The following is a 64,914-nucleotide window of genomic DNA, read 5'->3' as shown; positions in this document are numbered from 1 at the left end:
ATAATGTTGCCTAACGGCAGCATATAAAGAGTAAACAGAATTGGACCGAGTACTGAACCCTGTGGCACACCGTAAATTACTTTAGAGCATGGTGAGGAGCTCTTGTTTACATTAACAAATTGGCACCTATCAGATAGGATTTAAACCAGCTGAGGGCTTTTCCTCCAACACCTACATCACATTCTAACCTCTGCAGTAGAATGTTGTGGTCAATGGTGTCAAACGCTGCGCTCAGGTCCAACAGAACCAGGATTGAGACCAGTCCATCGTCAGCGGCTAATAACAAATCATTTGTGACTTTAACTAGTGCAGTTTCAGTGCTGTGGTGGGCTCTGAACCCTGACTGGAAAACTTCAAATAAGTTATTGTCCTGCAGGTGGCGACAAAGCTGTTTTACTACAACTTTTTCAAGGATTTTAGAGACGAAGGGAAGATTTGAAATAGGTCTGTAGTTTACCAATAGGTCGGGATCTAGATTAGGCTTTTTCAGAAGAGGTTTAATGACTGCATGTTTGAAGGACTGTGGAACATAGCCACTTTCGAGTGAAGTATTTATTATATTAAGAATAGGGTCTATAATCAGGGGGAGAATGTCTTTGAGGAGTCTGCTTGGAATGGGGTCTAGGACACAAGTTAAGCTTTTAGAGGACATAATGGCTGAAGTTATCTCTGCTTGATCAACAACTGTGAACCTTTCTAGGTTTACAGGTGGATTTATATGGGACGTTAGATTTACAGCTTGGGCTAGTTCAGGGCTAATAGCGGGGGTAATTTCATCTAATTTATCTCTGATTGTTTTTATTTTATTGTTAAAAAATAGGAGGAAATCATCAGAGCTAAGTGTAGCTGGGATTGAGGGCTCTACTGCACTGTGACAGTTTGTTAGCCTAGCTACAGTGCTGAAAAGGAATTTAGTGTTACTTTTGTTGACTTCTATTAGATTTGAATAATATCTGGTTTGGGCCTTACGCAGAGCCTGCTTATAGGACAGCAGGCAACTTTTCCATGCTTTTAGGGATTCTTCGGTGTGAGAGCGACGAAATAATCCCTCTAACTTTCTAACTCTTTGTTTATGTGAACGCAGTTCTTGGTTGTACCATGGGGAGGCACGCTTTGGCCTAATGACCTTCTGTTTTAACGGCGACACATTGATCACTGTTTTCAAGTCGACACATTGATCACTTAAACTGGGACTAAAGCTGTTCTCAGCAGGATCACATGACATGTCACTGAATATTGGCTCTATTATTTCTTTGAATTTTGAGATAGATTTTTCAGATATTGTCTTTTCATTATAACTTTATTTTGTGGGACTGGATGATCTTTAAGAATAAACTGAAAGGTAATTAGGAAATGATCTGACAATATAGGGTTTTGAGGGAGGACAATGAGGTCACTAATCTCTGTTCCATACGTTAGGACAAGATCCAGAGTGTTCTTGTGAGTGTGAGTCGGTTTATTTACATTCTGAGTGAAACCAATGCTGTCTAACAAGGCGCTGAAGGCATTACTGAGAGCGTCATCACTCATGTTCACGTGGATATTAAAGTCTCCAACTATAACTATTTTATCCCAGGCTAACACTAAGTTTGATATAAAGTCAGAAAACTCTGTTAAAAACTCTGAGTAGGGACCAGGGGGTCGGTAGATAACTATGAACAAAACTCCTTTTTGGTTTTTCATATTTGGACATGTGATCGACAGCATAAGGCTTTCAAATGAGTGAAATGCATTGTTAGTTTTAGGGCTCATGAGTAGGCTTGAGTGTGAGATCACTGCCACACCACCACCTCGGCCTGTGCTTCTGGTAGTCTGAAAGTTAACATGGGTGGGTGGGGTGGACTCATTTAGTCTGACGTAGTCGTCTTGTTGAAGCCACGTTTCAGTTAGAGCTAGAAGATCTATATTATAGTCACTAATTAATTCATTAACTAAGAGCGATTTGGAGGAAATTGCTCTAATGTTTAGCAGTCCACATTTTACGTGTTTATTCATTTGTGTATTTGTGTCATTTGTGATTGTTATTTTCCTTAAGTTATTTGGTCTGACGCCTGAAATATTTTTTCTGAGATGTGACTTTTTGGCATTATTTGTACGAGGAACACGAGGGACACACACAGTCTCTATCTGTCTTGAATCTGAACACTTTACATGTAACAGAACGGGCGAGAGTTCAGCGACAGAGGAGCGTCTTGAACTGCTGCTCTGCACCTGGGGCTCATCCCTAGATGGTCACTTAACACGACTAAGACTATCGGTCAAATTCCGAACTAATAGGGATGTACCCTCCGAAGTCGGATGGATGCCATCCCTGCGTATGAGCCCGGGCTTTCCCCAAAACGCACTCCAGTTATCAATAAAGACAACGTTGTTTTGAGGGCACCATCTGGATAACCAGTTGTTGAATGCTGAGAGACGGCTGTACAATTCAGCATTGATCCGATTGGGCAGGGGACCAGAAAATATTACAGTGTCTGACATCGACTTCGCTAGGTCACACACCGCGGCTACTTGAACTTTGAGCACCTCTGATTGTCTCCGCCGGGCGTCGTTACCGCCTGCGTGAATCACGACTCGCCGGAAACAGGTCCTGCTCCGCTTTAATATCCTAAGGTTTCCTTCGATGTCACCCATTCTGGCCCCCGGGTAACACCTAACGCTAGCAGCTGGCAGCTTCACGTCTCTAACAATAGAACTCCCGATTACAAGAGTTTCTCTCGCGTGTGATCGCTGAGGGGAGAAAACCTATTATAGACGTGAAGCTCACGGCGCTCTGAGGTTCGGCGTTTAGCGCCTTGTCCCCTCCGAACTGTCACAAATTGGTCCCTATTCTGTTCCTGGTCTAGTCCCAGCTGCACGGGAGACGCTGAGGGGCTGAGCTCGGCCTTACTGCTACTGCTAATGCTAATGCTACGCCCTGCAGCGCGGTCCGGTAGCCCTCGCGCTAAAACCGAACTATAACTGGACTTAAGCTCCTCTAAACAGCGGATCCGCGCTTCTAACTCCGTAACCCTGGCCTCCAAAACTACACTACACTGCACTTCACGCACCTATCATCAGAGAAGGAGCCAGGGTTCTGACTCGACATATGACAGCTCAAACAGGTGAAGGTAGATCCAGCCATGACGCTAGCGGCTAGGCTACGCTAGGCTAGTTCAGGCTGGAGCTAGAGAGTGAGGAGGGCTTTTTAATCCACGAAATACTTAAAAGCGAGCGGCTTGAGGCTCCGGATTGTTTGCGGAGAAATCAAACGTTCACTTTCGTGTATATGATGCGTAAATAGTGTGTATAATTCGTGGATTAATCGGTAAAAGGCTCTAAGAACGAACAGCTCTGAAAACGCGACACACTCACCGGAAATGACGTCACCGCTTCCCTAGACAAGCTTGGCGAGCCGGATTGAAAGGCCCGGCTGGAGGAAAATGATTGCCCACCCTGTTCTATAGCAACGATAGCATCTCAACGGGTGAATCATTAAACACCACGTTTATGTCCGGAGGAATCTAATAAGGAATTTTCTCTAGAAGCTTGACATTGACCGTGACTGTAAAGCAAGTAGCATTTCTCTCAGACGACCGAGACCACATAATGCCAAAATTATCACCCCAAACTGTAAAAAGACAAAGGAAAAGTCATAAGAGGATTTTGGAGGGAGACTTCCAGTGTGCTCAGATGACGTGGCAGAGAGGGGGAGATAAGGGGGGTCAACAAGACAGGAGAATGGGAGAAGAAAGCACTCAGAGGATGCTCTGAAGGAATAAATTAGGAACTAAACTCAGCTGGTTTTAAATTTTTGTATTTCAACAAATTTTAAGGGTTTTGTTTTGATTGACAACAATCAATTATAAAGATTTATTAAACTTGATAAGAGATGAAGATGAATTCAGATTTTTGTAGATGGCCAATTTTTTAGGGAATGTGATCACAGACAGGACACTTCCTGTCCCCGACATAGAAGACAAAAGTTGTGTTTTTACGGTATCGTGGTTTTTGTGTGCACAGAACAAAGTTACGTTTTGTTTTGTTTTGTTTTATTTTTGGACAAAAATTATCTTTTTGGACTTAATGCATGACTAGATGAACGTACAGGACGAAAAGACAGAAGTGTTTTTAAATTTAGGATCAAATACAGGCACGGGCCTGGAGTGTGATAATATGGGTAAATGAGTGACTACTGATGTTTTTGGACATAGAACGGGCAGTAAGTAAAGTGATAGTAAAAGTATATCAGTAACTTATTTATTTGTATTATCATGAGGAAACCTCGTATTGCATGTAGACGTAAGTGAGGGAATAAGTTAAATAGTGACGTCTAATGCCGTCCCAAGACATGACTGTGTGTCATTAACTAAGGCAAACGACACCAAGTCATAAAAGATAGTCAGAGATAAGGGGCTATTGACTGGCAAAGAATCTGGAGGATTCAGGATGGAGCAGATGTTGTTATCTTTACGGATCACAGTGACACCAAGAGGTTACACCTCAGGGGGGGTTGACTGATGAGTAATAGGAAAAGTTAAAATTAACAGGGAAAGAATTTGACATTCTACAGGAATTACCTGAAGGATTGTTCAATCAAGAATTGAATAGATTTAAATTAGACAATATCATCTAAATTTAGAAGCTATAGAAGTTATGAAAACCAGTGATAACAGGACTTAAACATTATAGGACTCAGGACGGAGGCAAGAGATGGTTAGACTACAAGAAAGAGAGAAAGTAAAAGCAGGTTACAAGTGAGGGTAAGAGTAAGTGAAAGAGAGAAAGAAAAAGCAGGTTTAGAAATTTGGAAATGGGTGTTTCCTCCGTTACAAGAGGAAGACAGAGAGAGACAGAGGGGAAGACAGAGAGGAAGATGATGCGAGACAGAGAAAAGACAAAGAAAGTAGGGAACAAGGGAAAACAGGTTGATAAAAGAGATGTGCCTTATGTACAAGGGGAAGGTTTAGAATCATTTTGATTTTAATACACATATAGACTTGTTAGAACAAACTAATACACAATGTTTGTTTGTTAAAGCATCACATGAGCAGGTGTGAGAGATTGAGTTTGAAACTCACCTGAAGCACATAAAAGATTAGCACATATTACATTAGATGTGTGATGGAGAATTCTAAGTTGTGAACTGACCCTTATGGCCAGCTCAACGGGGGAATTATTGAGATAATTATTATTGTTTGATGTATTTGACACACACACACACACACACGCACACACACACATACATACATACATACGCGCGCACACGTGGACACCAGACTTTTAGAGTTTGAAACATTTAGAGTTTGAAACATTTAGAGTTTGAAACATTTAGAGTTTGAAACAAATGGTGGTAAAACAGATTTACAAGTTACAGATCGCAGAGGCAGTGTCGGATTACAGACACACAGGGTGGGGGCCCAGCGCCTTTGAGGGGGGGCTCAGCCAGGGATGTGACCACTGAACTTTGAAAGGTCAAGAGGTGACATTGCGGAGTTGGAGTGACAGACGCAATTCCATCTCTTCCTTGATTAGTGAATGTTGTAAACTATCTGGATTATTGAATTTTGTTTAAATGTAGAAGTTTGAAAAATGGGCAAGGCCATATCTTAAAAAGGAGGGATATGTACGTGTAAACAAATATTCCGAATCAATAATTACTAAAAAAGAATTGTAAACAAGAAAACTGTTGAAATACACTGAATTGTTGAAAAGACTTTGTTTATCACCACAGCAGAGAACGTGTTGGAGATGTGGTGTTTACAGAGACGAGCCAAGTGGACGGAGCCACACCGTGTCACTCTCACACCGACCATTGGGAGGACGAGATCATGGGTGCAGCAGACAACACAGCACCAGATCCATAACATCGCAGACGCAGGACTTCGTTTGTATGAGTTTTGTCCAGAGTCTACGGTAGAGTACGATACTTTGCTACAATGGATGGGGAGACAGATTCTACAGTACGCAAATTACTATACTCTGCTACGATGAACGAGAGCCAGAGGCTACGGTGCGCAGAGTACCATACTCTGTGGAAAAGAATCAACAGTTATCATCATCACAGCGATGACGGTAATATGGGTGCTGAACACCTGTATTATGCACAGGACAATCGGGACAATCGGGACAATCGATCAACATACAATGGTGTGTCACAACTGTGTATACCGGTAAATGAAACATACACAGACATGGAAAATAAAGGGAAGAAAATAAGTGATCAACATGAAAGGTTATGAAATGTGTAATGTATAATGTATAATGTACAATTGACATGACAGTAGCTGAAGAAACACAATGGCATATTATTGTTGCCACTGTTGTTTGCACTAACTAAGAGTGCTTTTTTATCTGCTACAACATAACTACATGCAATGTTAATGAGATTATGAATTGAGATGGGAAATGTACCAGTTCATATGTGTCATAGGTGTGACCGAAGCAAGCAGCGGAAGAAGGTCGAGGACGTATGGTGATGTGGGGACACTTGTGGGACGTTGTGCCTATGTATCCCTTTTGTGGCCACCCATGGTCATAACAAAGATCAGCATCACCCAGAACCATACCGCAGGGTCAAGGTCGAGAGGTTAGTGGACAATCTGGTCCCAGTAGCACCTGATACAACGTATTTGATTCTATTGGGGTGTCCAGAGAGGTCCCTGACGAGTCAAACTGACTGACCAGAGAGCAGCGGGTTTAAGGGCTTTCCGCTTGTACTGCTATATTTCCCATCACGCCGCAAAATTATAGACAAGATAAATTGTCTGTTTGTCAAATTACAGAGATTGACCAATCTGACTCAAAATTTAGGACAGTAATGCTGTAGAAATGTTGTGGGCCGAGAGAAAAGGAGTGTGTTCAATGTTTGAAGACTGTGCATTACCTTTTAGAGTGTAAAAGTGTAATTTTAACACCAATAATGAAAGACATGTTGAAAACTGAAAAGAGTAATATGTTTGGCATATGAGACAGTGACTAATGCTTTGATAAACAGGAGGGAAATGTGATAAAATGTGAATATATGATTATATTTCTGTGATGTATTTTATCTGCATAATAGTGATATTTTATCTGCATCATTAGTCTAAGAGAAGAACGGGTGTGTGACAAACTGCATTTGTGAAGGGGTCGTAAAGATGGGCCAAAGGATGTTTACCCGAGGGGGGTGACAGCCCAGAGGAGTTTGGGTAATGTTTACCCAAGGCTTGATCTCTACGGAAAAATACCAAGTGCCTTGATGTGAGGCTGACCAATGAGAAATGTGACCCGCCTATTCCAGAATATCTAATAAAACCAACCAGCATGGGAAAAAACGAGGTGAGACGCAGGAGGATCAGCCAGGCTCTTACAACGACTTGGCTGACACAGCCCGGCGTTTTCTCCCAAGCTTGCCATACAAATGTCTGATATTTCTGTGTCGTTTCATATTCTAAGTTGAATTGTGTTCTCGATGTGTTAAGGAATAGAATCTGGTGTGTATGTCTCAATTCCATGACAACTAGTAGTATTACTAGTAGTATGTACAGTATGAAAGAAGTGACAGTGTTGGAAGTAGTGGTAGTAGTAGTAGTGATGCATGTGAATGTAAAAGTGGAGGAGGGGCGCAGCGAGAGAGGATTTATGGAATTAAGAGAAATTTCCATGAAAGACTCTGCATAAGAAGAAAGAACTGTAATGGTCAGAGAGGAGATTTCAAATATATGTACATTTAATAAAATATAATATAAAGAACAAGACAGATTAACTCTAAAGATGATATTATGTCCTGATGTTGAAATGCACTGGAACGAAGTAAATGGCCAAAAACCAACAGAAAGTAGATTTGATGAGGAGAGAGTTTGTCCTGGTTTATCCACTTCACACTTTTACACTTACCAACAAACACAAAATGTATACGTCACTACAGAAGCTTTGAGCTACCAGTAATCTAGCTCCATGGAGACAAGCAGGTAGTCTTGTTTTGGAACCTGATTTTCTGACGTGCAATAAATAATACAAATGTAAACCAGGAGCATTTGAGAGAAGACTGAAATCTTTAATGATAAACTAATCTAAGAGCCCCATGCATATTAGTTTAGTTTGAAGATCCAGATTTAGCTACTGCCACAGATATAGTATAACTACTGCTAGTAAAGTACACTTTACATTACAATTACAATTGCCGTAGCTTGTTATTAACATTAGCTCAGTACAAATATACAATGGTCAAAACTGAGCTTTTTGTATTTTCTGAGGATATAACAATGGCAAGGTGCCTGGTTTCATTGGCCTGAGACCAGCAGGATAAACAGTAAAACAGTAAATCCTGTGTGGAATAATCATAGCATTGAAATATGTGAAAGTGGCCTCAGGTTTCAAGCTGTTCCTCATTTGTCTTTAAAGATTGTATTTGAGTTTCATGCTTTTTTAAACGTTTTTTTAAAAAGACGGATTCATCCAAATAAATGCCCAGGGACTTTCAGAACATGTTTGTAGAGGTTTAGCAGCCTTTATACCTTATGAAACATCCAGACATTTAGGTACTTTTAACCATTTCAATTGTGAATGCAATTAAAAACACATACATATTGCTTGAATTGCATAAGGAATACCCTACACGTGTATCAGGTTGAGTGAAGGTGCGCTCAGGCTTAATCCTCGTTTGGAACAGAACATCCGTCGCTCAGACAGGCAAATAAGTGGGTGTAAAGTAGGCTGGCCTTTAGCGGTTGGAGTTAAGTGAGACAAGACGTTGACGTGGTCCACATCTTTTTAATTTTCAATCAAATGAAAGAGCAAAGTGCATTGTGAAAAGCTATGGATGCAAGGAGCTGTGCAGAACAAGGAATGATGATCCAGGTGCCTTTTATCCTGTTCACACAATTGGGTAAAATGGACGATAGGCAGGGATGTTAGCATCATCATTAGCTCATAAAACTCACTAAAACCTCCATAAAAAATAAATCCATACCCATTTAACCATTTAACTATACACAAATATATAAAACCCTAAAACCAAGACCAAAAAACCCTTAAAACCCCTGTACCAGCCCTGCCATGCTCCCCTACACTCCTGGACTCAAGAACAGAGGAAGTGAGTAAACATTCTTAACAATTCACCAAAAACACTACAAAGCACATTAACATACAAACACCTAAACATCCTTAAACATAAATGTTGCACTATATATTGCACAGATCCAATTGAGCAAATAATTTAATTTGTCTCTCTTTTCCCTCCAAGAAAGATGGCTTCAATTAAAGTGTCACTGTGCGCCAGATCTAAAAATGGGATAAAAAGGACAGATTACTTCAATAAATATTTAAAATCGATTTTGTGGTAACAAACAGGCTCTTTGTTACAGTGAGTCAAAGTGGAGCAAACAGCTTCAGCCTCTTGCTAAATCAATTTAGTTTTTTAATTTGTTTTTATTCTTGTGTGTACTAGCAAATTCCATACAACAGACATTATGTTGTCCTAATATTGTTTCCTATCTTGGAGTGTGTTTCCCTCCCTCTGGTCCTCCTGTAGCACTAGCTTTAGCCTTCAACAACAGCACGTTCCAGTGTTTGCTGCTAACACTATTTAGAATGTAGGAACATCCCTGCTCATACGTCATAAGGCGCTGGTACGGCTAGCAGCCCAGTGTAAACGCTCTCTCTTTTTTCTCACACTTATTGTGCTTTATCTCCTATATTTTGTAAATATAGTTAGTATATTTTTTCTATTTTACTGTACGATAGGGACACGCGCTGGAATCGTTTTTAATTCAACTGTTTTTGACTTTTTTCGGCTGGATTTGAGCATTTTTCGTCGTGTTGTTGTGATGTGAGCTAGCTCCGAGCGAGCCCACCAGCCCCCCCCCCGCGCCCTCCGGCCGCCGCTAAAGTACGGCGTGTCGTCGGTACACGTTTATATACACGTTTATATGAAAGAGGAACTTCACGAACGATCGGGACACGCACTGGAATCGCTTTAAATTAACTTGTTTTGACTTTATTCGGCTGGATTGAGTGTTTTCGTCGTGTCGTCGCGATGTGTCTTGGCTCTGAGTCCCCCGGCTCCGGCCCCGCCCCCCGGCCGGCGCCGTACCGCGTTTACACAAAGGAGGAACTAATGAAACTGTGGAGAACAGTCGTCTTACCCGGAGATCGTCACGTTATCCTGGCGGACATCCTAAAGAAAACGCAACGAGGCAGACGGGCTGGACGTAAACTCCGAGAGAAGAGAGGAGGAAACAGGAAGTCGGTTTCCGCCGTAGTCATGGGTAACGTGAGGTCCCTTCAAAATAAAATGACGGAAATAGCGAGCCTCATGCGGTCCCAGAGGATTTATAGGGACAGCAGCGTCTTGATTTTCACAGAGACCTGGTTAACAGCAGAAATGCCAGACTCTATTGTAGGTTTGGACAATTTTCATCTGCTGCGGGCGGACAGAACGAGAGAATGCGGGAAGAAAAGAGGTGGAGGTCTGGCAGTGTATGTGAACACAAGCTGGTCCAAACCCGAACACTGCACAGTGAAGGAGCAGCTATGTAACAGGGATATTGAACTATTGACTATTGGCATGAGGCCATATTATCTTCCCCGGGAGTTCTCACATGTGATTTTGATCGCAGTCTATGTGGCCCCGTCTGCCAATGCTGAAAATGCTTGTGAAGCACTGCTCTCCTGCACTTGTAGGCTGCAAACACAGCACCCACAGGCTCTCTTCCTCGTCTCTGGTGACTTTAACCACGCTTCTCCCTCTTCTGTTCTACCAACATACACCCAGTATGTTACCTGCCCCACCAGGAACAATAGAACACTGGACTTGTTTTTTGCCAACACCAAGGAGGCTTATTCCTCTTCCCCCCTCCCTCCCCTGGGCAGCTCGGACCACAACCTTGGTCATCTGAGGCCTGTGTATGAACCCATTGTGCGCAGGCCGCCTGTGGTGTCCCGTGAGGTGAGGATGTGGTCTGCTGAGAGCGAGGAGGCTCTGAGGGACTGTTTCAGCACCACTGTCTGGACTGAGCTTTATGACCCACATGGGGAGGACATCAACACCATCACAGAGTGCATCACGGACTACATCAACTTCTGTTTTGAGAACATTGTTCCCTCCCGGAAGGTGCGGTGTTTTCCAAACAACAAGCCATGGATTAACCGTGACCTGAAGGCTCTGCTGAAGGAGAAGAAGAGAGCCTTCAGGTCAGGGAACAAGGAGGAGCTGAGGACTGTGCAGAAGGAGCTGAGGAGGAAGATCAGGCAGGCTGAGGCCGGCTACAAGAGGAGGATGGAGGAGCAGCTGCAGCAGAAGAACATTCAGGGAGTGTGGAGGAGCCTGAAAACCATCTCGGGCTTCAAAATCCCCCCTGCCCAGACAGAGGGGGATCTACAGTGGGTGAATGATTTAAATGCTCACTTCTTGAGGTTTGATCGGTCACCCGCCCCTCCCCCTGCACAGCTGCATGCTCCCTCTTCCACAGCTGGACAATGCCCTGCATCTGTTCCTCTTCCCTTATCTGCCCCGGAACATCAGCTCCCCACTTCGCCTGGACTCACCCATCCCCCCAGCACACAGTCCCCCTGCCAACCACTGACTGTCACAGCAGCACAGGTGAGGAGTGAGCTGAAGAGGATTAAAGTGAGGAAGGCAGCAGGACCTGACGGCATCAGCCCCAGGCTCCTTAAGTCCTGCGCAGATGAGCTGTGTGGAGTTGTGGTGCATGTCTTCAACATGAGCCTGAAGCTGAGGGTGGTACCACAGGTCTGGAAGACCTCCTGTCTGGTACCTGTGCCTAAGACACCGCGCCCCAAAGACCTCAACAGCTTCAGGCCAGTGGCTCTCACGTCCCACCTGATGAAGACACTGGAGCGGCTAGTCCTGGACCACCTCCGCTCCACCATGAGCTCAGCCATGGACCCGCTGCAGTTTGCATATCGGCCTGGCATCGGAGTGGAGGACGCCGTCATCTCCCTGCTGCAACGCTCTCTCTCTCACCTGGAAAAGCCTGGCAGCTCTGTGAGGATTCTGTTCTTCGATCTTTCCAGCGCCTTCAACACCATCCAGCCGCTGCTCCTGAGGGACAAGCTGGAGATGGCTGGTGTGGAGTATGACCTGGCAGAGTGGATCCTGGACTACCTCACAGACCGACCCCAGTTTGTGAGAGCCCGGAACTGTGTGTCTGACACTCGGACCTGCAGTGTGGGGGCGCCCCAGGGCACTGTCCTCGCGCCCTTTCTCTTCACCCTTTACACTGCTGACTTCAGACATGACACGGACAGCTGTGTCCTGCAGAAGTTCTCTGACGACTCTGCCATCATCGGACTCATCACGGACGACGATGACGCGGAGTACAGGGGACTGGAGCAGGACTTTGTGGACTGGTGTCAGCGGAACCACCTCCTCATCAACGCGGGGAAGACCAAGGAGATGGTGGTGGACTTCCGCAGACGCCACCCCACTGCCCCCTCACCAGTGAACATCCAGGGACGGGACATTGAGAGAGTGGACTCATGCAAGTACCTGGGTGTTCATCTGAACCACAAACTGGACTGGACTCATAACACAGACGCACTGTACAGGAAGAGCCAGAGTCGGCTCTACCTCCTGAGGAGACTCAGGTCTTTTGGAGTGACAGGGCCACTCCTGAAGACCTTCTACGACTCTGTGGTGGCATCAGCTCCTGTACGGTGTGGCCTGCTGGAGCAGCAGCATCACAGAGAGGGAGAGGAAGAGGCTGGACAGAGTCATCAAGAAGTCCAGCTCCGTCCTGGGCTGTGCTCTGGACTCGGTGCAGGAGGTGGGGGACAGAAGGGTCCTGGCTAGATTCACATCTATGCTGGACCATGAGTGTCACCCCCTGCAGGACACTCTCTCCGCTCTGGAGAGCAGCTTCAGTGAGAGACTGATCCACCCTCGATATGTGAAGGAAAGGTTCCGTAGGTCTTTCCTTCCTGCTGCTGTCAGACTTTATAACAAAAACTGTTAGTACTGAACACTCGCAATACTGACCTAACCATGTGCAATTCTGTCATATGTGCAATTGCTGTTGGAATTCATGTGCAATTCATGTGCAATTACTGTGAAATTCATGTGCAATCTATGTGCTGTCGTGACCCATATTCATGTGCAATTACTGTCGTGATCACATGCAATGGTATTTATGTATTTATTTATTTATTTGTCTATGGGAGTTTTTTATTTATTTATAGGAGATCTTCTACTGAAAGTGTTTTTTAGACTTCCTATAAGTGATCTGTTCTTCTGTATCTACCTCTGTATCTACCTGCATTGCACCAATGAAATTTCCCCATGTGGGACAATAAAGGAATATCTTATCTTATCTTATCTTAAATTCCTTTAGGCATTTTGAGATAATCTCTCACCTTTTCCCATTGCTTGTGGCTGTTTTTGTGTGTGTTTAAAACCATTTTTGTGGAGGATTTGCATATTAGCAGGGTTCTGTAGCCACACGTTCTGCCCCGGGCTCTGCTCCTGCATTGTTTTTCCTCAAAAACAAAGCAAATGCGAATATGTCTTTTAAACTTCCTCATAAAACAGTAAGCAAATACGAACTGTGTAAACAAGAGAGGAAGCGGTAAAAACTTGTGGTCTCACTGTGGTGTGATTCTGTGTAGAAGCTGCAATCTTTTTTACATGTTCTTGGATTTAAAATCCCAAAACATATACAATGTACCAGTTATTTATAGACTGCCACATGATTCTGGTTGGATATGTTTCCATCCAATCTCTGTTTAAAGATAAATTTCCTTGCTGTGTTCCTGATGATTTCCATGACTGTTCCATGACTATGTACATTCCTGTATTTATCAGCTCTAAAACACACACAGGGTTCATAGAGGGCGTTAAGTTGTAAAACACTCGAAAATAACGTATTATTTTTATATTTTTGTCTAATTGTAATTAAATTATTGATATAAACTTCCAAACAAAGAGGGGAATTAACATTAGGCATGGATTTAGAATTTATTTATTTTTACGATTGTAAAAAAAGATTGAGTTGTTGTACTCTGGACACTGTTTTTATATGTGTTTTTTAATCAAGACGTTTTGACTTTCATCCAAGAGTCATTCTCACTCTGCGGATCTAGACCAAGAACTCTGTACAGTGTACAGAATTGATCCTCTTCTGAGCTGTGTAAGCCATGCCCACTTCTGATTATAGCCTGTCCTGTTAGTTTGCACTGTTTAAAGTTTCCGAAAGTTATCTTCTTTGGTACCCGAACAGCCAAGTAATGGGCCGTATAAATCATATAGTTAGCTGGCTGATGAGTCCCTGATTAGCATTTGAATGGCCAAGGCTGATACCACCCCATGTCTTCAAAATGCTGTTGTAAATTTCGGGTAAATTGAACCTTAAACCTAAATTTTTGTTAAAAGAGGGATTCTCTGTGAGTCTTCTGTGTCAATAAAGCCTTTTATGAAGTGGCTGTTTTCTATCTATCTGTGTAACGCTCTTTACAATCTCCCTCACTGGGACATTTTACGGAATACACTATATTGCACTGTTTTTGAGTATCTTCTCCTTTGGATGAACCAGTTTTTTGTCTTAAAGTGTTGCCCGGGTATAAAATGGACAGGAAGTTTGTGCTATCTAAAAATACTCTAGTCTAATAGTTTTTCAGCCAGTCCAGACATATTAAAGATAGACACTCCATTCCTTCTCGGTTCTGTTTCCATTTTGTCTGTTTTGTCCAGCATTTTACCTTTGTTAACCACAGGCTGAGAGAGCTTTCTGGACGTGTTTTTCTTCCTTCTTCTTGCCCTCTGAGCTGGTGGGCACTTCTTGTGCTCTGTGTTGTAATATAATGATAACTCCCAGCTTGTGCTGTAGTGTGTGGTTAGGTTTAGAACACCCTAACACAAGAGCAGGTATTGATCCATGTGTGTTGTTTCCTATATAATTCTATCTGGAGCTTCCCGTCCTCTCCTCTGATAGAGGAATCAAGAAAGGCCAAGGGGTTCTTCTTAGTGTCTTCTCTTGTAAATTTGATATTCGAGTCCAAATGCTGTTCTTTGTTCCCCACTAATGGTACCAAATTGTATCAATATCGCAATAGTGGTTGATGGAATAATCAATACCCATACTGTATATTCATTCATTAATTTTATTTATACATACAGGGAAAAAGCAATGAGAAAAGTTATCTTTTTCATGGGTACACTTTTAAAACACAACACCAAATAAACAGCAAACACAAGATACTAAAACACAAATAAAACATTCAATAAAATGTATGTATAAATATAACACATTTATACATACAATATGAGATCAAATTTGGGTCACCAGAGTGTCAAGAGTTTGTTTTATTTGAATTAATTTGAGTTTATATAAAGTGTAAATAACAGTGGTCCAAGGACAGAGCCTTGAGGAAAACTTTTATTAAAGGAATAATAGAGGATTTTTTGCCAATTTGAGAGCTCAAGCGACTGTTAGTCTCTTTTTAAAAATGCGCATGTGCACACTGACCTCCCCTGTTGTTTCCAAGAGGCCGTCTACCATCAAACCTTGTGCGGAAGCATGCAATAGCCCAGTTTATTAGCGCGACGGATCACATCACAGCTCTCGCCTCCGCAGATTTCTCTTTCTTTGTCTTTCTCTGTCATCATTTTTGTACTGTACACTGAAGGAATTCGCTAAACACACACCGGCATATCAACCACAGAAACGTGCTGCTATCCTGGGAACGAGCCTGCAGGTGTGCAGTAAGTCGCAAGGGATGATTGACATGTGGGAGAACTACTTGGCTGTCTACGCCATGAGGAAATGAGACTCATATTATGTGCCAAAAATCCTCTATTATTCCTTTAAGGTAAGAAAATTCAGATTGAAAGCCATCAGCAGAAACAGCCTGAGCTCTATTTCTGAGGTAATCTGCAAAACATTTTTTAGAATTTGTATCGAACCCAAAAGCATCCAGACGATCCAAGAGAATCCAGTGATCCACTGAATCAAAGGACTTTGACAAATCAACAAAAACAACAGCACGTTCTTCATGATTGTCCAATGCAATAGAAATATCCTTTATAACTTTGGTAGCAGCTGTGATTGTACTAAAATCGGACTGGACTTTTAAAAACTGAATATTTGGTTAAGAAAGCATGCACCTGGTTACTTATTTGCTTCTCCAAGAATTTTGTGAGGCATGATAGTTTTAAGATTGGACGGAAATTATTCAAAACATATTTCTGGTCTCCTTTGTGCGAAAGGAGAACAAAAGCAGTTTTCCATAGTAATGGGATAACCTGGATAACCTAGGTTCAAGACTGTCAGCTCCAGTGGACTTCTTTGGATCTATAGACAGCGACACATTTAATACTTCATACTTCATACTTTGTAAAGGGCTTAAGGGAGAACACTTGATCATCAAGTCTATTCTCATGTATTGGAGCAACAGCAACAGATGGATCAGCAGCATCAAAGATATTTCCAGTCAGCAAAGTGCTGATTAAACGCATCGCAAATATATTTCTTTGTTGTCAAGCTGATTGAATCTTTAATCATTTATTTTGGTAAAGAGGGAGTTGAATTTTGCGATAAGGATTTAACCGTTTGCCAAAATGTTGCAGAATATATATATATTGCAATAACACCAAGTTCTCATCTGCCTTTTACAGTTTTATAGATGATTATGTTCAAGCAGTCTGTTTTTATTTGATTTTTTCATGATTTTCCTTATTCAGTCTAAATTAGTCTTGATTTAATCATGGTATTGTCTCTGTTAAGTTTTTGTTTTGACAGAGTTTGACTAATACATTAATGCATGCACATATTTGTTTTAATGTAACAGAAATTATAGCCATATCGCACTAATTTACAATTTTAATACAACTATGAGCCCTAGACAGCATTTAGATTTTGTTCTGTCTTTTGACCTGCACCTGAGTAAAACTGTAGTCGCCCCGTCTTAATTACCTGACCAGCCAGTCCCTCACGGTTTTGTAAAGTAGTCTGTCAAAACGTGTTGGGAATGGCTGGTCAGGCAACTGTCTTAATAACTTCCTGTGCGGATATGAGAGCGGTGTAGGAAATTCGAGAGCACGGCTTTTATTTTCAAAGCGTGTCTGCGCAGGAATTAGATTTGTGGCCAATGACTTCCTGCTTTGGCACACATCTGCAGAGGGTCGAAGAGTTCAGACTCCAGTCAACAGATTCTCACATTTCCCTGTTCAAAAAACACCAGGATAAATTACACCTGATCTAACCATTTTTAATGTCGGTTGCCGGTCCGGTTTTAGACCAGAGCATAGTACTCTCCCAGCTGCTACCAAAGTTATAATGATATATATGGCTATTGCGTTGGATAATCATGAAGACTATGCTGCTGTTTTTGTTGATTTGTCAAAGGCCTTTGATTCTGTAGATCACTGTATTCTCTTGAGTCTTCTGGATGCTTTAGGGCAGGGGTGGCCAACCAGTCAAAGACGAAGAGCCACATTTTTTACTGTGTTACCGCAAAGAGCCACATCATACACATGGCACACATGAACATCACCCCATCCCTTCCTCTTACACACACACCTCTGCTCAGCCAAATTATTATTATTATTAACAATATCATGTCACACACAAACATGATAATGACAGAAATTGACTCCTACAGTACTAAGACCACAAGCCAGTCATTTTCAACAACGAACATTGTGTCTCACACACACAAACTCTCTGTTCAACAAAGTCCAAAACCAAAAATAATTTACATACCGAAGCGTTTGATTAAAGGTGCCATAACATGCTTTTTTTCACGTTTCGTAGTCTATCCTAAGTGTATAATTGATAATAATAAGGGTTGTGCAACACCCTTAACATAATAGTTAAGAAATATCACCCAGACCTTGGACCCCCTCACCAACCCGGAAATGCAGACGGCTTGGTTTGATATTCGCCCCCACCCTTGCGAAGAGCGATCTGGCTCCCCCGCCCAACCCGTGACGTAGTCTCAGAGAGCGCGTGTGTGCCCCGCCCACCCGTGACGTAGCCCCACAGCTGTCTGCTCCGCGCTGCGCCGCTCCTGCCGCGCGAGTGAGTGAGAAACGATAGAACTTCAGATCAACACTACTTTGAGACTAAATAAATCTGGTGTTTATTCTACAGCGTGCGCAGAACAGATACATATATAGATCTATATCTATATATATATATATATATATATATATATATAAAAGTCTTATGTCCATCGCGCGCTTATTTCCTGGTTTTTCGGTATCGGATAGAACTTCTCTCCGTTTATTTTCCCGGTTGCTGCATCAACTGCCACATAAACCTTCACCATTGTGATAATAGTAAAGAGTGCGATATCATTAATGACGTTTTGGGCCTCTTTGAGCCGTGTTTCCTCGTAAATCGAAGCAGAAAAACTCCGGGGCTTGTATGGGGAGACGAGCCTGCAGCAGCGCGGAGCCGGGGGGAAGGGGGCGGGAGGCGGCAGGCGGGTGGAGAGGGGGGAGGGTGAGGGTGAGAGGGGATGATGACGCGTGCCTGTGGGTATGACGCGGTCTTGTAGACACCCCCGTCAGTTTGGAGATTCGAGGAAAGGAGATAGTCTGTACTATAGCTAAACACTGCGGGAATCAATCAAAAAACACTCTGGGTACATATATGAAGCACAAATAGCAATGTAAGAAGGTTAAAAGCTCTGAAAAGTCGATTTTGCATGTTATGGGACCTTTAATCCAACGCTTCCCGGCCAGATTTAATGATAATATTCCCTTTTTTCTGAGATTTATTAATAAAAATGACCCCGTCCTTGCACTCGAAAATGCCCGTCCACATTTCAAAATACCCCGTCCAAAATACGGGAAGACGGCCCCTATCTAAAAGAAAATCACAAACAATATGGTATTTTCGTCAAACGCACATGAGGTGAAATTACGCAAAGCAAGTCAATTTCGCTCTCAAAACGGCAGGGAAAAAATGCACAGCTAAACGAAAATATGAAGATGAACACAGGTCTAACATATCAAAAATTAGACATTAATCAATACTAAAACTATCATCAAAACTAGATACTGTACTTATTTAATCATGGATTGATACTAAAAAAAAAAAAAAAAAAACTGGATAAATGTGACCTTTGCTGAACAGTTTTAGAATTATCTTGCGCTTTAGAACTAATACAATACTGTACTACAATGTTTAATAAAAAAATAACTATTATTTTGTATCGTCTAAAACCTTGACCTACCATAATTATGGTATCAAAATGGTGAGAATCTGGTATACATTCCTTGTATATGAAATTACAAGGAATGCCATGATGCTAATGAAATTAGCATCATGGCAACACAATAATACAGTATATAAAAAAAGTATACGTAATAATAGTCACAACAGTTTTGTACTTGTTTAAATAAATTTGTTTATTTAGATCTCTATTATAATTACTGACAATACTTAACTAGGTTTTGCGCCATCTTCGACATAAACTTTATATATTTATATGTACAGTGGAAGACAGCACATTCAAGTTGCTGCTGAACCAACTCACAGGAAAAAAACACAATACATTTATCCAAAAATAAAACATCCAAAGCACATTTAGCTGAATATACAGATATAATTTGGTTTCCTGTTGTAAACTCTAGATTTTCTATATTGCATAAGCAGTTAGGTAAAGGCAGAGAGCGTTAGAATAATAAAAATAGACATATATTTTTAATTTGACATGAAGGAAAAAGCAATGCAATATTCATCTCCAAAGTAAAATATTATTATTTTTTTAAATTGTAGTCAAAATCTAATAGACTTTTTGGTAATTTTGAAATAATTTCTCTTTGTACAAAATATACATTACAGATAAATAGACAGCATCAAATATTTATAATATCTCTGTATATTTATATACATTCAGAGATGGAAAAAAAAAAAAAGTACTATTTTCTAATCAACATAGGTGTAGTGGCCAGAAGGAAAATTTGACAGAAAGGCTTTACTATTTGCTGTAATTATAAGTGCAAATATTTGTGTCGTAGTTACAAATAGCTATAGTTTTTGTTGGTTAAAAATACCAATGTGAAATATTTTGCCATTTGATAGCTTTACTATACTGCTCAGTAAATTGAAGAGCTTGCATATTCAAATAATTGAAAACTAAGCTTGATTTAAATTTGAATTGTCTTAATAATTATTTATTATTTCATAAGAAAAACTGAACAATGTCAAACTATATTTCAAATTGTAACTGAAGTAATTTTACAGATTCATCTTTATCAAGCTAATTAATTAAAATACTCTTTATAGGTTATAAAAGGCAATTGAAAAATATCAAGATTATAATAAAATAGATAATACCAATTTGGAATCTTTCAAAATGAAATTGTTTTTGTGCAATATACTTTTTATTTTCATTTTTCACAATTGGATTACATTTTAGCTGTACCATTGCTAGTTTTGCATATGCTTTAGTTTATACCACAAAGTTTTTGAAATGTTTCAAATGTTTTGTTGCAATCCTAATTTCTGGCTTCACCCCTTTGTCTCAAACCTGAAATTTCTCAGTACCATTTGCCTATCACAACATCAATCCAAAAAGGTACTTAAAATGTCTCTGTACTTTGTATCAAAACTGGAGTGTTGAGGTTAGCAGTGCATCTGGGTACAATGCATGCATTTTAAAATAGACATTTCCTGTGAGCAAAAAATAAATTAGTTACAAAACAATTCAATACTTCAGCAGCAGCCTCAAATTAATATTGATATTTCCACATAGATTAAACATAGAAAACATATTGACATTAAGGCAACTGGAATATCCAACATTCAACTTTCAAAAATAAATAATTTTAATATATATTTTCAGTGTACCGTTTTTCCATAAATAATTTCATGTTCCGTGTGTGGGTAAGTGGATGAGGAGGTGCATAGGCCCTGTCCAGCAGTCTTTAAGGGTCTTCAAGAGCCTTAAAATGTTTGAGTTTAGGGCCAGAAATCAAAAGCAAAGTCCAGACTTCAAACCGAGTTGAGCAGCAGTTTTGAAAGTTTGAAGACCGACGAGAATCTTCAATCTGAAAGACAAACAAATACAAGAAAATGTGGATTAATATTAAAGATTAAAAAAATATATGAAAAAAAAAAACAGCAAATAAAATGTGTATTCTACTACTACATATTTTACAACAACTATTACTACCATTAATACTACTACTAATATTAATACTACTACTGCCCTCTACATTTATGGCCATCCTGAAGTGATGTCACATTTATCCCTACACACGATGTCGTCCCTAGCAACAGAAGGCAGACCCCTCCCTCAGTTACACGATTATGTAATAAAACGCTGCACTGTGTCGCCCCCTCCCCTCCCCTGAGACCTGAGTATAAAGATACAAAGATGGACACCACGTTTACATGAATGAAGTGAAAAGGATTTGAAAAAATAAATACAAATCTGATCTCTTAGTAGTAGTATGTACAGTATGAAAGAAGTGACAGTGTTGGAAGTAGTGGTAGTAGTAGTAGTGATGTATGTGAATGTAAAAGTGGAGGAGGGGCGCAGCGAGAGAGGATTTATGGAATTAAGAGAAATTTCCATGAAAGAACTGTAATGGTCGAGTGTGAGTGGAGATTTCAAATATATGTACATTAAATAAAATATAATGAACAAGACAGATTAACTCTAAAGATGATATTATGTCCTGATGTTGAAATGCACTGGAACGCTACTGCTATTACAGCCAAGTAAATTGCCAAAAACCAACAGTAAGTAGATTTGATGAGGAGAGTTTGTCCTGGTTTATCCACTTCACACTTTTAACTGCTCTTCAGATACAAAAACGACTACAGGGGATTTATAGAAAAACAAAACTTACCAACCAACACAAAACGTATACGTCACTACAGAAGCATTGAGCTAGCAGTAATCTAGCTCCATGGAGACAAGCAGGTAGTCTTGTTTTGGAACCTGATTTTCTGACAGCTTTATAAGGTTTTTAGTCAGAATAGGAGCAGAGGAGGCCTGTGATTGGCTGGGAGGGGGGCAGGCTTGCTTTGATTTTAATAATTGAAAATGAAGCATGCAAATACACAGGCCATCTGCTGCAGTGGCAGAAGAGAGAAACCTACAACCACTACTACTAGTACTACCCGGCCTAATCCTTTTGCATCTCCTAGGACAATTATTGCAATTTATCAAGTTTATCAAGTGCAATAAATAATACAAATGTAAACCAGGAGCATTTGAGAGAAGACTGGAATCTTTAATGATAAACTAATCTAAGAGCCCCATGCATATTAGTTTAGTTTGAAGATCCAGATTTAGCTACTGCCACAGATATAGTATAACTACTGCTAGTAAAGTACACTTTACATTACAATTACAATTGCCGTAGCTTGTTATTAACATTAGCTCAGTACAAATATACAATGGTCAAAACTGAGCTTTTTGTATTTTCTGAGGATATAACAATGGCAAGGTGCCTGGTTTCATTGGCCTGAGACCAGCAGGATAAACAGTAAAACAGTAAATCCTGTGTGGAATAATCATAGCATTGAAATATGTGAAAGTGGCCTCAGGTTTCAAGCTGTTCCTCATTTGTCTTTAAAGATTGTATTTGAGTTTCATGCTTTTTTAAAGACAAAGTCATCCAAATAAACACCCAGGTACTTTCAAAACATGTTTGTAGAGGTCTAAACTACATGTTTAGCAGCCTTTAGACCTCATGGAGACTTTTAGGGTACTTTTAACTGTTTCAATTGTGAATGCAATTAAAAACACATTCATATTGCTTGAATTGCATAAGGAATACCCTACACATGTATTGATCAGGTAGAGTGAAGGTGCGCTCAGGTTTAATCCTCGTTTGGAACAGAACATCCGTCGCTCAGACAGGCAAATAAGTGGGTCAAAGTGGAGTAAACGGCTTCAGGTGCAGCTCTACACACTGGAATTATGGGAAATGTGACAAAATGGATACCTGAATGTTTGCAAACAAGTTTTTTTAGGAGTCCACTCTGAATTAGCTACGCTTTTATGTACAATTCTTAAAATATCAGCTTCTAAAAGTATAATTATAAAACCAATACAATTAAGCTACAGCAGGACTAAAGTGGGGTTAAACAATCAAGGATTAAATTGGTATAACCATGTTATATATAGATTTTTAGTTAGTTCACTGTTTCTTTGCTGCATCTCCACCACAACCTCTTGCTAATCAATTTAGTTTCTTAGTTTTTATTCTTGTGCGTACAAGCAAATGCCATACAACAGACATTACTTTTTCCTAATATTGTCTCTTATCTCCGAGTGTTTCCCTCCCCTTGGTCCTCCTGTAGCGCTAGCTTTAGCCTTCAACAACAACAGCACGTTCCAGTGTCTGCTGCTAACGCTAACAACCAATCAGGCTTCAGCTCTGCACGTGCCCTTCTCTCCTTTCATTCCTTCTCTTTTCTCCCCTCTTCTTTCACCCTACCTCAACCCTTCAATCTATTGAAATATCTTAAAATTCTACCAAGAAGATCAAATAACCTTCATAAAAACCACATAACAAAACAATTAAGGACACAGAACAAATTGTGACCATTTTAGAAGCTAAATTAAGGCATTTAGACTCGATTTATCTTTTTCTGTCACATTAACTGAACTTCATCATTCAGAAAGTTTCTAAATCATTTCAGGGACATGAAGTATAATAATTCAGGGCTACTTCTAAAATGTATTTCATGAATGTGAATTGGAGTTTGTCCCTGGGGCCTGAGCGTCAGAGTGGATAAACAGTGCTGTGAATGGGAAACATGAGAGGAATGCGTGACGCTCCACCTGCTGCTTGTTTTGAAGTCTGTTTAAAGTACGAAAAACAGGACTGAACCAGGACCTAATCAGGCCAAAAACCAGGGACCAAACTAGTACGGAAGCCGAGACTGAACCAGAATCAAAACAAGGACAAGGTTCTGAACGCAAGCAGAGGAAACAAATTGATTCACTTTCATTATTTTTAAACATCTATATTTTACATCATGAAATATTATAATTAAAACTAAAAAACTAGTTGCAGTCAAAATGTATTGCTTTTAACATCCTATACATTCATCTCATTACCAAAATTCCCCTCCATAATCTACACATGTAACTAACAACAAATTAAAAGAATATTATTATAAGAATAGCTATTAAAATAATGTTGCAAAATAGCCCAAACTGTGCATGAATATAATAATAATAATAATAATAATATACTATCTGCACTGTTTTTCTTTACATTGACACGTTACAGTAAAAGAATCAAGTCCTTCTTTGTCATTTCCAGATTTCAAAATACAAATGTTTTTTTTCTGAAAGAAAAAAACATTTGTATTTTTCTGACTGAGTCCAGATGACTACAACTGAATCTTTTTCTACAATGGAACACGCCTGGACGAATGAGGGATTACACAGACATTTTTCTGAAAGAGTTCAAGCGGCACAAATAAAAGTATTTCTTCAGCTCTCTTGCTACGTGCTACCCCGATAGTGGCCTGTATCTCTGCGCTGTAAACATGTTGTTCAGAGATGTTGCTAACGCGGCAGGAATGTGTTTTCCACTTCGAGCCCTGGGCATTTCCGCATTTCTTTTTTCTGTTGTTTTTTCAGTTCGCTCGAGTTGGCATCAGGAAGTGTGGCACGTCAATGTCCCCGGGATTATTGGATTATTCCCACAAAAAACAAAGACAGCCACAGAATAACTTCTATCACACACTGAATACAGGGATTAGTACTGGGCCCATTTTAAACTTTGGGTTGTACCTTTCTATATGAGATACTTTAAAAACACTTTAAAAATGATCTGTTGAATTAATGATATATGATCATTGTTGTAATAAGTGTGTTGATTAAACAATAGGATGTAAATATATATTATAATTCAAATAAACATTCAAGTCTTTAGTCCCCCGCTTTAGTCCCCCACTTTAGTCCCTGCTTGGTTTTACTCCTCTTAGTCCTGGTTTAGATTTGGTTTAGTATTGGTGTAGTCCTTGCTTTAGTCCTGCTTTACTTCTCATTTAGTGCTGGTGTATTTATAGATTGGTTTGGCTGTATATTTTTAAATGGTTATCTATTCCATTATCTTCTCCTGGCCTTGTAAACGTCATTCATGCGTGGTTAGCATTAGCTTTAGCGTGGGTGGTGCATGTGTAGTACATGCACAGACACAGTTGTTTACTTCGATTCTGCCTTGGTCACGTTTCAAAGCAGCCTCCGCCTCCTTCACAGCTGCTGGGAAAATAATACAATCCCCATATATGTACCAGAGACAACCCAGTCCACCCACACTTTTAAGGACAGAAGAATGACTGAACCAGCACAACAGCAAGACAAAAATTCAGTCCAAATAAGTACTATAAATATTTAAAAATGATCTCTCTGGGTGGAGTCTGCATATCCTTCCCACGTAACCGTGGTTTCTCTACGGGTTCTCCGTCTTCCTCTCACCGTCCGAAAACATGCACGTGTTAGGCAAAATTGGCCCTCTAGATCTTAACCATGTATTAACCAGGACTACACCACAACTCAAATAGTACTAATCAAAGACTATAATACCAGATATAGACCAGTACATAATCAAGATTTAGCCTGATCCAAACCAAGACTTAAAAAGTACTCATCAGGAGCTAACATTTGAGAAAATCCTGTATTATAGGTTATGGGTACCGTTTCTGAGCTGTAAAACCAGGTCCAGACCAGGACAAACCAGAATTAAATCAAGTCTTAACCTGGAATAAGGGTTTAGTTGTTAGGGTAAGACAAAAGCACAACCAAAAAGGTTCTACTATAGGAAAATAAGACCAGGACTAGACCACCTTTAAAAAAGACATCTGCATTACATTAAAAAAAAAGATTCACGGTATTAAATGTATCTTGTAGCTCACCTTTTGCAGTTGTGGTGGCTTCCTTGAATCCCAAACATGCGTATGGCGAAGTGTTCAGTCCGTTCACGACTCCTTTGCAGCGCTGCGCCGCCTTAAACCCGACCATCTCGTCCTGCTTCCCCTCCAGAAGAGCCAGATAGTTCAGGCCGGCTGCATACTCCCCTCTTCCCCCTCTCGCAGCTCTGCTCTGGGCCATGGGACTCCCAGAGCTGGCCTCCTCGTCAGACCCGTCGCTGGATCTCGATGACAGGTTTTCCACTGAGCTGTGTCGTTTTGGGGGTGTTTTTTGGGCAAAGGAGGGTAGAACGGGAGTGACGGTGGCGGTGGAGGAGAAGGTTTCAGAGCTGTGGCGTCTGCGGCCCGTTGGATTGGCCCGGATAACCTTAGCAGAGCGGTCCGGATCAGGGGAAGAGTCTAGGAGGAATACCCCATGGTGCTCCTCGTGTGGGGCTGAGAGCGATGAGGAAAGAGACATGCGGCCACTGGAAATGAGACAGGGAAATTTTAAATGTTACTCTTCACCCCAAAATCAACTGTACAACTGTAATGTATTTTTAATAATTACAGAAACATTGGACATGATGTCGAAGTTGTTTATGTATTTATAATTTGGTGTTTTGGTCAGCCCAGCACCTGCACTATTATAAAATCTTAAATCAAAACAATGTCACTCTTACTTTCAATTGATGCGTTTCCGAGAGACAGTTCCCATTTGTGTATTTAAGTCAACTCACACTCTCTCTTTTCAGAGAATGAAGCAATAATAAAATGAAAAAACAAAGACAACGTGTACGAAACATGTTGAGTAAGACGGGATCAAATGACTTCAGGAGTTTGACCTCAAAAGGGTTGTTACTGCACAAAGATGTCCTATGTTGTTCAAATGAATTAATAGTAGTTCAGGTTAAATTATGCTTGGAAAAGTGTGAAAATGTAGAAAATTTGTTATATTTTTTGAAATTGTGCTGGTAAAAAGCACATTGTTCAACAACTAGGACTACATAAGAACTGAACCATGTCTAGATGAGAATTACACTAGGACAAAACAAGGTATAAAATGATCCAGGATTTTTTGTTTTAGAGCATTTACCCCTGAACTAGGTTCCCCTAACTAAATGTGTCATTCAAAATCATGTTGGTTTAATAGGTTTATTTATGAACCTTTTTTAACCTGGTAAGAACCCATTGTGATGGAGATCTTTAGTACTAGTAAAGCCTAGGAGCTTTACTAGTACAAAAGGTCACCCTTGAAAAAGCGGTCTCCATCTCAATAGGTTCTTACCTGGTTAAAGTTTTTTTTTTTTTTAAGTGTTAAAAGTTAATTGATATTTCAACAGTATTTGGTTTATTTTTTCTCACCTTGTGGCATTTTGTGGCACCATCTGAGGAGGTGAACTGGTCATCCCGAAGCTCATCTCCTGGTAGTCACTTTTTGGTTCGTCTCGCCGTTCTTGGATACGATTTTCATTTTCCAAAAACTCTGCATGCTCCTTTGCCTCTTCTTTTAGGCTCAAATCTAGATTCATGTAATCGCTTGGCCCTCCACTATTTGACCCTAAGGAGGACGGTTGACTCTCTGCAGACACTGTAGAGGGCGGGGAGAGTCGAGACGAGTTAAATTCAATGTTGATATATTCTCCTGGGCTTCGTGGTTCGTTGTTTGGGTGTTCGTTCATACTTGGGAGCGTCCTCACCGCATCCAAGGACAGTCTGTTGGGTCGCCCGATGCGTCCCCTGTAGGAGGCACTATCGGGGCGGACACTCCGTATTGGCGACGGGGTCAAGGGCAAGATCTGGCTTGGCAGCATCACTGAATAGTAGTCGGTATCGCCGTTTTTTGGCCGTGAATTCTGCAGGCTCATCAAAACGTATTGATTGTCTTCATTTATGGATGTGGGCAGTCTCGCGGGCAAAGTTAACGAATGCGACTGGTACGCCAATGGTCGCGCTGGTTCGCTCATGAAAAAGTCAGGAGGGGTTTGGAGTGGAGGTGGGTTTCCTGGAGACATGTTCATATACTCTCCATGTTTATCAGGGCTGTCCATACTTGACTTAGAGCCACAGTACAGCCGCATATAGCCGCTGTCTTCAAGAGAACTGCCACAGGGGGAGTTGGCCTTGTAGTTACCACCGCTCGCCACTTGGGGGTGCACTCTTGGATTCACGATCTGTTTAGGAGCAGAGACGCACATCGGGCTCATCAGAACATAACCGTCTGCTTTGGGAGTCTGCGATTGCTGCGCTACACCCGGAGTCATGGGCATGTAGCCTTCGTCAGCCAAATTACTGCTAGAACTTCGTGAAGACCCGATTTCAACGTCGCCGTAGTCTTCGGGGTAGGAGACTTTCGGCGAAGCGGATTGGGAATTCTGACCCATCCGCATTAAAGTGTACTCGTCTAAGGAGGCAGAGGAGAGAGGCGTGACCACGGTCTGTTGTCGTGGCGTCGTGAGGGAGTGCGTCCTCTTGCGGTAAGCTTTGTCCATGCTTCCTGCAGATTTGGGCCCTTCCATAATCATGTACCCGCAGGGGTCGCTAGCGTCTCTGGAGGGCGGTGTGCTGCACAGCGAGTCGGGGGTGTCGCTTCGCATCAGCGGCAGGAACCTGGCCTCGCCCGGGCTGGAGCTGTACTCGTCGCACAGCATGAAGCCGTTATCGCTGAGGGAACCGGAGATGGAGGCGCTGCAGCTGAACGGCCGTCGCGATTTGTCCGGCGTGGAGAGCGCGGTGGCGGCGCGGGGAGATGTGCCGAGAGGACTGGAGTTGACCGGGGGCGAGCCGGACCCGGGGATGGAGCGGCTGTGGTGGAGGTTGGACACAGACTCCAGCATCCTGCAGGTGCGGCCGCTGCTCAGAGTGTGCGAGCGGATCAGGTGGTTCCCGAGGCTCGTGGGGCTTCCGGTGATCGGGATGGACATGGACACGGGCCGCGTCATGCTTCCGTCACCTTCGCTGGACGTGCGCACGCGGCAGGAGGTGAACTTCCGGCCCGGTGACATCGCCGCCATGCTGTCCGTCCGTGATCGGCGCACCAGCCCGGTTTGGCTCGGCGGCAGGTTGTTGAGGTTGCGTCTGGTCGGTACAGAGATGGGGTTCGTGCTGGCGGACTGGCTCTTGCTCCGCGGTCGGAACTCGGACAGCTCCTTCATCGCTTTCATCGCCTCCAAGATTGTCTCGTGGATGTTCTGCGCCACCACCAGGTCCTCCGCCTGCATCCAGAACTCCCCCGGCCCCGTCACCGCGGAGCGCCCGACTTCAATAAAGAAGAAGTTGTCGGAATGCCCGCATCTCCGGATGTTCATGAGCTGCAGACTCACCGCGGCCGTCTCTGAGTTTAGCTTGACAAAACTGATCGTGCGACTGGACAAGCACAGCCTATAAACCCCCACCAGATTCTTCACTTGGCCCAGACCCTTCGCCTTGAGGTTCACCTGCCAGACCTCTTTGTAGGCGGCGTTAGCGGGGGCAACGGGTCCATAGCTGGACTCCTCGAACCCCACGAGGGAGGAGGTGGACGCGGGGCTGTCGTAGACCTTCCCCTCGGCTATCAAGTCGCTCAGAACCCGGTACCAGCTCTCCTGCTCCGGCTCGTTCTCCGCAGCCACCGCGAAATACTCGTCCTTGGTGTAGAGCGCGACGAGGTGCTTGTGTTTGGCGTCCGCGCGCTTGTTTACGCACAGGCACGAGTCCAAAGTTATGCAGCGCTTGGCCGCAGATTTGTTCCTCCATTTCTTCTCGCTCTCGTAGTACTCCAGGCGCGCGGGGCTCCCCTCCGCCGCCTCCTGCAGCACAAAGAAGCGCCGGTGTCCGTGTTTTTGCTTCCTGAGGTATCCGCACTTCTTCACGCCGCCGTTAGATAACAGGTGTCCCCCCATCGCGGTCGGTGTAGAAGGGGGACTCGCCATTTCGCACGGTGATCCCCGCGAATTTATTGCGTTTAAGCGCAGAAATCTTCTTTAAAAATCCTCCGAAACGTGTCTCCAATGTTATTTAATCCATTGCTGATAAGACGGGCTCGGCTCGCGTCGTCTTGTCCGCGCACTACGTCTCCGGAGCTGCTCTGGAGGAGAGGAAAACAACATGTGACGCCGCTGCTCTAAAAACAGAATAAAACACGGAGTCATTGGTGGGCGGGATGTTCTGAAGGGGCCGTGCCTGTCAATCAAGCCCTTCCGACGCCGCCCATTGGCTCATTTTCGAATGCGCACCCGCTCTAGTCCCGCCCATTGTTCCCAAACAGCTCTGTCATGTAAAAGCGAAATTGGCTGTGTCCTTTTGAAAAACAACAATTAACTATTCAGCGTTACCCTAGCACTAATTTCCAAATAAAACGCGTCATTTAGACATTTCTAGCGCCTCATTTCCAAAAAGTTTACACAATTTAGCCGCATAAATTATATTCTATTTTTAGTTCTTTATAAACATCCAAGTCTAATTCATTTATTTCTCAGATTTTTATCTCAGATGCCATCTTGGAACAGTTCGTGGCCATAAAATCCGCATGCACCAACGATGTAAACAACCACGATGTCCCAGTTGTTATGTAAGCGTTGTTGTGCCCTATTTTTACTCCTTGGGTATTCCACTATTACTGCATTATACATAAGATTTCTACAGGCAATCTGGACACGCACTTGCACTGTTTTCATCGACCCAAAATGTGGCAATGCACAATTATATTAATTGTGGAGGGAATTCCCGCTGTATTTAGAAATTATGTGTGTGTGTGAATAAATAAGTAATATTTTGGATGTAAAGGGGCAGAAACTCGGAGCATAAAAGCAGCAAATTTGGTGGAAAAATAGGAAAATACGCACGATTGAATAAAATAGCGGGCATCTCATAACATGGTAAAGACCAAGACCAAGTGCGCCAGAGCCGTGGGGATTATGAGACGGAGCAGTGCTGCTCCCATCTGGAGGTTTTGTGAATTTGTTATTATAGATGTAGACACACACACACACACACACACACACACACACACACACACGAACTCCTGTATTTTTAAGCAAATAGCACATAGTAACATATTCATAATTGTTTTGCATTATCTTCTCAACTCGCGGTAGTCTGAGGTTGTGGTTGTTTTGATGATGAGCAGTAGTGCGTATCGGCTCAATAATGTAAACACATGTTAATCAGATTATCCTGTTAATTATTCTCCATCTGTATCTGACACTACAACCTCTGACACCAAAGTAGTTATTGTAATTTTGTTTTGATTTTGATTTTACACAGTTTTATTTTTAATTAAATGTGTGGTTTTGAGATCAAGTTGGCAGCGTGGTTGGCATGTCCAGGAACATTAACATTTGTGAGAAGACTAATTGATTACTAAAATAATGATTAACCGATAATCAACAAATGAATAATCCTTCATTGTTATCTGGACCATACAGACTAAACACACATGACAAAATACATTAAAAACAGTATTAAAACTAAATGGGAAAAAGGTCCCTTAATTCAGTTTAAATGTGATAGCATATTCATAAAAAGGAAATACTCATTTGATTACTGAACAAATCGATAAAACGAGTTGACTACTAAAATAATTGTTAGTTTCAGCATTTGTCTAAACTACAGGGTTGACAGATTTTTTGTCCAGAAAGAGGACAGTACCTCCAGATTTAGCAATTTGCTATTAATGGCCATTTCAATTGTGTTTTGTGTTTATCATTTGGCTCTGACCAGTAAAGAGACAGAGGGTTAATCTAACAACAATCAGATTACGGTACTGAAGTGTCAGTGTAAATCCTATTGTTTGGTTTCTTGGATCATACTCTGTTTATGAGCTATATGCCACATAAACACTGAGATTAGACCAAAACAATACATAATCCAGTGTCAAAACAATGGCGATAACATGTATGTTTAGATTGGCTAGATTAGAGCTGCGAAGGAGGTAAGAAAAATATTATCGTGTGACATTACTGTTTAATACAGTGGTACATCATAAATCCAGAACTATGTGCAGCCTTTATATGTGGAGTTAACATGTTCTCTGAGTCTGAGTGGGTTGCCAAATGTCTCCCCCAACAAACTGCTAAAACATGCTCAACAATTCTCCAGCTAGGTACTGCTGTTCGAACCAGGATCCTGGCTCAGATCTGGTCCCTGCTCCTGACTAGTTTGACCCAGAGACACTGAAGGATGGGGCTGCTGCAGAGGACACATTACCCTATATCTAATATTATGTAAATACAAAATTGTCTTGTTTGTGTGGCCATTTCTGTATAAAAATGCAAAGAAAATGCAATAGAAAGAGTATATCTTCACAACCCATCTTGGTCCAGTCCTGTCCAAAAACCCTTTCCAATCCTGGTTCAGGTCTTGTTTAGTCCAGGTTTAGTCCCGGTTCAGTCCTGGTACACTGGTGGTCCAGTTCTGGTAATGTCTTTCTCCTGTCCCACTTCCAGTCCCTATCCAGTCTTGGTTTAGTCCTAAGGTTAAGGTAAGGTTATGGTTTACTTTATTGTCCCTGGACGGACATTTGTCCTCTGCATTTGACCCAACCTTCAATGCTGCTGGGGCATCTCCTCCATTAGTCCTAGTTTAGTCCTGGTCCAATCATGGTCTAGTGTTGGTCAGGTCCTCGGAGCCGTCTGTAGTCTTGGATTCTCAGATTTGGGTCACCCCTCCTGTTCTTCTTCAACCTTTGATCTCAGTGTTTGTCTAGTGTTAATTTCAGGGTTAATCTGGTTCAGTAACATGTGTTTGAATGATCAGACCTATAATCCACATGTGGGAAACAAAAACACCTCTAAATCAGAGATTAAACGGAAAATAACAATATGAACGAGGAAAGACGACAAAACAGGAGAATTAGGATTAAATATGCTTAGATTATGGAGATGACTGTGGGAATTTAGCTCCAGATAGGAATAAATACATGTGTTTTTGTTATTTAGAATTAAATTTTAAAAGGTGCAATTTATAAACATATTGTCTGTTTCAGCAAGATGTACTGAAATAATATTTTTTCCTCTGCCTGATCCAGGATACTGTCAGGAAAACCTGGCTGGAGAGTGTTTATTGTAGGTGGAGGAATCACAGAAAACATACAGTGGGAGAACATGCAAAAATGTAAAATAAGATGATCCTTTATTATCTCCCATGGGAGAAATTTGTGCTGGTAGAGGGGTCACATGTTTTAACACAAAGACAACATCACCAACAATCAGAATCAGAATCAGAAAAGGTTGTCAATGAACAGAATTCACAAAACATAGGAACTTGGTTTGGTGCAACATAAAACAATGATAAAACATGTTTACATTAGTTTAAAGGGTATTTTGAAATTGTGGAAATTGCCACAAGACATGTTTACATTGGGCGTAGTTAGACAAAAAAAAAGATTAACATTGGTTGGATAGACTTCTTGCTGTAGTTCCAAAATGCTGTGCTACAATGAAATTGAAAATTGAAATGAAATTGTGATCTGAACAACACAATTTATTATAAATTACGTTATCGGGTCTCGTCTTGTTTGTAGATATAGCCTTTACACAAATTTGTTTCTCAATTTAGGCATGCAATAGTTTTTATAACATTGCACTGCAAGAATATTAGGCCAGAGTAATTGCATCTTTGATAAAAACATAATCAGTCAGCTGTTGCTAAACAGCGCTATCTTGTGGATCTCCCAAAGCTAGCATCAAGTGCAGACATAGCAGCATCCACATTCCTTTCTTTTTACATTTGTATAGCCTCGTTTTTCATTGTTTACCTAAGCTAAACATAATTATTAATTTATATTAATTTTTGCTTTATTTTGTAGGTTTTTCACCCTTTCATTGGACTTCCGCCTGCTTGACTCCACGCTCCGCGCCACTGCACGCATGCGGCCGCATGCTTGGCTTTTAGAGCACGTTTTCTGCAGATTTATAACTAAAACATTTGTGCTCCATGTCTTGTGAAGCACAGGTGAAACGGCCCGGTGTCGGAGTCGGAGTTTTGGTCACTGACTCGAAATATCCCGGCTGCGTTTTACTCGGAAAACGAAAAGGCTCCATGGGTCACGGAAAATATCAACTTCCGGGAGGTCATCTGGAGTTTGGGTGCGTTAATTCAACATTATTTTAGAGTTTTCACAACAGCAATTGACCATTTTAAACCTGTCGTGTCATTGTGGTGAATATATAGTTATTATGGACACGTGAAACCTATCCGTCTGGACTGACAAAATAGGGCTTGTATAGTATGTAACGCTAAGTTAATACATTTATATGTATATGTGTTGTTTTTTGCAGTGAGTCGTGGGAGACGTGTGCAGAGCGGGAGGTGTTGGAGGAGGCCGGGATCCATTTAAAAGGCGTTTGTTTTGTTTTTGTTGTGAATTCTGTGAAATTGGAGGAAAACTATCACTATGTCACGTTGATGATGAGGGGCGAGCTGGACCGGGACAGGTCCGGGGAGCCGAGGAACATGGAGCTCCACAAGAACGAGGGTAAAGACAACATTAGCCCTCTGCCTGTTCTACGTTTACCTATTGTGCATATTTTCTCTTTTTATGCTTTAAATGTCTTTATAAACCCATTTAGTTATTACAGAAAATAGAATGAGAAAGAATTGTCCATCCAAAGGTAACAGTGACTTCTCAGTGTATGCCATCTACTGTTTGGATTTAAAACGTTTTTTTAGAGGTTTTAAGGAAGACATAATATTTGCAACATCAACTTTAATCAAAATGTATCCTTGTAGTGTTTCCTCATCATTAGTTTAGTAAAAGCTGTATTTTGATTTATCCCTGCATGTTTGACTTAACCCTGTATTGTCCTACGACTGAGGTTCAAGTCCACATAAAAGCCCTATTTTCACCTACCCCCTATCCCTGCCCACATCCCAGCACTTTTTGGTGATTTTATTAGAAAAATGAATAAGAGGGGTTTATCACTTTTGTATGTTTTTTGTTTTGCTGTTTTAGATCACTATCACGTTTTTAAATTAACAAAATGTAAAATTGTGATCTACATTCTCTGCCTGTCCAAAGAAAGTCACCACATAAAAAAAGACGCTTGAATATATTGTAGGACCGTCTTGCACACATTTGTTGTTGAATAGTTTCTATAGACTTTTGCAACAGATTATTTGCATCCACTGTTGCATTATTTGTCACCAGCTCAAACACTCTCACTTGGGTTCAGATCTGAAGTACATTAGTTCCTGCTTCTCCTTAGATGTTTTCTCTGCTCGATGCCAATGATTTGACTCTTCTCAAACACACTGACACCTTTTCCATGACCACGAGATTTGTCTTTCCACATGGAAATGAGAAGCCACTCACTGCATGTCGGGTTTAAATACTGTGTTGCAACGGAAAGGCAATTACCCATACAATGATTATACAGTAAGAGGAGAGGATCTATTTGCTTAGTTAAATTAACGTGGTGACTTTTTTATTTTGGACAAGCAGTTTATTTTATAGTTCAGTACAAAATACTGTAAAAATCTTTTTGTGTTCCTGCAGGTTGGACATGGACAAAGTGGGACGAATTTCCTCCAAATGAGCAGCTGTTTTTGCCTTTGTCGGAGCTCAGAATACAAGGATATAACCCTTTTAAAAACACTTAAGTGGAAAAGAGCTGAATATATTTAAGATTCAGTGTTTTACATTTTGGACTGCTGCGGGTTCTGTTATTATTGGGCAAAGGGACTCAATAAAAATGCTGGGACATTGCCAAGTCCCTATGAACATTGTTTAATCTGTTTTTTTCACTGTCGCCCCTCGAGAAAACTGCTGTTTTGCTTTTGGGCGTTACAAAAATAAATTGAATTGAATTGAAAAACATGTAAGTGTAACAAAGCACTGAAAAGTCTATAACCTCTACAAAATATTTTGTACTGCAGTATTATGAGAAATTTGACCTGACATTTACCTATTCGCCCTTAATCCGTATTAAATCAACTAGTATTTACAAATGTAGTCTAGTAGTTTGATAGTTTGAGCTGCAGTTACTTTTTTGTTATAACATGACATTTGCCTATTATGGAATAAACTGTTATCTTATTTTAACTTTTCAAAATGTGTTTTTTATTTATTTATGTAATTATTAGATTAATTATATCTCTAAAATGTGCTTATTTTGTCCCGAATATGATCTGACTTCCATTTACCATCGTTACTTGTTGTCATGTCTCCATGGCAACACCACGCGTGTCCAGCAGGTGTCGCTCTGTTCCACGCTGTTAAATCTCAGCAGAAGAAGCCCGTATGATCACAGTCACCCTGAGCTCGCTCTTCTCGCGCTGGACTTCGGAGTTTGAGCAGGGGATTAATGCAGGTAAGAGCCATATAAATGCACATTCTGTCTGCGGCGTGAAGAGCTGTAGTTTGGCTGTAGTTTCTGCCTTGACCTTGGCTTTTAGGTGGAAAAACAGACGGGAAATGTGTCCGAAAAGCGGCGTTGAGGCACACAGGTTTGCATTCAATATTAGCCCATCTGCGGACAACCCAACGATTTAACTCTTCAATGAGGATTTCAAATGAGCTATTAATTCCAAAGCCTTACATATCACTGTACAACTTGTATTACTTGAAGTTTCCTGATCCATGCGTTGTCACAGTGTGTATTTTATTCACTCTTGACTGACATTGTTGCATTGTCCGACAATGGAACTACGGTACTTCCTCTTAGCTAGCTTGCACAGACTTCTTGTTTCGTTTCTTAAAATACATTCGTCTGTTTTGACTTTTTATCTTCCAGGCTCTGATCATGAGCTCCAAAGAGGCCGTGCAGTCCTCTGCCAAAGAGTTCATCCAGTTTGTCAACAAGGGAGTGTCGCCTTATCATGGTAATAATGCAGAAATAGAAAGTATTTTCCTACTACTCGTGACTTTCTTCTATGCAGTCAATATATTGTTAGTGTACATTATTTGATAATGGATAGTTAGATAGAAGTTTATAGTAATTGCATTCATGTTTATTAAGTGAATTAGTTAACTTGATTAGTTGTAATGGACTTTTAAGCTTGAATATGCCTTAACTTTCTCTAAATTGATTATCCATCCTAGTCTTATGTGCTTGTCTCAGCATTAATATTCACTCCAGACTTTGAACCTCCAGATAAGGGCAAGTTTAATTGAGAGGAACTGGATGTTTTGCTCTTGCACTTTGAACTCAAGCCTCTACTGTTATTGTAAGAAAATAATAATTGAAAAACTGTTCTGACTGTAAGCTTGAAATAAATAGTTTTCTTCGTGTTTCTTTAGCTTATGGTTACTAGTTAAAGGTGGTATGGACGATTTTTTTCAGCAAATTTTTTTATCATATTTCCTCGTGGCGTGGATAAATCATTAGTCCTGCCACGTATCAATCATAAAACGCACCTACCGCTCACCTGCAGCCGCGTGCGGTACGTTTCCGCGTGCCTAAGCGCATGGATCTATCATAATATAGTTCCCTCAGTGTACGGGGCAAAATGAAGACGGAGAAAGACAGTTCGAGCTGACGCAGAAGTGGACAGAAATCTACGGGAGACGAGAGATGCGATGCGCTCCGTTGCGCTAATAAACAAACGCACGTGTGTGTTGTATCAGTCCACACGGGGGAGTGCGCATGCGCACTTCCGCCTGAGTTTCTCAAATCGCCGAAAAATCGTCCATACCGCCTTTAAGACCTGGTTTGAGTCTTATTGCAGTCCTTCTTTGTCGTTATATAGACAGTTTAGTTCATTTAAGGTGGTATTTGTAAAGCTACTCTGAGAGTCACTGGTATATATTACATATAGTGGTTTTTCAGTTCTTAGTTTATCAATGTTTTGTGTTTTCGATTGTTTTTTTTGCACAGTTGTTGATGAGTGTAAACGGCGACTGTTGGCGTCTGGATTCATCGAGCTCAAAGAGTCGGAGCAGTGGGACATCAGACCCTCCAGCAAGGTACTGCTAATCCCATTTATGCTGTATACAAATATTAATTTATTATAAATGTTGATGTAAATCTCAACAAGACATTCTTAAATTTACCATCAACCTATTTTGAAGGATGCCATGATTCATTTACATATTACTGGTATTGGCTTATGATTGGATAAACAAACAAACCTCCAATCTTCTAAATAACAATGACATTTCCCTATGTGTGGACAATAAAAGAATATATTATCTTATAACAGCATAAAATGATAAATTTGTACACATTTCTGGAGACATTTATTTACATATTTATATATTTTCACAAATGTCTGATTATTGTCAACCATAATCCAAAAAGCTGTAAAGCTATTATTTTGTCATGTCACACAACACAAATGTTTTCCACGAGAGTGTACTGTAAAAGCAGCTCTTTGATTCAATTTGTCTGTTGCAGTACTTCGTGACCCGTAACTACTCCAGTCTGATCGCTTTTGCTGTCGGGGGAAAGTTTCTACCTGGAAACGGATTCTCAATGATTGGCGCTCACACAGACAGCCCCTGCCTCAAAGTGAGAAAGACCCCGTTTGTGCTCAGGTCTGTGGGGTTTCCTGGGGAATAATCATTTAAACTCTGCCTTTGTTTCAGGTGAAACCGAGGTCCAAGCGTTCGAAGCAGGGCTGTGTGCAGGTGGGAGTGGAGTGCTACGGAGGGGGAATCTGGAACACGTGGTTCGACCGAGACCTCACTGTCGCTGGACGGGTTATTGTCAAGGTATAGTCCTGATTTAGACCTAGTTTATTCCAGTTCATTGTCCTCACTATGGGAATATACACTTGATTAGTTCTAAATACAGAGGAAAAGGCCACCATTTGAATGTTTTGGTTAGAGAAATTCTGGCGCTGTTCCACAAGCTTTCTCCGAGCTAAAATGGACTCTATGTTAATGTGTCAACCATGGCAAGAAAAACCTCCCATGTTCCTACATTTCATTCAAATCATTCCATAAAAAATGGAATTCTTAAACACTGTTAATCATTGGGCATTAAGACATTTACTGCTCGTCTGTCCCTCGAGTGGGGAAATGTGAGCCTTCTGTTATGCAAGCTTGGAACTCTCACTCTACTTTATATAAATAGAATAAAGGGCAAGAATCCTATGAACATTTTCTGTGCTTTTAAATGTAGGTCTGTTTGAATCTTTCTTAAATGTCTCTTGTTTATTGTAATTGTTTTTATGATTTTCTGCAATTTCCACTTTGGCCCCGGTCAGCCTAAATGGAGATTTTGCTCTCAGTTGGGTTTAATCTGGTACCTATTTAAAGGTAAATGCATAAATAATGTATGTCTCCAGAATGGTGGTCAGCTTGTCCAACGCCTGGTCCACGTTCCCCGTCCCATCCTCAGAATCCCACATCTGGCCATTCACCTCCAGAGGGACATCAATGACTCCTTCGGGCCCAGCAAGGAGAACCACCTGTCTGTGCCCTATGCTACTTTATTTACGTACATACAGTAGTACACCTCACATTAAACTTCTATTCTTCCTGCAGAGTCCCAATCCTGGCCACAGTTGCTCAGGAGGAGCTGGAGACGGGCTGCGTTTCATCTGGAGACGCTTGTGCTGCCAACAACACGGTAAAAACTGGAATACTATGCAAAATACTATACATTTTATTTATATAGAGCTTTTCAGGAGTCTGTCTGGAGCTCCCTTTTTATTTTTATTTTTTGTTAAATGGTTAATTAATCAATATTGAAAGGTGTAAATTGCCAATCTGCGCCAACAGCCCCTCCAACCACCACCAATCCCTCGCACATGGGCAAGCTTAGTAAAGTGTACAACAACAACAATATAACCTGATGTTAGGTCTCACTTTTGTATGTATCCACTCTTAGAAGATGAAAGTATTTAAAAGTCTTGTTTCCAGGCGGAGAAGCACCACCCGGCTCTGGTGAAGGTCCTCTGCTCTGAGCTCTCTGTGGAACCAGATCATCTGTTGGACTTTGAGCTGTGCCTCGCCGACACGCAGCCGGCTGTGAGTCTGACACGAGGGCTAGGCCTGGTTTAGAACCCGATTTAGGACCTGATTTAGACCATGTTCATATTTGGTTTAGTCCTAGTTTAGATATAGGTTTAATTTTAGACCTGGTATAGTCCTGGTTTGGGCCTTCTTTTATCATGGTGTAGATCTGTACAACACAAGATTTTCTAAATACATTAAATGTGAAATTAAATGTAACCCGTTTCTGTTTCAGGCTTTGGGCGGAGTTTACGAGGAATTCATTTATTCTCCTCGTCTTGACAACCTGCACAGCTGCTACTGCGCCTTACAGGTGACACACTGTACTGCACACATGCCACGTATTGACTTAAATGTCACTGTGGAATAGGTTTGGGAATATACATCAGGTTTCAAAACAAGTATATTTTCAGTAAAAATGTCGTAACAATAACTGTCCTTCAGGGTTTGCTGGAGTCCTGTTCTGGAGACTCTCTGTCCAAAGATCCAAATGTCCGAATGATCGCGCTGTACGACAATGAAGAGGTGAGAAAGGACTGACCTTAGCATCACATTTAGTGTCGATGTCCACAATATTAGACGTCTGACCGTGACTTGACTGGTGTATTATATACTTTTAGCAGAATGTCGATGAATTTTAAACAGTCAAATTTAGGGCTCTGTGTGTTTGTAACCTGCTTGTGTCTGCCCCCTGTAGGTGGGCTCAGAGAGTGCACAGGGCGCCCAGTCGAACTTGACCGAGCTGATCCTCTCCAGAGTCTCCTCGTCTTCCTCAAACCTCACAGCGTTTCAGCAGGCAGCTCCTCTGTCCTTCATGATCTCCGCGGACATGGCCCACGCCTGCCACCCCAACTACACGTCAGCAACACCTTTTTGTTTTTGTTCTTTAAGCCTGAGACTAAGACCTAAACACAACAGGTTGTGTTTTAGAAGAAGGGCAGGGGCCTAACTCTTTGGGAGATTTACTGTTGACCTGGTTTATGGTTCATATCTCGTAATTACTCGACGTATTCACATGATTCACATTCACACCCACTACAGTGAAATTTCCCCATGTGTGGACAATAAAGGATCTTACGTTTTGAATTTCGTGGTTGGTCCTGTGGCCTCTGCTGAATTATAAGCTCGGTCACTATGTCTCGAGGGACCCCTTGTGAGCCCCGCCCCCGTGTCTGACATGGACATTTTGGAATATATTTTTAGAGTATGAGTATTTTTAAAATGTTGCTTTCAGCTGAAGAAGGCTCTGCCGCGGGTGTTTAGTGGCACTTTAAGTATACGGCCCCTTCCCTCCACCTGAGATGATCAAATTATTTTTGTTTCTTTTAGAACTTGAACACAACCTATTACTGTATTACGTCAGTACTATGATGGGCCTAGACTTGAGAGTGTAACTACAGTCTGACGTGTTATTGAAGTAATTTAAAGTGATAACATTTAATTTAATTCCACATATTGAGTAGAGGTGTGTATGCCATGGAATGGGAGATGATGCTCATAAATGTGTGTATTTTTGGTCATTTTCAGGGAGAAGCATGAAGAAAACCATCGACCTGCTTTCCACAAGGTCCGTTTGTGAATCATATATCATTCTATTTAAATGTCTCACTTTTCTTAAATCTAATTTATCTGTATTTATTGTCTGTTTAGGGTCCTGTGATAAAGTTTAACAGTAACCAGCGCTACGCCACCACAGCTGTAACTGCAGCCATCATGAGAGAAGTGGCCAGTCGTGTGAAGGTCCCTCTACAGGTGAATAATGTCCTGAGGGAATCCTCTGCTCCGTCCGACCCTCTCCTCTGCATCGTCTTCTCCGACTGACCCTCTCTTCTGCATCCTCTACTCCCTCTGACCCTCTCTGCATCATCTGTTGACCTTCTATTTTCTTGTCTTGCCAGGATGTGATGGTGCGTAACGACAGCCCGTGTGGCAGCACCATTGGGCCGATCCTAGCTGCTCGTCTGGGGGTCCCAGTGGTGGATATCGGCGCTCCACAGCTGTCCATGCACTCCATTAGAGAAATGTGCTGCACCTCCAGTGTCCTTCAGAGCACCACGCTGTTCAAGGTAACCGTAAATAAATACACCCCTTTTTATTGATGATAATAAAACTGTATCAGGAGTTCTAATTTAGATCAAATCAATTTATTTTTGTAAGGCCCAAAATCACAACAACAGTTGCCTCTGAGGGCCACAGGGAGAAATGAATCAACAATGTCTGTGGTGGCGATGGAGTCAGACAATGTCTGTGGTGGCGAGGGACGATGTCCCAGGGTCCCTTAGACTCTCCTTCTCGGCCAGGAAAAACTACAAAAAAAACCTCTTTGGGAAAAAAGCGTAGAAACCTGGAGGAGTTCCAGTGAAGGAGAGATCCGACTCTCACAGACGGACACGAGGAGACTGGAGCTGGACCCACTCTTCAAGCAGATGAGGGACCGACTGAGGCGAACTGGACCCACTCTTCAGGCAGATGAGGGACCGTCGGAGGCGAGCTGGACCCACTCTTCAGGCAGATGAGGGACCGTCCACACAGGGCAGGGACCACTTCACCAGGGGAGGGGCATCTGGGTCCACAGGTCCTCAGGAGTGAGAGAAAGAAAAGAAGGCGGTGAACAGTTTGCAAGTGGAATCAAAAAATAAATATTGTTTGATAGCATAAGTAGTCAGAAGAAGAAGAGGATAGTGCTCAGAAGAAGAGGATAGGAACTAGATGTAGTATTGTTCTGGTTTATAGTGCTCCTCAAGGTATCCTCACAATACAAAACATACTCCACATTACGCGTCGTTACTGGTTCTTAAAAGGCCAACTTAGACATTGAGGATGTATCAAACTGTAGGTCCGAATTACCCTTCTTAGTTATTCTGGAAAACGTTCTCTTAACATCCAACCAATAACAAACCTCATAGTACCAAATCTGCTCTAGGTAAAGCTCGTCCTCACATCTGACTCTGGATCCTCAGCCGTGATAATTCTTTGGGTTTAAGTGCAACCTTTGACACTATTGATGACCAGATCCTCCTGAAATGTCTGCAACAGATAGTTTGGTTGTCGACACTGCACTGGCCCATCACTTTCCCCTGTGGTCTGCCTCAAGTGTCCTTAACAGGCATCTTTTGTTTTCTGTAGACACTACATTAAGTACCTTTTATGCTGACGGCACTCAGCTTTATCTCCCGGCTCAATCAATGACTTGACGTTGTCCACTCTTAATGCCTATTTGGCAGAAATACAAAGCTGGTTATGGTTAAATATGATAGGCTATTTTATTTGGACTCCAAACTGATCGGATTTTGGACCCCTCAATGCAAATTTGCCCAATTTTATGAAGAATGTAGATCAGGCATGTCCAAACTATGGCCCGGGGGCCAAATGCGGCCCTCAGACCAATTTTTGTTAGCCCTCTGGCTTCCTGCTAAGTTGGTCCAAACAACAAAAAGTAGTACATTTTACTGGAAAATTCAAGCATTTTGATGTTACACCAACCTTATGATTATGTTCCAAGTCTTATTAAAGGTGTGGAGGTATCGAAACTATGTCAAATGCAAAATTTCAAATGATTGTTTGTGGCTCTTTGCTCCGTATAAGTTTCAAAATGCGGCATTCGGTGAAAAAAGTTTGGACATCCCTGATGTAGATGTTCTATGAGCTCACTTTTGAACTTTGAGAAGACATAGCAAGAATTTGGTAATAATCATACATACTTTTTTTTTTTTTTTTTAGCCTATAGTACTGCAACTTGTATTCAGGTCTCCCACATCAGGTCAGTTACAGTCCAGAACACTGCTGCCGCACTGCTCACCGGTTCAAAAAAGAGAAAACGTATCACACCTATCCTTGCTTAAAGGAATAAGGATCTTTTTTCCGATTTGAGAACTCAAGCAACTCTTAGTCTCTTTTTTAAAAATAGCTTGCACACACTCACACAAACCTCATGCAGAAGCACGCAACATCTCAGCTGCTACACGTACGTTTGTTTATTAGCGCGACGGATCGCATCTCTCGTCTCTGCAGATTTCCGTCTTTTATTAGCTCGAATACAGTCTTTCTCTGTCGTCATTTTTGTACTGTACACTGAAGGAACTCACTAAACACACACCGGCATATCAACCACGCATGCGCAGCCAGGGAAACGTGCTGCTATCCTGGGAACAAGCCAGAACGAGCCTACATGTGTGCAGTAGGACGCAAGGGATGATTGACATGTGAGAGAACTACTCCACTGTCCACGCCACAAGGAAATGAGACTCGGATTACGTGTCAAAAATAGTCTATTATTCCTTTAACTCAACTGTTAAGATTTAAGAAAACACAATGATTTTTAAAAAAACATGTAGAATTTATTTTGAAATTGTTGCTCAATCACAAATTCACTCGTACCTCAGGACATCACTGATCCCCATACACCGCCACTCAGTAACTCTGGTCTAATCTATTTCTAGTGTGTCATTAACTTTTTGTCTGGAAATAAATTCAGTTATTTTTTTAGTTTGTGATGAAGTTGTGTTTATTGTCCTGATTCATTACTGTAAAACATAAGCAACTGGATTTGCTACATTTCCACAATAAATTTATATAAATCAATATACACTAGGTTAGCCAATAAAAACTGAGCCCTTAAAGCCGATTACAATAAATAACCTATTTTTTGACTGTTAATATTACATTTGAGTAAAGGCATCAGTGTGAGAGCGTAATACTATTTACTAAATATTCCTTTTTTTCCTAGGGCTTCTTTGAGAACTTCCCATCTGTTCGGAGTTCACTGGTCCTGGATTAAATCTGGAGAACAGCATTTTTCTCAAACTTCTCCACTGTATCCTCTTTATACGGCACATTCACTCTAAATGATGGAACTCTTAAAGCACTTAAATTGGCAATAAACTGAGAATTTTGTGACTGTCTTGTTTTTATTATGATAAAGCTGTCTTTGAACAACGGCGTTATTAAAGTCTATATGACAAGTTAAATGCCTTTTGTAATTATGACTTTGGTAGGGTAGCACCAAACTAAGTCATGAGGTAAATATTTATCATACATTTATCAAATTTGCAGTTTGTGAAGAAAATTTTAAACTTGTTTTCAGTTTGGGTGCTAGGTAACAGTTGTGGAAAAACTCGACCTTATGGTATGTCATATTTGCCGCCTATGTCCAACCAGCAAGTACAATTATAAACTTTAGTGTTTGGATACTTAGAAGGGGGCGCAAAAAACTCCGCCAAGCAAAAATTAAAGTGTGTGTGTGTGTGTGTGTGTGCGTGTGTGCGTGCGCGCGCGCGCGCACACAGAGCAGTTAAGATTCAAACTTGTTACTTCTGACTCTTTGGGAAAGACCATCGCTGGAGCGGGGGGGGGGTTGTACCCTCGAGCCTCAGCTGTGTTTAGAAAAGCCCCGATTATTTAGAAGGTTTTTAATATGTTGTACACTCAATGTTTTACTTATTTAGCTGTAGATGTGAAACGAGTCATTGGTATTCACGCAAATAAAAACATATTTTAAAATTAAAAAAAAAATCCCCCTCCACATTTGGTATGGTCCAACACCACGCTGCGGACGCAGAGACGTAAACACGTCCAGAGGAGCGCGCTCTCAACACTCTTGTACTGTTTATTCACGGAGCGGCAGGTATTCTCTATCATTAGACAGTCCAGGTAACTAATTATAACTCTCAAACTGATTAACCACCACGAGCTCTTCGGTGTTTAAGCTGCGCGTGTCTCGTTAACTTTATCCAAGGCTAACTCTGGTTTCGCTAGCATTAGCATTGTTCCTTGGCTGATGCATCAGTTCACAGGCTGTGGCTCTGGGTTCCTCTGGAGAACTTCACCAGGAGTGCTGCTTCAGGTTTCCTTCTTAAACAAAGTAAATGTGTGATTACTGACCTTCTGAAGGATTCTCACTCCTTTTGGACCAGGACGTGTTCATCTCTTCCTCTGAGGTGGACCAGAGCAATCCACAGGTCAGTCACAGAACACCACACCTCCCACAGCTCTGACTGGACTGCTTCCAGTGGATCTGTGTTCTACTGACTGCAGCAGACACGAGCTGGATACATGATTTATACATGTAGTTATTTATTTATTCAGATGATGGTCTATCTCTATTTGGAGGGGACTGTTACATACATGACATAACAATATATTATATCCCACATCATACAACAGACACGTGACAATAAACACATACCAATGAATAATGGTCCTCCTCTACACCCTGTTCCCCAAATATCCTCACCTTTATTAGTTTGGAATACTTCTGATACAAGTAATACATACACAGAAAATTGAGTAGAAATACATAACATGGTAATAATGGTACTGTATTACACCAATGGCAGGTACAAGAGGGGTTTGAATAGGGAGTATAATGAAAATGTATACAGTTGTATATATGTTTAAATACAATTTGAGAAACTGTTCTTTATCTTTGCAGAAGCATGTTTGGACTTGGCAGAGATGAAGATGATTGTTACACGTTTCTTCTCGAACTGGAAACTGGACGTTTTAGACTCAACTGGAACATGTTACAAAACGTCCATAATAACAGATATTTGTTCCATACTAGAAGAAGAATACCTTGTGAGTGTGTTTAGTCCCTTTGACTTCAGGATCATGGCTCCCTCTGGTGGCGCTTCACTGCAGTGTGTGGCTGATACCATGGACAGCTCCTCAGAAGACCGCACCTTGTAAACTCAACTGTAAATTAGTGTACGTATTAAGCCAATTTTGTATTTGTATTGTTTCTCTTATTTTTTATCTTATAGCTTATTGTTATTTTGATCCCTTAGCAGATTTACATTGTTTCTCTTTTTGATTTATTCATTGTTTTATGTTACACCAAATCACCAAGACAAGTTCCTATGTTTGTGAATTCTGTTCATTGACAATGGCAATAAACCTTTTCTGATTCTGATTATTTGTGGAAATGATTCATTACTCAAGGAACAAAAGGTCTTTTAATGAATGATAATGTTGTTGTAATAGACTCACCAGGACATGATGATCCATAATGACTCCAGACTCAGACTGCAACACTTTTCTGGACACATAAGAATAAGAGATGTTTCATGATGAGACAGGTTCAATAATAAACATGTGTCACAAAGTGTCCCTGGGCCTGTCTGTCTGTCTCTGCCTTCAGCTCAAACACAAACATGAGGACATGGACTTTGGTTTAGGCCTAAACTTTCATGTTTCTGTCCTGCCTTTTCCTGCTTCATTTAGAACACTATTTACCTCATGAAAACAGACTTTTTCCTCCCAATGCACTGCAATGAAGCAAGTACAATGTGTTCATATGTACATATTATGTACAACTCAAATACAAGTTAGAATGTCAGTGAACAAACACAAATCTACACATCTTAGAATTGATCCCAAACTAAAAGTAGCGCAGTTATTTGTATACTACTTCTACATCTGCTGAGCTCCAAATGTCATGTACAACTACTTTATCTGAATCTGAAATTCATCTAGTGTAAAGTACATTTTGAAGGCCTAGTGCAATTATTGAAATAAATATAAAAGCAGGACAGAAAGAGACATAGCGAGTGTCCCACCGACTGATGAGTCGGTGGACAAACCCAAATCGTAATTAAAAAAAAACTGAAGTAAAAGTACAACCTCCACAGAGACTGTTTACAGGAGCACAGTAAAAACTACAAACATTTCAGTACAAATACATTACATTACAGTGCAGTGCTACTACATTGTGGTACTTCACTAATGTGTAGTTATTTGTCATTAGTTGGGAGACAATTCCTATGTGTTTGAACTGCTCATATTGTATAATTTATATATGAAAATGTTTATTATAGTGCTGCCTTGTGGTTGAGAGGTTAAGCCAGCAGCACATATGCCAGGCTCCACGTGCAGCAGGCCGCAGTGTCATGAGTTCAAATCCAGAATCTGACAATTTGCTGCATGTCCTCCCCTCTCTCACTTCCCCGTTGCACATTCCCCTGTCCTATCCAATAAAGCCTACGGGCCAAAAGTCCTTTTAAAAAAGAAAATGTTCATTATAAAAGTGTATCAATTCACCATACGTATTTTAAAATGTATGTGGAATTTTAACAGTCTCAATATACCATTTAAATAATTGTTGTACTGTAAATATCTCTTTTAAATCTGTAAATGTTTTTATGAGTTTAACTTTGCCCCAGGTCACCCTTGAAAAAGGTCTCAATGGCAATGAGGTCTTTCCTGGTTTTTCTATTTATTTTTCCACAGAAATGTAGTAGAAAGTACAACATAAGATTATTATTGTATCCTATATATTATATTTTTTCATTGTAAACTGCAATATTGTCCCAAAACAAATTCAAATACATATTATGTACAATTAAAATACAAGTTAAAATGATAAGTCAGTGAACAAACACAAATCTACACATCTTAGAATTGATTGATTGATATGTATGTATATGTATATATATATACATATATATATATATATATATATATATATATAGCTATATATTTATTGTCTAGAGGAGTTTTTGTTTATAAGAGTTCTAATAAGAGTGTTTTTTAAACTTCCTATAATCTGTCCTTTTCCTCTGTATCTACCTGCGTTGTATCAATGAAATTTCCCCATGTGTGGACAATAAAGGAATATCTTATCTTATATATCTATATCTATCTATATCTATCTATCTGTATCTATATCTATAATCTGGTCTTTTTGGTCACATTAAATTGATTTTGTCATACAGAAAGTTCGAAGCTGGTTTAATAGTAACGTGTTAGCCAGTGGGAATGAAACACTTAAGTTTGATACTGCGACATTCCTAGATCCAAGTTCTCCAATAAAAGAAAATGAAAAATGGTACAGCCCTGTAGTTACGTGTTCTTTTCTTTCCTCCGCTGACAGTCAGTGCTCTCCCTCACTTTGTCCACTAGTTTACCAGACATTTTGCCAGCTTAATTATGTGTAATTAATGAAGACCAAAACTGGGTATTTTGACTTGAATAAAAAAAAAAATGAACAGAAATTAGCACGAGAGAGGACAAGGGTAATTAAACACTTTGAATTGAATCGCTTTTTAAATAAATGCATTTCTAAATCCAGTCAATACGTCTGGAGTTTTCAACTAAAAATACTAAATAAATTAATAATGATTTTAGCACAAAAACAACTCTGAGATAAAACTGGTATAGAAACAAAATCCAATCAAAATCTACCAATAAAATAACTGAAATTAATTGTGCTTTAAAATGAATTAAGTTAAAGGTGGAATGGACGATTTTTTTCAGCAAATTTTTAATCATATTTCCTCGTGGCGTGGATAAATCATTTGTCCTGCCACGTATCAATCATAAAAGCACCTACCGCTCACCTGCAGCCGCGTGCGGTTCGTCCCCATGTTTCCGCGTGCCTAAGCGCATGGATCTATCATAATATAGTTCCCTCTGTGCGTCTTCTGTCACGGCTTTAATCCTGGCTAAATATTCCTCTTTTAACAGCAGCAGGAGCTTCCAGAACTGGCCTTGATACAGTTGTGCCAGAGCGGTCCCGCACACCTCCAGGAAGTCAAAGAGAAGCGTGGCCGTGGCGTCTCTCTGCGGCTCCATGTTCAGCATCTGCACCAGCCACGTCCAGCCGCGGCTCAGACCGTGAGGCGGGGGCCCTTGTTTGGAGCCGTGGGGCCACCGGAGCTGAATAACGGCCGCGTAGAGCCGGATCATCCCCGACATGCGCTTCAGAAAACAATCGTCCGTCTCATCCATCTTGTAGTGCTCCTCCTTCCTTCTGCGGGTGGAGCGGGACGGAGTGGGGGCACAGCCGGTGGAGGTGAGCCAGGAACAGCTCGCCAAAGGCGGGGTGCTTCTCCCAGATCCCTGATGCCACCGCCGCGATCGGGAAGGCCGCTTCGAAGTGAGCCGCCACCTCCTCCTCGCCTTGTCTCACAAACTTCTCCGCAAGTTTGGAGCAGAAAAAGGGCATCGCCTGTGCGTGGAGCACCTCGGGCACGGACAAGCCCCACGACTGCACCGTCCCGCCGCTCAGGAGTTGGTCCAGTTTGTCAAAGATGTCCTGGGGGTGGGAGCCAGACGTGGAGGAGATCTGACCCACGGGCATCGCGGCCGCCTTCGTCAGAGTCAACTTCAGCCTCTTCATCTTGGCGTCTTTGGAGGAGGAGAACTCTTCACAGGACCGGGCCACGGCGGCCGTAGAGTCCTGGAGCTCTTTGTACCATTTCAGAGTGGAGAGTTCAGGTCCAACCGTCAGCCCGGTTCTCTTGGCCGCCTTCCTCCTCTGCGCCTCCGCTTCTCTCTCCTCGTCGACTCGGGCTCGTTGTGCGGCAATCATGTCGTGGAGCGCTCCTTCTGCCACAGTCGTGTCGTGGAGGGCCCCTTCTGCCACAGTCGTGTCGTGGAGGGCTCCTTCTGCCACAGTCGTGTCCTGGAGCGCTCCTTCTGCCACAGTCGTGTCGTGGAGCGCTCCTTCTGCCACAGTCGTGTCGTGGAGGGCTCCTTCTGCCACAGTCGTGTCCTGGAGCGCTCCTTCTGCCACAGTCGTGTCGTGGAGCGCTCCTTCTGCCACAGTCGTGTCGTGGAGGGCTCCTTCTGCCACAGTCGTGTCCTGGAGCGCTCCTTATGCCACAGTCGTGTCCTGGAGCGCTCCTTCTGCCACAGTCGTGTCGTGGAGGGCTCCTTCTGCCACAGTCGTGTCGTGGAGGGCTCCTTCTGCCACAGTCGTGTCCTGGAGCGCTCCTTCTGCCACAGTCGTGTTGTGGAGGGCTCCTTCTGCCACAGTCGTGTCGTGGAGGGCTCCTTCTGCCACAGTCGTGTCCTGGAGCGCTCCTTCTGCCACAGTCGTGTCGTGGAGCGCTCCTTCTGCCACAGTCGTGTCGTGGAGGGCTCCTTCTGCCACAGTCGTGTCCTGGAGCGCTCCTTCTGCCACAGTCGTGTCGTGGAGGGCTCCTTCTGCCACAGTCGTGTCCTGGAGCGCTCCTTCTGCCACAGTCGTGTCCTGGAGCGCTCCTTCTGCCACAGTCGTGTCGTGGAGGGCTCCTTCTGCCACAGTCGTGTCCTGGAGCGCTCCTTCTGCCACAGTCGTGTCGTGGAGGGCTCCTTCTGCCACAGTCGTGTCGTGGAGGGCTCCTTCTGCCACAGTCGTGTCCTGGAGCGCTCCTTCTGCCACAGTCGTGTCGTGGAGGGCTCCTTCTGCCACAGTCGTGTCGTGGAGGGCTCCTTCTGCCACAGTCGTGTCCTGGAGCGCTCCTTCTGCCACAGTCGTGTCGTGGAGGGCTCCTTCTGCCACAGTCGTGTCGTGGAGGGCTCCTTCTGCCACAGTCGTGTCGTGGAGGGCTCCTTCTGCCACAGTCGTGTCCTGGAGGGCTCCTTCTGCCACAGTCGTGTCCTGGAGGGCTCCTTCTGCCACAGTCGTGTCGTGGAGGGCTCCTTCTGCCACAGTCGTGTCCTGGAGGGCTCCTTCTGCCACAGTCGTGTCCTGGAGGGCTCCTTCTGCCACAGTCGTGTCCTGGAGGGCTCCTTCTGCCACAGTCGTGTCCTGGAGGGCTCCCTCTGTAGTTTCCTTGACCTCGGACACTTGTGAGCAGAGCTCGATTCCACTCAGACACAGCGCGGTCAGGCTCTGGACCAGGCTCTGGACCAGGCTCTGGACCAGGCTCTGGACCAGGTTCTGGACCAGGTTCTGGACCAGTTTCTGGACCAGGCTCTGGACCAGGCTCTGGAGGGAGTTGAGGGTCTTAAGGTGCCTCTGCTGCGGCTCTCAGTCCATCATGTCCCGGACGCTCTGCAGGTTCTGTTTCTGCTGGAGCTCCATCAGCTCCTGGAAGCGCTGCAGCTCCACCTGCCGCTGCCGGAAAGCCCGCCTGGCTCTCTTCTTGGTCTCCTCCTTGTATGAAGAAAACTCGGGACACGAGCGGCTTACGTCTTGAAGTACGTTTATTCCAATCCCAGGAAGTCCCAACAACCTAGATGCAATGCATTCTGGGAACAGTAGTCTACCGCTACACCTCCTCCTTTTAGCTAAAGGTATACTCTTTAAAGTAAACAGTAACATTTCAAATAAACACAAATATACAACATATTTTAGTATGAGCATTTCTTTTCACAATAGTATTGAACATAGCTGTATGTCTTTAGAACAACATTTTATGTGAACATCTAGAATCTTTACCAATTCAGTCTCTCAGGAGGTCTCACCAGACGACCTGAACTAGTAATAGTCCCTGTCGGTCTGAGGTGCCTTCTGTTTCTCCTCAGGAAACCCCTAACAGTCTCTACCACATATGATCTGTGTTATGGAATCAGCTCCCGACCCATGTTAAATATGCTGACACAGTCTCTTCATTTAAGTCCAGGATTAAAACGTTCCTCTTCGAAATCTTTTATGGTCAGAGTAGTTAGGAACAGAAACATAAACCCACAGCTTTAGCTACGCTGCCCTAGGAGTAATTATGCTGGGGGAAGTATGACAGCTTGAGCACTATCCTCTTCTTCTGACTACTTATGCTATCAAACAATATTTATTTTTTAATTCCACTTGCAAACTGCTCACCGCCTTCTTTTTCTTTCTCTCACTCCTGAGGACCTGTGGACCCAGATGTCCCTCTCCTGGTGAAGTGGTCCCTGCCCTGTGTGGACGGTCCCTCATCTGCCTGAAGAGTGGCTCCAGTTCGCCTCAGTCGGTCCCTCATCTGCCTGAAGAGTGGTTCCAGTTCGCCTCAGTCGGTCCCTCATCTACCTGAAGAGTGGGTCCAGCTCGCCTCAGTCGGTCCCTCATCTGCCTGAAGAGTGGGTCCAGCTCGACTCAGACGGTCCCTCTTCTGCCTGAAGAGTGGGTCCAGCTCGCCTCAGTCGGTCCCTCTTCTGCCTGAAGAGTGGGTCCAGCTCCAGTCTCCCTCGTGTCCGTCTGTCCGTCTGTGAGAGTCGGATCTCTCCTTCACTGGAACTCCTCCAGGTTTCTACGCTTTTTTCCCAAAGAGGTTTTTTTTTTGTAGTTTTTCCTGGCCGAGAAGGAGAGTCTAAGGACAGAGGACCCTGGGACATCGTCCCTCGCCACCACAGACATTGTCTGACTTCATCGCCACCACAGACATTGTTGATTCATTTCTCCCTGTGGCCCTCAGAGGCAACTGTTGTTGTGATTTTGGGCCTTACAAAAATAAATTGATTTGATTTGATTTGATCTGGGAGCAATGGCTGGTCTAACTACAGATCCAGTGGTTTCCTCAGTGGTAATCCACACTTTCTGTCCAGATGATAGTTTTGGGAGTGGTCTGGCACGGTGTCTACGGTTGTAATGTTTAGCCTGATCACGTCTCCTTTCCTCATCCTTTTTTCGAAAAGTCTGTAAATCCGGCCATGTAGAATCCAGCTTGGTTGTGTGTTGAGGTAGAGTGGTGCGCAGGTTTCTTCCCATGAGCAGCTGCGCTGGGGAGAACCCATGTTCCAGTGGAGAGGCCCTGTAAGCCAGAAGCGCTCTGCTTTAGTCACTGTCCTTTTTCCACAAGTCTTTGATAGTGCGAACAGCACGCTCTGCCTCTCCATTTGCTTGGGGGTATCTGGGGCTGCTCGTAACATGTGTGAATTGATACTCTTTTGCAAACTGTCTGAACTGCTCTGACGAAAACTGCGGCCCATTATCTGAAAACACTTTGACAGCTTTAATAGTAACTTCTGCTGTTGTGTGTTTGAGTTCAACTATTTCAATGTATCTGGAGAAAAAGTCAACAAGAAGAAGATACTGCTTCTTTGACCATTCAAACAGATCCATGCCGACCTTCTGCCATGGGCGGTCAGGAACAGGTGTTGGCAACAAAGGTTCACGATTCTGTAACCTGTGTTTCTTTCACAATTTTCCACCATTTGACCTATTTGTGCTGAGATGCCAGGCCACCAAACGGCCTGTTTTGCTCTGGCCCTGCACTTTGAAATGCCCTGGTGTCCTTCATGCAGACGTTGAATAATGTCCGCTCTCATTGAAGGTGGTATCACAAGTCTCTCCCCTTTCATGAGAAGACCCTGAGCTACGTGAAAGTCCATTCTGTGTTGCCAGACCCCTTTTACTTCTGGATATAGTTTACATTTTTCTGGCCACTCTGTCAAACAATAGTCAGTTACTTTTTTACACAGTTTGTCTACTTCCTGTGCTGCCTTTAGCTCCCCCAGCCTTTTTTCTGTGGCTGGGATTTGAGACACTACACAGTCCACAAAAACCACTACCTCTTTCTCCAACTGGAGGTCACTTAATGACGGCGGACCCGCCAGCGGAGCTCGTGACAGGGCATCAGCGGTGACGAGGTTTTTTCCAGGCACATGGACAATGTTGAATGAGAATCGTAGCAGCCTGAGGCGGAATCTCAGGATGCGTGGAGGTAGGTCATCCAGGCCTCTTGTGCTCAGAAGAAGGACCAAAGGCTTGTGGTCCGTAATCAGTGTGAACTGTAGTCCCATGAGGTAAGAAGAAAGTCTTTCAGATGCCCATGTTGCAGCGAGTGCCTCCTTTTCTATTTGGGCATAGCGTCTCTCTGTGTCGGTTAGTCCTCTTGAAATGTAGGTCACCGGCCGCCACGAACCATCCGACTGTTTCTGAGAGAGTACGGCTCCAATACCGTATGGCGATGCATCCGCAGCTACTCTTGTGTCTGCATTATTGGAGTACTGAGCGAGCACTTCCGGAGAACTTAAGATTTCTTTTATTCTCTGAAACGCCGTTTCCTGCGGCTGTGCCCAAATCCACTCGTTTCTCTCTTTCTGCAGCTCCTTAAGCGGTGTGGTGACTGGCTAACTGCGGCATGAACTTGGCAAGATAGTTAGTCATGCCCAAGAGACGGCGCACGTCCTCCACACTTTGGGGCTGTGGCAGCTGCTGGATCGCTTTTACCTTGTCTGGATCCGCCTCGATGCCTTTTGCAGAAACTTTGTGTCCCACAAAAATGATTTCACTTTTTGCAAACTCACACTTCTCATTAAGTGTGAGACCTTCTTTTTGAAACTTTTTAAGCACACAATGCAGTCTCTGGTCGTGCTCCCGACCAGAGACTGTTTCAGTTTCGCTGACTGTGTCTACTCTGTACACCAGACCTAAGCCTCACATGCTGGTCTACTTAACAATGGCTGTACTAGACCTGACACCAGATAGACATCTTGTGACGTAGTGCGCCCTTTTACTACCAACTGCGCCCCAAAGCAGCCTCTAACTTTAAGAGGGTAACTGCCTGGCCCTAGTAGTTTCTTTGTAGGCTTCTGCAGCTTTCCGTCCCTGTCTGGCCTGTACAGTCTCTCTGGAATAGATGTAACATCTGCCCCTGTGTCAAGTTTAAACTCAACTTTTTCACCATTTAACTTGACCTTTTGAACCCAGGGTTCTGACCTGTTTGTTCCTATTTCCCCTAAGAACACAAGCTCTTCACTGTCTGTATTACTTAGATTTTCAGTTACTTCACGTAAACCTGCTGCTTCACTACTACGACAAGCTACCGCAAAATGTCCTTTTTTCTGACATTTACGACACTGTGCATCTATAGCTGGGCAGTCTTTCCATGAGTGCTTATTCTTTTGTCCACAGTGACTACACTCTTTTTCATTTGGCTTGGTTATATTTTGTTCCTTCTTCTGCCATGTCTGAGACTTGCCTCTTTTAATATTTGGTCGTATAATGTCCATGTTCAGTGCTTTTTCTTCTGCAACGCTGCTGTATAAAATTGTCTGTTGTTTCACTCTGCCTGACCTTCTGAATCGCTTTGGCAAGTGTTAATTCTGAGTCATTTGTAGTTGCTCTGACAATCTTTTATCTCTTATGTCAACTACAACTCTGTCCCTTATAAGTTCCTCTTTAAGCATTCCAAATCCACAATTTTCTGAAAGTTTGTGTACAGCTGTGATGAAAGATTCTGCACTCTCACCATCTTGTTGTCGTCTGGAGTTGAATTACGCTCTTTCAAAAAGGACGTTGTGTTTTCCCACATAATGTTGATCAAAAGCTGCTTTGACCGCACCATAGTTCTTTTTGTTATCATCACTCAGTGGTAAAACAGCCAAAACGTCGTCAGCTGCATCTCCCATTGCATACAGGAGTGAATTCACCTGATATTCCTCTGGTTTGCTGTCGAGGGCTGTTGCAATGCGAAACCAAACCAACCAACCATTCAAAACGTCTGATCCACTTTGGCCACTCTGTAGGCCGTGAAAAATCAAATGTCTCTGGGGGAGTTATTTGTACAGTGGTCGCCATCTCTCCCCTGAATCCCTGGCGTCGTTGCGTTCAGGATCTAAGTTTTCTGATGCACCGTCGCTCTGCACTTCTTCCTCCGCCGACATGTGGATGGGGCTGCGCGCGCACACACCTGTTAGTTCGCGCTGGTGACTGCTTTCGCCCGCACAACGGTCATTTTTCTCTCTAAAAACTGCCAAAAATTTCTTCCGCAAGTTATCCGCACAGTGCTGCTCCGAAAACGCCGCGGAGACTGAAAGTTCGCCACTTCTGACACCATGTATGAAGAAGACTCGGGACACGAGCGTTTTAAGTGTTGAAGCACGTTTATTCCAATCCCAGGAAGTCCCAACAACCTAGATGCAATGCATTCTGGGAAAAGTAGTCTACCGCTACACTCCTCGAAGCGGATTATGCCTCCGGCCGTTTTGGAGACTGTGGGCGACATCAGGACAAGTCCGGCGGGATCAGGCTCTGGGTGTGTGGATCCCGAGCTGAACCTGGACTTGAGAACGTGGAGAGCACGGAGCCTCCGCACCACCGCGGCAGCGTACGAGGAGAGGCGGGGCCGTTCCCGGTAACCGTCCATGATGTCCTGGCCTCTCTGAGCCCAGTACGGGTCATAGCGGAGCCTTCCTTTGGGAGAGTTCTTCAAGGCTTCTGTCGCTGCCATTTGGAGAAAGTGAGCTTGCCTTTTGGCACGTGACCACAACCAGAGACCAGAATGACAACGGCTCGCGGAGCGCGGGCTTTATACTCAATGTGACGTCACGACGCATCAATTCAAATATAAACAAACGTGAATCACGTCCTGGAGTGACGTCACCCCACGAGGCCGCGGGATCACGTCCTGGAGTGACGTCACCCCACGAGGCCGCGGGAACGTAACCATGTCTTCAATTGTGCAGAACAGATACAGGTGCAAAAAAATACTCAAGTAAAAGTAAAAGTAGCGCATATGGAAATCTACTTGAGTAAAAGTATTTAAGTACCCATTTAAAATGTACTTATTGCCAATAAAGTGTAGTGACTACAGTTTATATTTGCTATATAAATATGAACTGCTAATGTTTGCTATTCGCCAGAAGAAGGCTATTTAATGATGCAATATGTTACTTTTGTGTTTTGGGGGTTCACCACCTGCTGATCCCCGTTAACATGTTGGCCTTAAACATTATCTACAGGCTCAACAAGGCCGAGTCACACGTCAGAGCTGAGGAGAGTTAAAAGTATAAATGTAAAGAATACAAAACATTTACAATATGCCTAGTTTTTCAGCTCAAATTCAAGTTGTTATGACATATTAAACCGAGCTAATGACTAACATTTAACTAAAAGTATTTGAACGACGTGTGTAATCATTAGCCTTGGTTTCCATGGAGACGCGTGTCTGTGCGAAGTTTGTCCCTCCTCGCTCGCCCTAAAGATTGGCCTTAAACGTTTGAGAAAAGTACAATCTCTGACGTCTGAGTTTGAGCATGTTTTACCGCGGATTCCGGACTTGCGAGCCCGTTCCACAAGGTAGGACCGTGATGTGCCCGCTTTGAATGCGTTAATTATTTGAGTTTAAGTCCTCAACAGCAGTAAATTAACGCCTTTTACACAACTACGGATTGGTTACCATGGCGACGTATATAAGGAGCCCGAGAAACCTGTGAGAAAACGTTGAACTTTTGGGCGTTTTTGTCACTTTTTTGGACATATGGTCAAAAGCCTTGAACAATCTGGGGTTGTTTATTGAAATCATGCTGAATTAACTAATTGACCGGGAAAGCACCTCGACTTGTCCTGCACATTAAGGCCAAGAAAGGTGTCAAAGAAATAAAGAAAGTCACCAGTCAAGTCATTACAAACGAACATGCAACGTTGTCTCGGTAAGTTGAGTCCTTCAGTTTGATAAATTTAATTTGGAGCTGTAATTGTGATTACATTGGATTGGACCTTGAGCAATAAAGAAAGCTCACTAAGCACTAATCTTAATTAAAAATGTTTTCTACAGTTTTAAGAAGTCCACTCATGGACTTTGTTGAAATCGTCCACTGTATTTCTATTTCCATGGAAGCAAACATGACAAAACCAGGCCAAGTTACAGGTTAGATCTGTGGAAATACTCACTCACAGTAAGAATAGCTGTTTATCAAGGTGTTGAGCAATAAAAAAAAACATGATATAAATACGATTTTGGATTTGTTTACTGCCATACTGTAGAACATTAAAGCAAAGCAACAAAGTCTCCATGGAGACAAGCTCATGGCAGACCGTCCACTACATATAGTGCACCTTTGAAAGGCACGGCCCTTTTTTGCTCCAAAACTGAAGCTCAATTTCTAAAATCCCTGCCCATGTATTTGTTTGTTTTTCCCAGCTGAGAGCAGAGTGGTGGAGATGTGGACATGATCCCAAGACGTAAGAAGACTCCAGTGAGAGATGTTCCATACACGAGATTACAGAACGACACGGAGCTCACGGTGAGACGAAGAGCACTTATGTAATTACAGCTCATTCACCTAATTACATCTGTGAGGAAGTCTTCTCTAAATAAACAGAAACACAAAGAGACTAAGTAATTATGTTTCCATTCATTATAGCTCAGGTTAGTCAATTTTCAGTTTACAACCAGAGGGCAAGTTCATATTGGTTGCCCTTGATCCCGGTGTGTCAGCTGTCCTCCCATCCTCAATATCTCTGCAGTGTTTAATTGAGACGAATCAGCTCAAATGTCTCAAGTTAATCTGCAGATGCTGTGCCGTGGTTGGATAAACAACATGTGAAAATGGCCCTTGCTGCGCTGCCTGAGGATCGAGTGGTTAAGGCACAGCACACACATGCCAGGCTCCATATGCAGCAGGCTGTGAGTTTGAATCCAGACTTTGACAATTTACTGCATGTCCTCCCTTCTCTCTCATCCCAATTTAATCTAATAAAGCCAATGGGACAAAAAAGACAATAAATCTCCCAGGAGTGATGGGTTCACCGCAGAGTGGTATAAAGTTCTAAAACATACACTTACCCCTCTTATCCACATTTAACTGGGGAAGGAAGCCATCATATATTTAATACCTAAAGAGGGCAAGGACCGACTTGACTGTGTGTGAAAATAAGAAAAGAGCAGAAAATGGCCCTTGCGACTAATATGATCAGGGAAAACATCTGTGGATTTTTCTTTTGAACATTTCTGTTTAGGATACCTTACTATAGAATTACACATTACAGATCCTGTTCCATCTCAAAGAGCGATACCACACTTACTGTCTAATATACTAATAATATATTTTGGAATATTTTCTAGTATAATTTGTTCTCTAACTCTAACACCTGTAACCTGCAGCACAGTGAGCCCAAGACGAAGACAATCAAGTTTAACCTAACCTAAACCTAACCTATTCTTCCTCACAGAGGCTGTATATGTTTGAGCGAAAACTGGGCAAAGGGAACTATGGTGTGGTCTACAGGGCAACACACATCGAGACTCAAACCCTGTGGGCCATCAAGGAGATTCACAAACCTGAGGTTATTTTGGATTTTTACATAACGGGCTCTGTTCAAATATGTATGAAATATGACATGATCGCTGTGGTCCTGTGTGCAGCCAGGACACCCACGCTGGAAACTCCTCGACAACGAGATTGAAATCCTCCAGAGAGTGGACCACCCCAACATCATCCACCTGAGAGAAGTGCTCAACACGGCTCAGGTAAGGACCTCAAGACCAGACCTGCTCAATGTGAATGTGAGGTGGAATACAAAAAAGAGCCAAATCATGCTCTGTTACAACAGCAATTTTCGGAGCTTCCTTCTTTGTTTCTCTCCCATTAGTTTATAATTTGTCAAACTTGCATTGGTCTGTTTCAGAAAATGTACCTTGCTTTGGAGCTGTGCGCCGGAGGAGACCTGAAGCAGCTTCTGAAAAGGAAACGCTTTCTGACAGAAGATGAAGCGCGGCCCATAATACGCGCCTTGGCTGAAGTGGTGGTCTACTTGCATCGCAGAGGTGAGAAAGTGCAGGCCCAGGGGGTCTAAGATACAGAGCGGGAGGAGAGCGCCAAGGAGTCACCTGTTGAATCTCTGGTCTATTTACTTTTCAAACCACTGTCCACACTCACACATGTTGTCTAGGTAACAAACACATAAAGGGTATGTCGAGTCTTAGAACGAAACCCTTTCATGTTGACTTTAATAGTAGAAGACGTGTTAGCAAACATCACAACCAACGCAATCTGAGTAGCCTGTTTACTGTTGGACAAGTGCAGGACAGAACATGAGGAGAGTCGTGTGTCTGGGCATTAGTCGAGAAGGGAATTTCATAAACCAAGATCCTTTGCTGCTGTCGCTTTTGATGCAACAGACTTTGATAGAGGAACTAAAAAGATATGATTTGATCATTTCTGCTGCAGCACTCATGCAAAGTGATCTCTACCACGAGGCGTTTTCTACACTGGTTATTCATCTGACACTAAACGTTTAGAACTGTTTAGGACCTCTTTTGTTCTCTGGTTTTATTAATGACTTACCTTTAATTGTGACAACAACCTCAATGTAATTTTATGCAGATTCTCAACTCTTTATTATGCTGTAGATTCATGCAATCAAATCAACTTGTTTGTGGGTTAAACAAAACAAGATAGTTCTTAATATTTAAACTAAAGGTCTGATAAAAGGCTCAAAACAAAAGTTGGCACAAGGATCTGAATTCAAATTAAACATTGCCAGGGAGAGTATAGAACAAGTAGACAAAGCTGAACTGTTGGGTCCTGGTATTGACAGTAGCATTGCTGTAAATAAAGTATGTAGTCATTATGTCAAGCGTGACACTTTAGAAATAATCACAAATTATGCCACTTGTCATATTATTCTGAAGTGTTGTCTTCTGCATCTCAAAAAAGATCTAGTAAAAATACAAATTGCTCAAAACAAAGCGGCAAGACTTGTTCTTGGTTGCTCAATTAGAACAAGCAGAGAACTGATATATTCCACTCTGGCTTAAGTTAGATAAAAGAATACAAGTCACACTGTGCACCTTGTTATACAATATACTGACTGAAGATGCTTGCTTTCAAATCAACTTCTCTGTTTCCGTGGATAAGCATGACACTAGGACCTCAGCCAATGGTCATCTCATCCAAATAAACAATCATTTAAAAAACAACCTAAAGTGTCATGTGTGAGCATTTTAAAACTTGCTATGTAAAATGTGTCATTTCAATGTGCACTGTACACTATTAAGGACTGAAAGTTCACATATGTATATTTTGTTTCTCTCCCTCAGATATTGCACATCGAGACCTCAAACTTGAAAACATCCTGCTGAAAAGCCCAGTGGAGGACGACGATTCTCCCATCATCATTAAAGTTAGAGACAAAATGAATGCATATTGCCAATAAGTGATAGTGAATACAAAACTGGCAGTTATTGTTTGTTTGGTGTCCTGTAGGTGGCAGACTTCGGGTTGGCTATGCAGTCTGATGTGGGAGGGGCCGGGATCGGGACCCTCATGACCCAAGTCTGTGGGACAGACAACTACATGGGTAAAGAGAGCAGAGAAAAGGAGCAGGAGTGGATTCTGTTAGACTTTAGAGAAGGTCTGGGCAATAATCGAGGAATCCAGAGATCGAGATTCAGTCAGTTCTAATAGTCAATAAAAATGTAATGAATAATAATCATCTGTCAGTAAAAGCATGTGGTTTTAGTAGAGAATTTGGTGGAAGAAATTTGACTTTTGTGTGTTTAATAGTAATTATTAAAAGGCTGTCTTGACTTCCCCCTCCCAGGAAATTATAGCCATTTTAATTTATTTTTAATAATAAAAAATAAATAAATTATCAAAGAATCTTGTATTGTTTGTTGCCCTGCACTACAACAAAGTATACTTTTGTGCCCAGCTCCAGAGGTGATGAGCGGCCGAGGATACAGCCAAAGCTGTGACGTGTGGAGCATCGGCGTCATCATGTACATGCTGTAAGTTTAATGTTTTTATAAGACCATTCCATCCATCCATCCATTTTCTACCGCTTGTTCCCTTTCGGGGTCGCGGGTGACTGGAGCCTATCCCAGTGACTTCGGGCCTTAGGCGGGGAACACCCTGGACAGTGGCCAACTCGTCGCAGGGCCAATTTTTATATAATTCATATTTATATAAGAGAAATTAAACCGTACTATGATAACATATACACAACTTTTTACCTCTAGACTGTACTGTAATAATATTAATACATCGTGTGTATGTTTTACTGTTTTATCTTTTTTACGGTTAGAAGACATTTCAAAGCCCTTATGACATACTTGCTGTGGGTATTTTTCATTGCTATACATAACTGTTCTTGAACTTTTCCTGCATTGCACTTTCTCCTCTGTGAAACCAGTAGGCTCTCTTATTTAATCTGATTTCAAACTGAAACTTAAAGTCCCTGGCTCATGCAGGTTGTGTGGCTGTGCTCCGTTTGACACTAAATCTAAAACTAAGCGTCTGGAGAAAATGAACAAGGGAGTGGTGTTTCCTCATCCTGTGTGGGACTCTGTCAGTGACACAGGTCAGATCTCTACAGGTTTACACAGTCATAATATGAAGGTAAAGGATAGACCAGGAATAATCAAGTGTTTATTTCCAGCCAAAACGGTGCTCGCGTGTCTCCTGAGCTCAGACCCCGCCCACAGGATGACGGCCTATCAGCTGCTGGAGAACCCCTGGATCACTGTGAGACCACTATCATGTTTATGTGCATTATGTGCATTATGTGCTTATGTATTTGTATATGAACTCTACATATATTATATTGAGGATTGATTTGCCATTGGGTTTCAGGGAGACTTCTCCCGACCGGTGCGTCCTCCAAACATCCTGGAGCTCATGAGTCAGTGGAGCAGAGAACACGGTGAGAGCTTCAGAACACTCTTTCGGCTTTCCTGGTGTTGTACAGAGAGTCACGGGCTAAGTTCACACCAAAAATCTGATGAGTCAGTTCTTTCTGATTGTTCACACCTGTGCAGGTACAAGATTATGCAAAAAAGGACAATCTAATGTGTTGTTTGTCATTCATTGTACTTGTGTTTTCCAAATACAACAGCTGTTATAGTTAAAAATATCTGAATGTGTGTGTGTGTGTGTGCGTGTGCGTGCGTGCGCGCGTGCGTGCGTGTGCGTCCGTGCGTGCGTGTGTGTGTGTCCAGCAGAGGGCAGTGTTTCTACAGAGTCCAGCCCAAGAGTGGACAGCTCTCCCACAGACAGCCCCTGCACCAGCCAGGTACAATCTCATTGCATGAAGATAATATACAATGTTCTATAGTCAAAAGAACCGACTGGATTTGCATTTTTATAAAGACAATGTGTTGGTGTCCCTCTCTCAGATGGAGCACCATTCTATGTCATTTTCATAAGAAATATCCTCAAGTAAAATAAAAAGAAAATTCTCCTGATAATCTATATCAGTGACAAGGTCCATTATTTCACTATATTTATCCAACCACACCACAACATCTGCAAAGCTACATAAACTTTCTAAAAGCTTAATATACAGTAATACAGATTTGCTTCTCACTTTATTTGGGGGTCACAAGAAGAACAAAGTGGACATTGGTGTCACTCACGGCGTAATGAACGGACACAAGTGTGAGGCTCGGCAGCAGGCGCCTCAACCCTCCTCAAAGGTCTGTGCAAAATCAACATACACTTTATTATAACTTTTACAGTCATCTGTTTAAATTCCTGCTCTCCTTTCAGTCACATTTAGATGGCAACAAATCCTCACAACCAAAGAGCAAACACTCCATGCCCAAAAAGAAGAGAACCAATGGTCCCAAAGCCGCCCCTTCTGTGAGCGAGAAGACCCGCAGCAGGAGGAAATGAGATGTTCTGACTGTGCCACGGTGGAAACACAGCAGCACATTCTGAATGAGCCACGAGCCGGGACAGAACATCAGCTGTGCCAAACTGCAGGACCTGACCTTTTGAACAGGACTAACCTCAAACTATACAACTATATCTGACCCTGCCAAATCTACAGGCCCCGGACAGGAGCACCATTTTCCATGTGCAATTAATCAAGTACAACCAATTAACTTCTCAGTTTCCTTTTGAGTATGATTTTATTTATGTTTTATGATACATATCTTTCTCTAACGTGCTAAAATGACTTTACGTGTTATGTTCAGCATACAGCCAAACATAAACTTGAACAGACTGTGCCACAGGACTGCTCCTCCTCCACTGCCTGATGTTTACTGCACGTGTGACAAGTGATCAATCCTCACGTTTACTAAAGATGTGTCACTAAACCACTGAAAATGTGAATAAAATGAATGTACACCACAATAGTCGAGTTGAGTGTTGTACCCTGTTATATGAAAACACCTGAAACCTTTGTAACTATATTATAAATAAGTCTTATGAATTATAATTAAAGGTCACATTTAGAGAAATACATCATTTTGGAAATTCTCACATGTAGTAAAACTTCTTATGTTATAAATTGTGTTCCTATTCTTGAATTTGATGCCATAATCTCAGGTGATTGACAAGGGCCTATGTAAATCCATAGGTGATTTACTGTTTTTGAAAGAAATATGCAGAAAGAAAAAAGGAACAGTATCATCATTTGTTTGGGATTTGCTCCAAAAACCTGCAACATAATAATTGCGTCTTTTCTCAGGCTATTATGATTGGTTTCACCTTTGTTTGTTTGTTTATTCTGACCCTAACCCAAAGACCACCAGCTCAGTTTTAAACTACAGGATGTCTAGCTTGTTGTGATGTTACATGAACTCCACCTGACATGATGGAGAACAGGACCAGACCTTGGCTTTGACTAGAAGAAGACTTGTTTTCGCTCATATCTTGTATTTCTTTGACACATGCAGTAGTTTGAAGCCTGTGACTGTGGCCCTCCCTCCTGTGTCAGCGCAAGTCCCTCCCCCTCTCTCTCTCTCTTTCCCTCCCACTCTCTCTCTCTTTCCCTCCCCCTCTCTCTCTCTCTCTCTCTCTCCCTCTCTAACTCTCCCTCCCTCCTTCTCTCTCTCTCTCTCTCTCTCTCTCTCCCTCTCCCTCCCT

At 42.3% G+C, this 64,914-nt stretch overlaps 4 protein-coding genes and 1 pseudogene across 5 annotated transcripts; 3 read left to right on the top strand and 2 right to left on the bottom strand.

The window, feature by feature from the left end:
• Positions 1–19,307: 19,307 nt before the first annotated feature.
• On the bottom strand, positions 19,308–29,940 carry LOC140351372 (insulin receptor substrate 2-like). The gene is made up of 3 exons (XM_072437224.1): positions 27,177–29,940; positions 25,818–26,299; positions 19,308–20,977 (listed from the first exon to the last, which is right to left on the bottom strand). Exons 1-3 carry the CDS (start codon positions 29,720–29,722, stop codon positions 20,973–20,975), a joined length of 3,033 nt encoding a protein of 1,010 aa, XP_072293325.1. The 5' UTR covers positions 29,723–29,940; the 3' UTR covers positions 19,308–20,972.
• A 3,699-nt stretch (positions 29,941–33,639) lies between these two features.
• On the top strand, positions 33,640–35,466 carry nudt15 (nudix (nucleoside diphosphate linked moiety X)-type motif 15). Its single transcript, XM_072451057.1, has 3 exons — positions 33,640–33,877; positions 34,070–34,266; positions 35,287–35,466. Exons 1-3 carry the CDS (start codon positions 33,726–33,728, stop codon positions 35,388–35,390), a joined length of 453 nt encoding a protein of 150 aa, XP_072307158.1. The 5' UTR covers positions 33,640–33,725; the 3' UTR covers positions 35,391–35,466.
• Positions 35,467–35,995: 529 nt separating this feature from the next.
• Positions 35,996–44,560, top strand: dnpep (aspartyl aminopeptidase). Of its 2 annotated transcripts, none has more exons than XM_072437030.1 (15): positions 35,996–36,100; positions 36,524–36,611; positions 37,607–37,695; positions 38,126–38,239; positions 38,317–38,442; positions 39,021–39,145; positions 39,220–39,304; positions 39,598–39,705; positions 39,926–40,003; positions 40,135–40,215; positions 40,388–40,548; positions 41,218–41,257; positions 41,341–41,442; positions 41,589–41,756; positions 44,417–44,560. In XM_072437030.1, exons 1-15 carry the CDS (start codon positions 36,095–36,097, stop codon positions 44,465–44,467), a joined length of 1,422 nt encoding a protein of 473 aa, XP_072293131.1. In that variant the 5' UTR covers positions 35,996–36,094; the 3' UTR covers positions 44,468–44,560. The 2 variants fall into 2 exon arrangements, with proteins under 2 accessions (XP_072293131.1, XP_072293205.1); XM_072437104.1 differs by lacking the exon at positions 35,996–36,100 and adding an exon at positions 36,148–36,236.
• A 1,522-nt stretch (positions 44,561–46,082) lies between these two features.
• LOC140363324 (mRNA export factor GLE1 pseudogene) lies at positions 46,083–49,999 on the bottom strand (annotated as a pseudogene).
• A 7,304-nt stretch (positions 50,000–57,303) lies between these two features.
• stk33 (serine/threonine kinase 33) lies at positions 57,304–63,714 on the top strand. The gene is made up of 14 exons (XM_072449815.1): positions 57,304–57,394; positions 58,239–58,341; positions 59,270–59,383; positions 59,463–59,567; positions 59,726–59,864; positions 61,140–61,222; positions 61,306–61,399; positions 61,754–61,829; positions 62,292–62,401; positions 62,480–62,565; positions 62,674–62,743; positions 63,039–63,112; positions 63,429–63,515; positions 63,589–63,714. The coding sequence occupies exons 2-14, from the start codon at positions 58,267–58,269 to the stop codon at positions 63,712–63,714; spliced, it is 1,239 nt and encodes a 412-aa protein (XP_072305916.1). The 5' UTR covers positions 57,304–57,394; positions 58,239–58,266.
• The last annotated feature ends 1,200 nt before the right edge of the window (positions 63,715–64,914 follow it).

This window comes from Eucyclogobius newberryi, unplaced genomic scaffold, assembly GCF_026437365.1.
Source record: "Eucyclogobius newberryi isolate DKJ021-1_F unplaced genomic scaffold, fEucNew1.0.hap1 SCAF_1, whole genome shotgun sequence".
In the NCBI taxonomy this organism is placed as follows: Eukaryota; Metazoa; Chordata; class Actinopteri; order Gobiiformes; family Gobiidae; genus Eucyclogobius; species Eucyclogobius newberryi.
This window is presented reverse-complemented; position numbering and strand designations above follow the sequence as displayed.

Bases quoted from the DNA above. Each gene is read 5' to 3' on its own strand.
- stk33 (XM_072449815.1), top strand. From the start codon at position 58,267: ATGATCCCAAGACGTAAGAAGACTCCAGTGAGAGATGTTCCATACACG. The intron at 59,384-59,462 runs GTTATTTTGGAT...TCCTGTGTGCAG, and splicing joins AGGAGATTCACAAACCTGAG to CCAGGACACCCACGCTGGAA. The intron at 59,865-61,139 runs GTGAGAAAGTGC...TCTCTCCCTCAG, and splicing joins GGTCTACTTGCATCGCAGAG to ATATTGCACATCGAGACCTC.
- LOC140351372 (XM_072437224.1), bottom strand. From the start codon at position 29,722: ATGGCGAGTCCCCCTTCTACACCGACCGCGATGGGGGGACACCTGTTA. The intron at 26,300-27,176 runs GTGAGAAAAAAT...TCTCATTTCCAG, and splicing joins GTGCCACAAAATGCCACAAG to TGGCCGCATGTCTCTTTCCT.
- nudt15 (XM_072451057.1), top strand. From the start codon at position 33,726: ATGTCTTGTGAAGCACAGGTGAAACGGCCCGGTGTCGGAGTCGGAGTT. The intron at 33,878-34,069 runs GTGCGTTAATTC...TGTTTTTTGCAG, and splicing joins GGAGGTCATCTGGAGTTTGG to TGAGTCGTGGGAGACGTGTG. The intron at 34,267-35,286 runs GTAAAGACAACA...GTGTTCCTGCAG, and splicing joins GGAGCTCCACAAGAACGAGG to GTTGGACATGGACAAAGTGG.
- dnpep (XM_072437030.1), top strand. The intron at 36,612-37,606 runs GTAATAATGCAG...TTTTTTGCACAG, and splicing joins GGGAGTGTCGCCTTATCATG to TTGTTGATGAGTGTAAACGG. The intron at 37,696-38,125 runs GTACTGCTAATC...TGTCTGTTGCAG, and splicing joins ACATCAGACCCTCCAGCAAG to TACTTCGTGACCCGTAACTA.